This window comes from Wolffia australiana, chromosome 5 (assembly GCF_029677425.1).
Source record: "Wolffia australiana isolate 7733 chromosome 5, ASM2967742v1".
NCBI classification, from domain to species: domain Eukaryota; kingdom Viridiplantae; phylum Streptophyta; class Magnoliopsida; order Alismatales; family Araceae; genus Wolffia; species Wolffia australiana.
Genome location: NC_135839.1, coordinates 19,221,199 through 19,292,349, shown reverse-complemented (window position 1 = coordinate 19,292,349; position 71,151 = coordinate 19,221,199). Strand labels below are relative to the sequence as shown.

Sequence of the window (71,151 nt, the reverse complement as noted above, 5' to 3'; positions counted from 1 at the left end):
TTCAGAGATCAATAAGAATACTCAACTATAGAAACATACAAGAAACTTCATTAATGATCAGGTTTTGCGTTGGTGGTAGGCTGATGGGGGTCCATCTCGCCACCGACACCATCGGACGCCAGCAACCACATAGAGCAGCACGAGCTGACGTCTACGACCCGTCATTCAAGTACTTGTGTTAATAAAGAGCCATCGGACATTTTATCTTTATTTCCATATTTGCACACTTGTAATTTTCTTTTTGAATCAAGGAAAGGGCCTTTTCGTGTTTTGGGGCTCGTCCTTTGAATTGCTCGTTTATTTCGTCGTTTGGGAAGGCCGCTCGTCACAAAATGGTCCTTTCTCATTTTGGCCCAATTGGGCATCCCTCAACCCTATATAAAGGACGTCATGATCGAGAGGTCCTTTTGGAGTTGAATTTGATTGAAAAGTTTCTTCATTTTTGGCTCTCGCCTTTCCTCCCCTTGGGAGTGTTTACAGTTTTCTAATGTAGATCGTGGGAGCTTATTCACGGTGCATCCAACCATGTTGATTCTCTGTGGAGGAACCGTCGCCGATGCCCCTTCATCATTCTTGAAACCGCCCTTCAGGACAGCTCGTTGTTGGTTGTTTGGATCCAAGAAGCACCAAGAATCATCTTCTTGGCCTCTTCTTGAATACATCGCCGCCGCCGCCGCCGCCGCTGCCGTCGCTGCCACCACCGCCGCTGCTGCCGCCATTGCCATCAGCTCTTTCATCCTCGCTACGAGTGCCCGTGTGCCCTTTGCGCCCTATCATCCATGGTCGTGCCCCCTCCCACCACGTGCCCGCGTGCTCACGCGCACGCCCCTTGCGCTGGCGCGCATTGCCTGCCCAGCATGCCTGGCCCACGCGTGGTACCCACCCGCGTGCGCAGTGTGCCGCGCTGCTGCGTGCGCTACCCGCCGCGCGTCCACTGCCTACGTTGCTGCGCGCTCGCGCCGCTGCACATCGCTTGGCGCACGTCCTGACACCCCTCTCTGCGCGCTGTGTTTTGTGCACCCCCAGCCGCGCGACACTCGTCTACGCGGACCCACGCAGCTTCCGTGCATGCACAAGCTGCGCCCCACTTGTTCCTCTCACGCTGACATCCACCTCGCTAACACCGACCGTCGCCTCGGACTATCTCGCCAAATCAGCGGGCCTTAGCCCAACAGGTACACCATCTTCCACATTCACAGTTACATTATTTCCTACAGTGCCGTTGACGTGTGTTCCTATTGCCTCCGAGACTGTCAAACACTGTCTAGGATTTAGCCACTTCAATTGTGTGAAAGATAGGATTTCTTTCGTGGTACCACTAAATTGTTTAACAAGGAGGATTGGACGCATTCGGGTAATTAGCTTTACCCTTCATTTTCGTAGACGTCTAATTGGTCCGAAGGGACGTTGAGGAGTCTGATTGTGATCAATTGTCCGATTGTCCGAACTATTGGTTGTTGATGTGTACTTTTCATCGATCTTATAACTCGTATTTCATTAATATCGCATTTGTGGTTCACACCCATACTCCCTTGTGTTGTAACGCATGTTGATCGATCCCGGCCGATTACGTGTTACATCGTAGGCCATCGGCTATCAATCTCAATATAAACTTGATATAAATGATTTCTTAGTCTTAGCAACTACTCGACACATCTGATGTGCCAAAACATCACCTGAGTTTGAAAAAACTTTAGAAGGCAGGAAATTCTAATGAATTTTGAAATCCAAAAAATGATTCTTTAAATTTATTTCAAACCAAACGTTTCAAAGAACATAATAATTAAACTTTTCAAGGGATGCTTGGATTGATACATTTTGAATGTTTTCATAAGGTAAAAAAAAGATGTTGCATCAGGTCATACTGATGGGGGACCATCCAGCTTCGAAGACTGTGTCGAACCAGTTCGTCAAGCGAGAGCTCATGCGTGAGACTCATCCTTCGGAGTACCGGCCTCGTCAACGGCCACAAAGGTTTGACGTTATCTTTCTTTATATTTTCTTTGTTTAGTCAACTTTGTATGTCGGCAGCATATGTGTTTGTTTCATGTTTATTCGCATATGTTTTGACCATTGTACAGACCTACACATTTGCGCGTGTGTTAGCACATGTGTTGGCATGTTCGTGTGCCTCCCTCTCCTATTGGGGGGCCTAATTACTTTTAATTGGGCCTTCTCCCCCTTTATTTCTAAGGGGGGAAGCCCATATTTGCAACTATAAAAGGTGGGGCCCGCCCATAGGAAGGAAGAAGAGAAGAAAGATTGAAGAAAATGTGATTTTTCTTGATTTTTTAGTGTTTTTTTAGTTTTCATCATATTTACGAAAATGCCACTTCAAAAATATAGAGAGAGAAGAAACCCTAGAGTTTGCCGAAAACCGCCGCCGCCGCCATCATCTTCACCGGAGCTCCAATCAACATCTCCCTCACCCTCGTCTCTCGGCCTTCGCCCCTTGGGCCTCGCCCCTTGGCCCTCAACCGTCGACTGTCGCCCGCAACCGTCCAGCGACCGCGCCCGCAGCTGACCCCGCGGGCGCCGTCGCGGCTGGCGCCGTGGCCACGGCCGCCGAACCAGGTTCGCCCCGCGGCCACCCTCTCGGCCTGTGTCACAGCCACGTCTCGACAGCTTGGCGGCCGCTCCCGCGGTCGGAGCCACGGCCAGAGCCGCGGCCGGCGCCGCAGCCGCCTCTCTACCGGCCCGCGGCTGCTTCTCGGCCTCCCCCCGGCCGCCTCTCTACCGCCCCGAGCCGCCCACGATTGCCCTCGTCCCCCTTGCCCTTCGCCACCCACGTCCAGCGCAGCAGCCTGTGCCGCCGAGTCAGCCCGCAGCCACCAGAGCCGCCATAGCCGCCCTTGGCCGCCGCAACAACCCGCGGTCGCCGCAGCCGCTCGCAGCCACAACCGGAGTACTCGGCTATTGCCTAGCCGTCGCACCCTACTTACTTTCGCGCATTCGCGCCACATCACTCTGCTGCCTTTGCGCCACTATGCCCTACCGCTGTTGCGACTGTTGCCGCCCCTACTGCCGCTTAAACCTCTGCTCCGGCTACCGTGCCCCGAGCCCGCGCCACTCTGTTGTTGCACTGTCGTCACCACTGTCGTGCTCATCGATGCTGCCACCCGCACATCACCGCCTTTGCTATTTCCCTCGTTGTCGAATTTCGTTTGTGCCTCGTCGTTGCTCATCAATGCCCGATCGCTCTCAGGGGTCGCCAGCCGGACTCGCTATCGCTCAAATAAAAGTCAGCCCAGCCATCACAAATAGGATACGATCACACTTCATACCTCTAAAGCATTCAATTATTTCTTTCAGTGCCTCCCTAGCTTGTCTCCACTGCCAGGGTTAGGTTAGTGATAAATAGGAAACATTAGTGGGAATAGGTTTCTATTGATACGATCTTGATTGGTGCTTTGAACGGTGCTCGCACGAGCGGCAATAGTCGTACTCGCACCGGACGCCCTCAACCCGTCGTCCAGGTCATCGGGAGCCTAGTGGCATTCCCAAGCCACACTTACCGTAGCGTAGTGGTAGTTGGTGTACGTTGGCGCCAAATTTATACTTCTCAGTGATTTTATTGTTGCATCATAACTTGCATTACATTTATGTTAGTCGTATCCACTACATTGCATGATTGCACTCGCCCTCCCTGTGGTGTAACACGAGCCGTCCGATCCCGGCGCACGTCGTGTTACATCACATGCTTTCAATAATTTCTTCAATGTATATTATTTTTCCTTTTGTTAACTTAGGCAACCTATAGATGCACACATAAACCATAATCTACAATTAACCATCGAATGAATATTTACAAATATTTAAGAAGAGTGATAGAACCCTAGAAATAAATGAACTGAATTCTATTACTTATAATTTAATGATATGAGTAGAAAGCAAAGTGTTACATGGATAAGACCCCGTTGTTTTTAAGAAAAAGAGGGAAGATCACCCAACATGGTTGATCAACACCAATGGATAAGAGTTAAATTGAGACTCATGTCCTCAAACTGTCGTAACTTTTGGGCTGTCAACCAAGATGCCACTTCATCAAATCAATATTTCTCAAGGATTTTCAAGAGGCTATGCTACTGAGGAAATAGTAATTCTAAAATTGCACAACCTAATATGATTTTTTTAAAAAGTCGTAGAGAATCTTTTCATATGTCATTTATTGACGTTAAAATATTAATTACATCCATTGAGCACAAATATACATCGGGATGACATTTACAGGAGAAATGAAATTTCCCAAGCTAGAAGAATAATAACCTGCAACTGTGAACCAGGAAGTTCAACATCACAGTTGAGAGGATGTTAGGATGAAGAGGGAAGGCCTTCACCCCCACAGAAGGCCTCAGGTTCAAAAGACCTTGCTGCCTCATCGCTGTAAACTCCAACTATGACTCTTCCTCCACCCTCATCTGGCAATGTTTCTCTGCTATTGTTGACATTGACAAAAAGAGCAATGGATGTAGCCAATGACAGAGCGAGAAGGACCAGCGTAACCTTCACTCTACCCAGCACAGGCTTGACCTACAGAGGAAAAAAAATGTCAATGGAAGCAGACCAAAGACTGTCAAACAGATGACCATATACAAGGCGAAAATCTCAGATTCTGGGACACGGCCAGTATATGGTTTCTTTTCTAGCAAAGTCCAATTCGATGTTTGCACCCTAACAGGGGTGAAGGGTAATGACTTGTAGAGTTGGATGATGATTGTGAATTTGTCATAGTTGTCATCCACCAGATTGTCATTGCCATTCTAGACATGGATGAATGACGAGGACAATGTCAAGAGACATGACTTGGATGACTATGACAATCATCATCATCACCCATCATCATGATAATCATCAACATCATCCTAAAATTCATTTGTGGCTTGGATGACCATGACGAGACGCCATCCATAGTCGCAGAAGGATGGCAATAACAAGAGCCATCATCATCATCAGCATGCAGAGTAAAGAGGAAGATGATGACAACATGTCATCATCCTCTCTTCATTGTCATCAAGGACACCTAATCCTAAATTAATACGCAACATCAAGTTACATAAAACATATAGATGAGTAGAAAAAGACAAGACCTACAGAAAATGAGCCCAAGAGGCGGTCTCGGGCCAGAACTTCAGGAGTTTTCACCCATATCTGAATACAGAGAAAATGCCATTTATGGTTAGCGCATCGGGCCATCTGTAGTTAAAAAAGTGGTAGCTTTATGAAATATTGAGAAAATATTGCACACACGACAGAACTTAGAGCTGATATATAGAGTAATTAAATCTTCTTCCATGAGCAAAACCATGAGACTAAGTATCAACAACCCCATCAAACTAAACGAGTTTATTTCATTCTGAATTGTTCTCCCCTCAGAAAAGGCATTTATCTCGAAAGAAAAAATGTGAATAACATTCGTTCACCGACTTAACGACGCAAATTTTAGAGTAGCCCATAACTGTAATGTCTCCTGAATACGTTTAAGTAATTGGTTACACTTCTACAGAAAACAGGACACAGCCTTCGAGCCCTGAATGTATCAATGAATTTAAAGGCTACAATGCAACGCCAGGAGATGCGAAATAATCCTTCGTAAGTCCTTCCCAGCTCCACGACCAGAAATAACGATTCTTATACAAACACATCTTTTGCAGACATAAGAAAAGTTCTGAAGCCTGACTTAGACCGCACCGAGAACTATAAGGATAAAAATTTCTTGCATAAGTGGTGTTTACAGAGAAGAATATCTTGGCTCCACCAAATCAACCTGTTCCTTTTGTCCATCATTAATTCTGTAAATATATGAAGATGCTAAGCTCTTGGACGTAATTACATACATCTGACTGACAGACATTGGAAGAAAGAAAGCGATCAAAGATCCCCAAAGCCGAGAGTGAAAGATACAATAAAATACCATGTTTGATAAACTAATAAAGTTGTATCAACTAGTCTACGATCCATTAAAATTTGGTGTGGAGACAATAAGTTTTATTCCTTCAAAGTCTCTTTGAGCATTTATTTTCATATAAAAGCTAAAGGCTCAGTCAAACGGAATCATTCCCATAAATTCAATCCGAATAAGATAAAAAAATAAGATGGGAGAATCAGATTTATCACCTGTCCATCGTACCATCCAGTCTCCTCGTCTAAAAACCCAATAATCAAAGAAATCATTCGGTCAGTGAAACAAACCCAGAATACAAATGAAGGATAATTCACAGGAGATCAGATGATTACACTCTACGGTGGCGCTAAGCAGGCGGTTGCCGACATACGCCCAGCCAAGGTACATGCGGAGCACGGCCAAGATAACAGCAAGAAGCCCAGTAGAAACAGCCCCAAGTGTACATCGAAGGGCGTAAGTCTCTGGATCTCCGATGAATCCCCTCCCAAAGGCGGACACAGGGAGGCCGACAAGAAGGGCAAACGCGGCCCCTGTGCAGCCGAGGCGAGAGCAGTAGGTTCGCAGGTCGCCCGCAGCCCAGGAGAAAGGGAACGACGTAGACAAGGCCTGGTACTCGTTAACGGGTTGCTGCTCCAGCGGTACTGGGCACTCGGTCTCGGGCGAGCTGCCGCTTCTGAAAGAAGCCAAGGAGACGGTAGATCCATGGCGGGAGCTCTTGATCTTCATCCAGCCATGGCGGACGAGGGATTTCGAGAAGGGCGACGATTCGAGCGGGGAGAATTGCAGCGCGGGGAGGAGAGCTGCCGCCATCGGAGATGGCTTCCCGCTTGAATCTTGAAGAACAATGGACAGTTCGCCGATCGCCCAAAGAGCAAAAAAAAATCTGGCCTTTATTCTCAAAGCTTATTTTACCATTGATCCTTGTTTCATGTCCTGAATACAGAAAGTACCTTAAAGTTTTTTTATTGTAGTTTTATCCAATGCATCTAGCTGGTATAGTGCAGGGACGCGGACGGAACGGCCATTTCGTCCTGTCCAGGACTTCAGACGACTCACGGGACAAAGAATCGTCCGCCTATCACCAGGCAGTAGTAGGGAACAGCACGTCCGGGATGTTACGTCTCGGACATGATGGGACGGATGACATCTGGTGGCATGACGAAAATTTCGTCACGTCACAGTCATGTCACGCGTCCGAGGATATGGAAAAAAACCATCACACACCCGCCATGCGTCCCACCAGCGTCGTCCCGTCACGTCACCGTCACCATGACGGCGTCACCATTATTGATGATGGAAAATCATTTCTAAGAGCTTGACGTTCCCTTACTCGGGATTCCCCGTTAGGGAACGGCAAGCTCTTAGCCTCTTAGAACGCTCTTCCACGTCAAGCTCTTCCTTCTTCTCCATTGATTCTCCATCAGTCGGGGACCGCTTCCGCCAAGAGGAGCTTCTCCGCCAAGCGGTAAGTCTTCTTCTCCATCGATTGCGGTTTTTGAGAGCAGGTTGTTTTTTTATCATGATGATGATGGAAAACAAACAGAAAGTTTCTCTGACTCAATAAAAATTTGATAAAATATTGATTTCATTCAAAAAAAATAGATGTTATATTGATGATGTTATGAACTATTGATGGAGGTGCATATGATTATATGTACATGATCATTGAAAAGTATTGCCGTACCGATATGAGATTGTTAAACTTGTGGGGATGAACATGAAGAACACCTTCTCGATGCCAACAGGGATAATAAGGTTTTGATGCTAATGTATGATGATCAATCCGAATGCAATTTTTTGTGATCCTTTCTTCTGTATTGAAGTTATTATTTAGAGGAGTGGCCAGTGGAAACAGAAGGAATGTCTTAGAAAACTTAGTGCATTTAAATTCTTGATATCTTTTGTTAATTATGAGACAATAGCCAAGCTTTTTTTGCGAATAGAATGTCTCTTTAATCTAGCATCAGTGCTTATCTGAGTTAACTCTGATGATATTTTGATGTTGAGTCGTGTATGCAATGTTGGCGACAATGAAGCTATCTCCCTTGTTATTCTCTCTATTTCTCTATCTCTCTATCTCAATCTCTCTATCACTCTCTACTCTCACTCGCTCTATCTCTCTATCTCCCTAGTTCTATCTCTCTCTCTACTCTCTCGATATCTCTATCTCCCTATTTCTATCTCTCTTTATCCCTATCTCTATCACTCTCTACTCTCGCTCTCTCTATCTCTCTATCTCCCTATCTCTATCCCTCTCTACTCTCTCTATTTCTCTATCTCCATATCTCAATCTCTCTATCTCCCTATTTCTATCTCTCTATCTCCCAATATCTATCCCTCTCTACTCTCTCTACTCTCTCTTTTTCTCTATCTCCCTATCTCTATCCCTCTCTACTCTCTCCATTTCTCTATCTCCCTATCTCTATCACTCTTTACTCTCACTCTAAGTATTTCTCTATATCCCTAGCTCTATCTCTCCCTCTCTACTATTTGTATCTCTCTATCTCCCTATCTCTATCACTATCTACTCTCTCTCTCTCTATTTCTCTATCTCCATATCTCAAGATTATGTGGAAGTACGCTGCGGAGACGACAGTTGAACCGCCACGTTTGAAGGCAATAAAGCTTGTGACACGTAAGCTATACGGGACCATCAAGGGGAGGCTCGTAGAGTTCTAAGAAAATGTCCCCAAGGTTTCACTAACGGTGGATGCATAGACTGTTGAGAATTCATGTGGTCTTCCCTGCATCACGGTTCATTGGGTGGACAACATGTGGGAACTATGCAAACATGTGCTTGCTATATGTGAGCTAGTGGAGAAACATGATGGCAAAAATATGAGCACAATAATGCTCCAAGCATTGGAAGACTTTGGGTTGAAGAAGAAGGTCGGCAACAACCCGCCTGGCTTCATTTAGCATCATACTACCGTTTTGCAAAACTAACCTTTTGAACATGCAGGTTCAATCTATCACAATGGACAATGTGTCAAGTAATAGGCAGATGATATCACTGCTCGCGAAGGAACTCAAGCTGTTGAATGACCATTTCACAATGGACCAACATGTTCCGTGCGCTGCCCATGTGCTGAGCATCACTGTTCAGGCTGCATTGAAATCATTACGTGTATGGTAAACAAACCTCCTCCTAGGATTGCGGACAGCTGCATAGCAGATGAAGTACATTACCCTGATTACGACACTGATATCGATGATTGGGATGTCATGCGGGAGGCCGCAACAAGTCATGCAAAAATGTACATTCATGATAGTGACCTTGCCCTGGGGGACGCGGTTGCCCGTCTTAGGTACTTAGTGACAAGCATTCGAGCATCGACATAACGATGACAACAATACGTAAAGATGTGCAGAGACATGCAGAAGAATCACAACCAAATCCCATTAGACTGCCCAGCGCGGTGGAACAGTACGCATGACATGTTGCATACTGTGTTAGAGAAGCGAGAAGTCATCCATTTTATGGCCTTAAAAATCTTATCAGTAACATATAAGGACATGAGACTCTCACGTGAAGAGTGGGAAATGTTGGCCGACTTTCATGACATTCTAGGGCCATTTTATAGGATGACCAACTTTGTTAGTTGCTCAAAGATAGTGAGAGTCGTGGAAGTCCTTCGCATCTTGAAGGTGATGATGTGACATATCGATACAGCCTTGCTCAAGTTTGATATGTCTACAGTATTTATATCAGGAAGAAAGATGACCGCTGCTCAAATTGCGTCTATTTGGAAAGCTTGTTGATAACACCCTAAATTATGTCTTTATTTCAAGTAGTTAGCACACTTTTATGCATTTAAAAGAGTTTAAAATGGGGTTGTTATCATATATTTCATGTAATTAATCTTTCCAAGTGATTTCTGACTTTTCCCTAATTTTCTGTTAATTTTATGGATTTTCTGGGATTTATTTTAGCTTGAAATAATGCTTTTTAAATGAAAATGGCAGGTTTAAATTTTAATTTTGATGTGAATTAGTGTGGGGATGAATTGCTGGATTTTCTAGGATTTGCTAGGACTTTATTGGATTTTTTGGGATTTATTTGAGGAAGAAATGAATTTTTAAAGAGGAAAAAGATATATTTATAAGGAGTTAATATGAGTGTTCAAGTAATTTCTAAACTTCGAGGGGTTTTCGTACACATTTGTTGCAATTATACCCTTAAAAATAGCTCTCAATCGTGGCGATAGGGGTAAAGATACAATTATGAAAAATTGTGCAGGGATTTAATTGAAATTTGTCATGATATGTTTTATGATTTCAGGAAAATTTTGAGGAGAGAGAGTGCGGAAGGGCATAGAAGCAAAGTCTGATTGAGAGGATTTTTTTATGGATTTGCTCATCTTTACCTTCTCTTTCTATTTGTATGGTTGGATCATTCAGATCAAGCCTACATTGATAGATACCGAGTTAATTACTAAATGGGGGTAAAATGGTATTTTTTATTATGTAACCTAAGTATAAAAGCTGAATTTTGAGAGGAGATGGTCATTGTGGAGGCGGTTCTATCAAAGCTACAAGACAGAGAGGAGCTTCAACCTGGATCAACCTGTTTGGTACCCTTTTTATTTTTTGTATTTGAATTTTAGTATAATTTGGATGATGTCTTAGTGAATCTCTTCGTCGTTCTTGTCAATCTTGGGTTGAGCTTCTAAACCGCTAGGCTTGAGCGAAATGTACAAGCCCCTACTGGGATTGAGAAGAGAGATTATTAGATTTACCTAGCTATTCCAAGTGCACCTTAAAAAAATCTTAAAAGAGGTTTAATTTTTAGTTATTTTTTGAATCACCAATCTTCAAAAACTAACCAAACCAAATCACATTTCTCCTCTCAACCTCTCTAATTGACCCCTTTGACCCTTCTCTTTGGATCAAAGAAGCCAATCTAGAGCCCCTAGTTTCTTCTATTCTTCCCATCTCTTCTATCCTCCTTTCTAAATTCATCATCTAATTAGTGTGGTTTGGTCTTCGTTAACTCTAATTAGGCTCAAATTACTCAAGCAATCATCAAATGGAGTTCTTACTAGCTTCCCTTGGATGATACCCTTTACTTATCACTACACATCTTAAGGTTTTTATAAATTTCATTGTATAAGCTAAAATTAACAATGACAAGTGATTATAAAATTGCATAATTTACCCCTATTTTTGGCCTATTACTTGTGAGAGCATGAAGTGTAAGATGTTGAAATATGAAAAATATTTCGAAAGAATCGTGCGACGACAACAACAGCCATTCTTGACCCTTTCAACAAGGGAGCCTCACTCGATCCTAGTGGCATTCAGGATGCATTGGCATTGGTCCGCCAACTTATGCCCCTACATGGTGATCAAGACATAATTGGTAACGACCCCGAGGATGATGACTAGATCACAAAACTCATCGATGGTGTAGCACCAGCTAGGGAGAAGGAACGACGGGTACCAACTCCAGATGAGGAATTAGAGACATATCTCCAATCAACGAAGAGGAAGGACACAGAGACAACACTGGAATGGTGGACACGTATTGGCGCACGAACTTACCCATGACTTTCGACCCTTGTGCAAGAGTTTCTCTCAGTATGTGCGACTAGTGCCCCAGCATAAGGCTTACTCTCAGTAGAACATGCAGTCATCACTTTCAAGCGAGCACGTCTTACTGCTGAAAGCATCAAGCTCCTGGTCACAATCAAGTGTTAGTTACATGTCGAGAATGCTCAGTTGTGTGATGGAGATAGTGCAAATGACTTTTTTGACGACGAAGACTAGTGTAAGTTATTACTCTTCAATGTTTGCATCTTTATTTACTTTTATCGTTCCAATCTTCTAGTGTAACTGTTTTGGACAATTTTTTTGCAGCTATGGTGATTGTCGTCGGGAAAATTATTTGTTTCATTATTCTAGCTTGAGGTCGATGTCTTTTGTCCTGATCTGAGAGCAGGTACCTTTTTTTGAGAACTAAGCCGCAATCCTCTTTGAGTTCTCATACCTATATATTGATATTCATTTAAAAAAAAAATCAATTGTTTACGTTAATTTTTTTAATGTTTCAATATCTGGGTTCTACTCCCCATGACGGGCCACATTAGGCTTTTCAGCACAAATGTAAGTATGAGAAAAAACTCATCTTCGGTCCAAATAGTCTCTCCTCTAATGCAACTTGTAATTATTAATTGTTTCTTTGTTAATCCTTTAATGTTGTGGGTAAGAACAATGGAACAAACAATTTCCTTAATGTGGTACACGCAAAAAAAAAAAGAATGACATGTGAAAATTTTCTTGATCTTTCTTAATGATGGAATGACTTACCACATCCTCAATGATGATATATTAAAGGCTTATGGTGTATTTTTTTTGTTTTAGATATTATTTCTTTTTATCATGTGTTTTTTTATCCTTTTCTGTGGCTTCAGCAAGAGAAGCTGTTAATTTTTCCGTGCCTTTCAAACTCGTATATTGCAGGGAAACAATATCTATGATGTAATTTGAAATCAGACGAACGTTAGAGACAACAACAAAAATTTCTACGTGATCCAAGTGCTTGGTCTGTAACTTCTTGAACCTGCCTGTTATATTTGTGACAGTCAAAATGTAGCCTCTGGTTTATGGGTGCCTTCGTTAATGGCATGGAACATCACAATTGATTTTGGATTCCATCTCGAACGTGTACTGAAGCGACTGTAGGGCGGGGGCTTCTTGGGAGCCTTTTGAACAATAGTTTCACCCTCATATTCATGCCTAGTAAATCTCATCTTTGAAATCAATACTTTGAATCTTCAAAGTTCCAATGTTTCATGTTTCATGTTAGGTATGGCTTGATGAATGTGATAATATCGAATAAAGTTTCATTATGTTGGTGAACTAAGTTTTTTTCTCATGTCGGCACGTGCTTGAAAACATATGAAGAGTCAATGCATTTTTCTGTATCATCAAAGGTTTTTGTTTTACCTGCGCCTGGAATCAATAATGGTATTTTCTTGAATATCTTGCCAACAGGTCTGGCCAACACCTTCTTGTTTTCATTGTTACGAGTTGATGTAACATGATGGACTCAGTTTGTCGCATTGGACCACTAGGGTAGCAACTGTGAACAAAACGCCAAGTAAGAAAATGCAAGTAGTTTAAATAGGGAAATCGAACGAGAATTCACAGCAACCAATTGACACGGGGCGAAAGTCAAGGATGACACCGGGGTGTCGAGCCTTGCCCAGGATCCCAATGATCCAAGGGACCAGCTCGAGGACCGATAGCATGGGGGACGTTTCATCGTCCGTTGGCGTCTGCACCATCCTCGACAACAAATTAACCGAACACCGTCAAGAAGAGATCTAACACAAACCATGGCTAGTCTTATATCGAGGTAACAGATCTCTCACGGCAGTAAAGCAGACAAAGACTGGCACTAGAGGGAGTAACGACACTACAAAAAAAAATTGAACGGAGAAAAGGAGTGAAGTGACCTGTGAATGGCAGCAGTAGGGGCCCCAGTTGGTAAAGAGCAATCGACATGGCAACACGAGAACTTCCCGCCAACTACGAGTAAGCAAAATGGAGTCACCCGCCGGCAACACGGCAGCTAGGAGGGTCAATGCGAGATACCCACTATGGGGGCCTTGCGTCAGTACGCCCCACCCGTCTGACGCAGCAGCAAGCATAAACCGTGGAACTGTAGGGGCGGTCAGGCCATCGGGGAAGCCAAGGCTCGGAGTAGAGGGAGGAAAGGGGGGGGGGGCCAAGAGGAGCGGGATCCTCCTCAGCACCTTGACGGTGGCAAATCCTGCCCAGGGGGCTATCGGGAAGTAGGTTCCCTTACGGGACAGTGTGCGACGTCAGTATCGGCCGGAAGGTGCAACACCTGCGAGTGAACCCGCTAATGGGATTCCCTTGGTTTGTCTTGCACCAGCGAGGCCGAGGACCAAACTTCACCCCCGTGGAACCTGACCAAAGAGTAGGGTTACCTGGGAGGTCGACGTAGAGAGGGAGTCAACAGATCCAAAGCCTTGGCAAGAAATCGTCAGACAGAATACTGTAACCCTAGGTGTCACACGGTCAAATCCTGAGCTAGGTCTCTTGCTCAAATTTGGCGTGCGTCGGCCTCAATGTTTAGGGTGAAACACAGAGCAGCCTTGATCTCTTACAGCGGAAGTCTTTGCAAATGCTTAAGATTGCATAGAAGGGGTTAGAGGAGATGGTGAGGACGCAGCCTCGTTAGGGAATAGGGTCATTGCATTAATATCATAAAAGAGTACATCATCATTGGGACAATTACATGGGGGGAACACGAGGGTTGATACAACGAACGAGATGAGGCACCACGCGCCAATGTAGTGTCGCCGCACCGCCTCGAGGCCGCTGATCCCCACGCGCGCGCTCGCTCTGCCGCTACATAGTGTGCCGGGTCAGGTGCCGCGCGCCCACGGGCATGGCGATCACACACGCTACCCCAGCCTTGATGATCACACACGCCACCGGCACCCGTGTCAACACCCTCGTGTGCAGTCCACATGACACCGTCGCATTCGACGCCCCAGAGCTTGGCACTGTGCACCCAGCACTACCCGCGGGAGCGCTACACGCCCTCTGTGCTGTCTCGGCGCTCTCAGTGCACCACATGCCTTTGTCTCCTGGCGGGATGTCTCCCTGCCCCACGCCATGCACACGCAATCCGCGCGCTGCCCGCGCGGCCGCTGGGCTCCACCCCGCACAACTCCGCGCGCTACACCTGCGGCACGTCACCTGGCTTGCATGTCCCCCACCCACGCACAGAACTTCCAGCTCCCGCACGGTGCTTGGTGCTTGCGCGACGCGTTGATGCCCACATGTGGCACTTGCCCCAGGCGCGCGGCGCTTGGCGCGCACGCGCTCACGCCTGTCGGCCCGCGCACCCAGCATGCATGGACTTCACCTGATCCATCTTGTCTTGGGCGTGGACGGGCACGCGCACCATCTGTAGTGTATCACTATGTACAGGGGCAATGGCCTAAAAGATCAGGTTTTGGGCATCGCTACCCATAATGACTCAGTCCTTTAATGTCGTGAGCCTACAACGCGAATACGCCCTCCCAATAAGCACGCAGGCCTCTGGGTAGGGAATGTCCCCTAGTTAGGGGCCTAACACTAGAGAGAGAGAGGAGTGATACCAAACAAAAATAAAACAACATGACTTTTCTTCTAGTTTCAAAAAAACAGCCCCTTTCAAAATGACGCCCTCCCTTTCCCCTTATAGCAAAAGAGAAGGGGGGGGGTTCAAAAGGGTGCCCTAGTGGGCTCCTCTAGGGGGGGGGAGGTCTTGGTGGGCTTCTTTCCCCTTCCCTAAAGAATGATTCAAGGAAGGAAAGAAACCATGCGTAGCTTTCTCTTCCCCCCCCCTTTCAAAAGAGTGAACAAAAGGATGAGACATAGGAGGGGGGCCATCCCAAAGTTCAGTAACGACGAAAACAAAATCGGCGATGTCAAGAGGAACCTATGTAAAACCCACAAAGGACCTCCAAAGACTATAAAACTGCACAAATACAAAATAAAACATCAAGACACGGATGCAATTTTTAAACCTGGTAGTGGAAGTTTGGATTCCTTACGTCAGCTCGGGCTCTGTGACGAGGCTGATGATAAGTCAGGGCGTGTTCAACAACATGGTCCTCTGTCACGAGTCAAACCTGTTTAATTTCTAATATTTTATAACTTTCTATTCACTCTTTCTCTCTTTTTACTCAATGTTCTTGTGACTTTTATTAACCTAGGTTTGATGCCCTTTGCTGGTGCTGCCTTCTGGAAGAGTGCTTCTTGGCGTACAGTTGTCAAGTGCATGATATTTGGATTATTTTATCTGTATATATTTGGCTTTCAAACTAGATGACATTGGACGGGACAAAATATTCTATGTGATGTGTGTCCAAATCATTTAAAAGACATTTTGCAAAAAACATCTTACATAAAAGTTGATCATGATTCTTAGGTTGCTTTATCTACTTTCACATAGTTAAATGCATACTCGACTTAACATATTCTTTTATGCACTTGGATATTAGTTACTCTCACCGTGTGATTATAGCTTAATAATAAATATTTCAAACCATATATGTCTACACATACATATTTATTCACATATATTATTATGTACAAAATGTGATTGAAGTTTAACATCTTACAAAAAATTTTCTGAAAAAATGGTGAGTTAGACAGCCATACAATGATTGTCACTAAACAATACCTTTAAGGCGTATTATATCAATAGAAAAATTATTGGAGTAGGGTTTTGATTTAACAGAAAAAAGAATAAAAAGAACATAAAAATTATAGCAAACATCAGAGAGCAAATTAATGACATTCATAAATTATTCTCAATAAATTACTGATTAAAATGTATTAAAACAAATATCACAAAATCCTTAATTTTTCTTTCAAGAAATTATTTATATTCATATTTCTTCGCCAATAAATTAAAATTTAAAATAAGGTCACTAAATCCTTAATTTTCTGTCAAGAAATCAATTATTACGTTAATTACATTCATAATTTTCCGTCAATAAACTAATTATTATATTGTATTTAAAAATATGTAACTGAGTCCTTGATTTCTTCCTCAAGGAATTATTTATTAAATTAACTATATTCACAATTTTCCATCACTAAATTAATTACTAAAATGTATTTTAAAAAATATCTCCAAAATATTTAATTTTTTGTCAAGAAAATAACTATTAAATTAATTATATTCATAATTTTCCGTCAATAAATTATTTATTAAGTTGTATTTAAAAAACATCCATAAATCCTTCATTTTTCTGTCAAGAAATTAATTATATTCATAATTGTTAGTCAATAAATAAATTATCAAAATTTATTGCAACAAACGTCACTAAATCCTTAATTTTTCTGTCATTAAATTATTTTTAAAAGTAATTATATTCATAATTTTCTGTTAATAAATTAATTCTTAAAATGTATTAAAAAACATCACGACCATCATCTGTGACGGCCGTTCCGTCATGTCACGCATCCAGGGCACCCCGTCACCGTCACCGTCACCAACCCTGAAAACCATCACTGTCACCCTCACGTCATCTGTCACGTCTCTGTCACAGTGACGTGTGACGTGGTGGATGACGCTTGCCGTTCTATAGACAGGACGATTGCGTCATCCATGGACGAAATAACCGTCCTGTCTAGGGCCTTTGACAGGGGATGGAACAGTTATTTCATCCTGTGGGAGTATAGTATGGCCCTGACAACAGGTCCACCTGTCCTACGCACATGATATGCCACATATCAATTTTTGAGTGGTCTCATGCTGACACACGTCCTGTTTCATCCCGGGATGTTGGGAAGGGAAGAGAATTTCTTGGATGGGACAATTTCGGATGGTACGAGATGTGGACGAAGAAAAATGGGATGGGACAACCCTGGACGGAAAAATTTGGACAAAAATCTACAAATTGGGATGTAGGACGGGACAAACTTCGTCCCATCCCATCCATTAACCACGTCCCGGACGATCTGGAAATTTACTAGCTAGTAACTTGGCTCAGATCAATGGAATGTTCTTCTGCTTTATTACATGATATAAATATTATGAAATTGAGGTTATCTTATGGTGAAGTTGGAAGAAATCTTGAATTGTGTTTAATGAATTAATATACACTCCTTGTCCAGGTTATGTGCAAGTTATAATTTTTTTTTTGGAAAAATGTGAATGCTGGTTGACAAAAAATGAAGAAACTGTGGGATAATTACATATCCAAGTGAAATCACTCCTTGAAGCCAATGTATAAGTCATAATATCTCTATAGTATTTTCTGTCCACTCGTTGTGCAGTTCACTGATGCATGACTAATAAACTTTATTTCAAATAAATTAATTGATGGTCCAGTTTCTAACATGATTAAAAAATGTGGAAATTAAGGATGTTATATCCAAAAGTTAGAAAGTACCTGACAGTATTTTTATTCTAATTCAATCCATAATCTTAATGAGCTTAAATAAATCAATATCACATTTTATAAATTTTACGATAATATTTAATTAAAGGATTGGAATTTTTATAAATGGTTTGTCATTTTTTGTTTGTCGCGTCACACCACATGTGAAAAACCTATGACGATTGACACAAAATGTGCTGGGAGAAAGATATCAATGGTAAGATGCAAACATGAAATACAATCTTGATGATGTGACAATCATGCCTAGGACGATGACGGCAGTCAATCTTATGGGTATTCTAACACATGCTTCATTGACAAAAAATATAATTTGAACTCATGTAAATGTATAAACAAAGCACTGATGATTATGGATTGAATCAACAGATGCAGAAACTAATGTAAGAAAGCAATTTATATTTATATAATCACATATAACAAGTATGATAATTGAATTGAATCAAAATAGATCCAAATTGAATTAAAAATAAGTTAAAAATTAATGATCCGGTCATCTCATGCCTATGCATGGACCAAGTCAACTCATTAAAACTTTTTATACGAAATTATTCAATTTCTATAATTTTATAAAGAGGATAATATAAGAATTATAATTAATATATATGTAACTTTATGACTGTTTTTTTCTTGAAATATTAAAATCAATAGACAATTCAAAGCATTAGCTTCGACCCATTGACTTGTCATGAGTTGAGAGTAAAAATGATAATATAATTTTACACAAAATATATTTTTCAAAATTTACATAAAAACAAGATAATTACCATAAATGTTTTTTATTTTCAGAAACTACATAATATATGGGAATTTTGGATCATTATAAATGTTTTTAGAAAAATTATTCAGTATTACCAATTTCCAAAGTTCATACTATGAAACTGACACTAATTACGAAGTCCAGTCAAAGTCAAGGAATTGACCAGAAAACTGATGTATGAATGGATCGAAGCATGTTTGGATGGACATCATTGTGAAGCAGAAATCCAATGGCACAAATCCTTCAATATTGTGGTTAGAGTACTGAAACATTCATCTCAAAAGTCGGTGGCCAAAATAACGACTAGCCTGAAAATATGATGGTAAAGCAAATATTTGGGGAGTATACTCTTAACAGAATTTTAACTATTGTATATTGATGGAAAGAGAACTGAAAAAACACAGCTATAAGAGAAAAACATTGTGAGATTTAATTGAGTAATGAGCGAGAAATCCATCGTCGAAGTTAATGGGAAAAAATGTTGCGCATTTCAGGAAAAATAGTGATGTTTAGATTAAAATATATATTTTTTAATTTAAATGAAAATTGTGTTTTTAATATAAAAAAAAATTCAACACAGAACTCCCAAAAATTAGGCCTTAAATAAAGTTCAAAGCTTGTTAATGGCCTCGTTCTTTGCTCTAGGAGTATTATAGTGCGTTAACCTATAATACTCTTTAGGCGAGGATAATAATTCATTAAACATACTTGAAGATTTTCCCTCTTATTTTGATGGATTAATTAGACTTTTGCACAATGATGCTATTCACCTAGTCAAAAATTAAAATCACTCTATTTTTTACCCTTCAAAGATGGCTGCATTCTTGATCAATTGAGGATTTTTCTCATTTATCTTTGTTGTAAAGGGATAAAAAAACCCTACATATATTCACATGAGTGTGAGAAATCATGACCATCCATTTCCTTCAACGAAATTGGGCACTTAAGGTGATTCCATGTGGCAGCCTAGGAGAGGCCACATCCTACTCACTGTGGGATTCATAGTGGTTGCCTCCTTGAACAAGTCATGGTTGTCAGATCTTCATCCAATGTCTCATATTCATTCACATAAACCTCCAAAGATTTGTTGCTATTGGCGCTGTCCATTGTGGTACTGGAAAACAACCAGCAGGCAGTCCTATTTTTTTGTTGGATGTTGATGAGGGGAGGATAATTGGGATGTTTACAACCCTGGATTTTAGCCAAAACACGATGAGGACTTGATGTATCTGGCAGTTGTGGTCTCACCAATTAGTTTCCCATAAAGATTTTAAATTTTAAGGACATCCTCATTGAATCCCCACTTTATATCCCCTGAGTAAATACAGATACCCAAGAGGCCAAATGCATTATTGGCATTCCATATCGCCACTAGCATGAAACCTTTGGGGAGGTTTGCGGGCATCTATGGGAGCATCCCCTTCAAGAATTCATACAATTTATTTATCACAAGCTTTATTACCTGAGAGCCTGATGGTCAGCATCCTCTCAGGATGCCCCATCGCCACATAATCATGAACCCTTCATTGCCCATATTGAACAATTGAGGCAAATAAACTATAGGATCATGTATGATGGCTCCCATACATATAACACCCAATAGATTATTTAATGGCTATGATTTGTCTCATCATCACAGGGACAGTGTGCTACAAATTATTTATGTCACTTTAATTATTGTGAACATTACGACGAACAGACATTTGAGATGTTAGCTTCATATCTCGTGTCCATGTATGCATTGGGTCAACCTTCTTGTCACAACAGAAAAACGACTATATGTGTACCCAATATTCATAAAAGGCTTCAGGATTGCTGCCTTCAAATGTCAACTTCATGATGTAGAAGCTGACTTGGGGTCTTCTCGAACAATTTCCACTGGTGATGCTCAAGTAGAGTTAGTTGAGTGTTACCCCACAGGAAGCCATGTGGAGCTTTCTATTTAGTTCAGGATGAAAAAAGTCAAAAATTTAAAATCTCTGATAAAGATAATATTGAAAATACAATTACAGGAAAACTCTTTCCTCCCACCCATCCAGTTCAGAATATTGTTTTTTTAGTGTATATTCTCTATTCTCTGAGTTATAGAAACTTAGTGTAATGGTAAACACATCTAAGATAGTACTGGGAAGGTATGAAATTTATGTTCGAGCTAACTCTAAGAAAAAGGTTGCAAAGTTCAATGTCTAATTAATTAAAATGGATAAGTGCAAACAAATAGACCTCCTCTAAAAACCACATCCAGAAAGAAATGTCCTCAAAAAACCCCTTGTACCTACATTGTCCAAACAGTTAACAATACTTGCATATATTAAACAATATTCTGAGGTAACATATGACCTGAGAATGGATTATTAAGTATTATTTGAGTTAGATATGTGTTGACGATATTTGAAATAATATTGATACATAGAACATCAATCATTTGAGTTGATATATTGGAGGGCTTGTAATTCTCTGACCATTATTCAGAAATCGAGATCGATAATAAATAGATTGAAATATTTGAAATAGTAGATCAGAGGTCTTATGTTTGAAGTCAACAATTTAAATTAGGAGCTTATAAATGTTAGAAAAAAATGATATGTTTGGAAGTCAAGAAAACTGATCAGATGTTGGGCTTGTGAGTCAGACAAAGAAGTATTAGATCATAAATTGAAAGCAACAATTACTTGAATGAGGATCAAATATAAGAGTTTGGAATTTTCAGATTAATGATCTAGAATTTGGGGGTTTTAAAGGATGAAGATCAGAAGAATATTTACAATTCAGAACTGATTTGAAATCATGAATAGATGAGACAGTATCAGAAGTAAGGTTGGCAATCAGAAGTGATCAAGAACTCAAATTGTTGGGAAACGCTAAAGCCGGTAGATATTTTCAAAGAGCTCAGGAACAGAAAAGCAGACAGGACAAAATTTTGAATAATGAACTTATTGAAAAAAGAAAACCAAATTGAAACACTGAGAAGCAGATCGGGAAGAAAATGTCTAAATTCTTAAACATGATGTAAATACACTCCTAGCAAATTTGAATGAATATCAAATAATAATACACCAATGTATGAAGACAACAAATATATCCTATAAACCCCTGGATGTTTCAGCCCTAAAATTCCCAAAATATTCTATTGGTGACATACTGGGAATTACTTTACAGATGAAGGTTTTAAACTTAATGGGCTACTATCCAATGATTCTAAGTACTTTGTGCCCCTTGACATGGAGGTTCACTACCAATAGGTCTAAATCCTTTGAAATCAAATGTTCAAAAATTAATGGGGGACATTTGGAACAACTAAACTAAAATATCTAATGAAAATGAATGTGAAGTGAACAAATGATATAAATCAAAACATAAGATGATATAGATGACGAGATAAAAGTAAATAAGAGGCTTTCAAAGAAAAGAAACAATAAATATATGAAAGGGTACTCACCTGATTACCTTCTAGTTAATCCCCCAGACGTGTGACATGACAACAGATGTGATGTTCGACGACATCATGATATCAGTTCCATCATCATTGCATCATCATCTTATCGCATCACATCTGCAAACCCTATCCTAAAGTCACTAGATACCTCTAAATATTTCCTCATCCCCCACTTTCTTACACTACAGAAAAAATATTTCAATTTATGGATACTGACATATCCTATGATCGGAAGAAATCTAAAATTACTCTTATCAAATTTCTATCTATTTATTTCAGTGCTGACTAATGCATGACTGAGAAATTATTGCCTGGGGTTTTATTGAATTATCCTCCATTTTATGAAATAGACTCATATTATCAAACTTTATTTATATAGTGTGAAAATGAGATTATATTTTTTTCCCGAGGTGGGGCCCGCAGTGTGACGCCCACCACACAGACGGATGCCGCCGTGATTTGCCCGGGAACGGCCCGAAAAACGCGACGTCGCTGCCATACAAAATCGTCTCCGGCGATTTATCATCTGCAATTGTTCTAAGCGTAATCTCTACGAAGAGATCTTGAATTGTTCTTTCAATCGACTTTAGACTATCAACAGATTTGGAGCCGATGCCGGGCAGTATTCTAGTCTCAGGTAGTTGTTTGTTGTGCTCTATCACCCCTCTCTTTGTAATTTCTCTGCAAAGTTTCGGGTTTGAGTCCGTTTCTGGCTTTTTCTATGTTGCTCAGTGCTTGGTGTGGAGGATCTTCCGTCTCTGGCGTCCGAACCGAGCGTGGGCGGACATGGCCAATTCAGTTTAAAGCGTGAGTGCATTCTAATTTGCCGAGGCAATGTGGCTCATTTTGTGATATTCTATGATGGATTTTTGCATTTTGCCGTCGCAGTTGTCATGGGGAAGGCTGAATTCCAAACAGACGGCAAGGGGGATTTTTCCTTGTGAGATAATTATCTTGCATTTTATCACATTTTTATGGCCTAGAAGCTGGTTAATTTGACGTTGTTGTGAAATTGGTTCATGGAATGTGATTCAATACTTTTAGACATTATCTCTTAATTGATTTAAGGTAATCTTTTTTGTTCCATATAGAGTACCTACCTATGTTTTATTACTGGACTTGATTCCTGAATTTAAAAAATTCGGTACTTTTTTAGCATTATGTGTCTCATTTTCTCAGTTTAAGTCTAATCAAGCGTGTTCTTCTTTAAGGTTCTGCCTCGATTCCTTGGAATTTGAAAAAGAATCATATTCATTGAATGTTACAGATTGCCTGTTTATCAAGCAAAATTTTAACAGACGACATCTTCTTGGCGACCCCACTTTTTTCATGTTTCATTCTCTTTACGCCATTAGATCTGGGATGCACAAAAGCTACAAATTGATCCCAATATTTCATTTTTATTCATAATCAGGAGAGCTAAAATTCATATTTGATCATGCGGTACTGGATCATGGGAAAGACTCTGTGAATCTCCCATGCTTTTAGTTGTTTTTGTACCACTATCACATTCAAGAATAAAGAAAAATAATACATATTGTCCCATATCTATGCAGCCCAGTTTTATCAGTCCGTGAGAACCTGAGATTGATTCTTTATGATGCTGCGGGTATCGAGATTTCTCGTTCAGGTCATATCTAATAAGCCCGCAGCAACTTCGTGGTTCTCCCTCATTTTCCTTTATTAAAGTAACTTGTCGAAAGAAAATTTTCTGACAGATGTCAAAACTATGGAAGTAGTGGAGAAGAGAAACTGGGACTCGTTCTTTCCTCTGGAAGGTGGTGGACGCGTCCACTTAAAACTCCAGTTCACACTTAATGCAGACGAACTCAAGCGAGTTAATGAAATGGTTGTAAAGCTTCATCATTTGTATACTTCAAGATTGGATATACCTCAAATATACTAACTAATTCTGTCTTTCTTGAATTTACTTCATAGAGGAAGGCTGCGCTCCAGAGGAGACGTGTGGAAGCTTTAAACTCAGAAAGAATAGCTGGTACTGTCACTTCATTCTTTTCTTGTGCCAAAGAATTGATCCAGGCTGCAAGATTTGAGAAAAAAAAATTATTCAACAGTTAAATTTTCCAGGAAAATATTTTTCTCTCGATTTTTATGGAAATAAAAGTAGCAAATTTCTGACGTAGAAAAGTTGATTATTTCAGATTACATGGCCAGGGATAAGATGGTCGTTGCGTCACCATCTCAAGAAACCCAACAATATCTGGAGTACCATCCTGAAAAAAATGCCCGACAATCTGAAAGACATCCAATAGATCCACAAAAGCCTGATGACATCATGACACCAGAAATGCAGAAGTATGGGCATGACATGGAAATAAATCCTCAAAAGACTGAAAAGCAATTGAAGGTTGATCCACACATTGCAGAGCAGTTTTCCAACCTCAATGTACAGGAAGATGAGAAACCTAACATGCAAGAAGAAATGAGATTCTCCATAGAAAATAAAGAAGTTTCATTATTTTCTGGTGATCAGATTGAACTCAAGGATGGTCCAAGTTCAGAAGAAACCACTATTCCTGGGTTGAAAGCCCGGGAGTCTATTGCTTCTGAGGAGGATGTGGCAGCATCTATATCCCTCAAAATCACAGAAGAAGTTGCAAAATCCAGTGCTTTTCAGGGAGGAGATCATCAGATTGGAGTCCAAGAAGTACCTCATTCGGAAGAAGCCAATATTCCTCAGCCAAAGTATGGGGAATCCATTTTTTCTGAGGATGATATTTCAGTACCAATATCATCCGAAATCACTAATGAAATAAGAACATCCAGCCCTTTCCGAGAAGGAGATTGTCTGATTGAAGTCAAGGAATTCCCTCGTCCAGAAGATGTTACTCAGCCAAAAGCCTGGGAAACTATTCTTTCTGAGGAGGATATTGCAGCTTCCATATCCCTTAAAATCACTGAAGAAGTTACAAATTACAGATCTTTGGAGGGTGGAAATCATCAGATTGGAGTAAAAAAATTAAATCGTTTAGAAGAAACCGTAATTCTTCCTCCAAAGTCCTGGGAGTCCATTGCTTCCGATGAGGATAGTGCGGCTTCCACACATCCCAAAATCACTAGTGAAAAGAGAAAATTCAGCTCTTTAAGGTATGAAGATCATCAGACTGGAGTCAATGAAGTCCATGATACTGAAGAAGCTATGATTCCTCTGCCAAAAGCCTTGGAGTCTATTGTTTCTGAGGAGGATGTTGCAGCATCCATATCCCCTGAAATCTCTCAAGAGATAAAAAAAACCAGATCTTTGCAGGGTGGACATCATCAGCTTGGAGTCAAGGAAGTCCCTCGTGCAGAAGAAGCCACTGCTCAGTCAGAAGCCTTGGAGTCCGTTGGTTCTGAGGAGGATATGGCAGCTTCCATATCCCCCGAAGTCACTAGAGAAATGACAAAATCCAACTCTTTCCAGCGTGAAGATTATCAGATTGCAGCAAAAAAAGTGCCTCAACCAGAAGAAGAGATTATTCCTCGGCCACAAGCCTGGGAGTCCATTGTATCTGAGGATGATATTTCAGCTTCCGTTTTCCCTCAAGTCAATCAAAATATAACAACATTGAGCCCTATCCAGGGAGGAGACAGACAGATTGGAGTTAAGGAAGACCCTCGTTCAAAAGAAGCCATTACTCCTCTTCGAAAATCCTGGAAGACTATAGTTTCTGAGGAGGATGTTGCAGCATCCATGTCCAGTGGAATCACTCAAGGAATTACAAAATCCAGATCTTTGCTGGTTGAAGATCATCAGATTGGATCCAAGGAAGTCGCTAGTTCAGAAGATGCGATTACTCAGTCAAAAGCTTGGGTGTCCATTGTTTCTGATGAGGATATTTCCGCTTCTGTAACCCCTAAATCCACTCAAGAAACATCAAAATCTAGCTCTTTCCAGGATGGGAACCAAGGGAAATCTTCCGCTCGCAGTGTAAAGAAAATGATAAGTGCATTTGAAACCATTAAGTCACAGGTAATACATACTAATGTCTTTTAAATTTTTATGCTTTCTTTAACCCCTTATGCTAACTAACTAAAATTTGAAAAGCAGGAACCAAAGTTACCCGTAACTTCTTCAAGAAAAACATGGATGAGAAGGGTCGAGGGGGTAGATTCTCTGAAAATAAGGACTGAGCTGGCAAATGTTTCCGCAGTGCTTGCAAAGTCATTTTCAACCGGATCTCTGTCTGGTATGAAAACGCCAGCGCTGGATTTAACTTACACCCGACCACAAGAAGAAGAAAAATATTGCACTGTTGCAACAGAGAAGAACACCAAGCCAAATGTTTTTGAGCCGGGAAGTTATCAAAATCCTGAGAAACAGGCTGCTGGGAAGTATAAATATATCAAAACTTCTTATGCTTCAACATTACCTTATTGCGAGGAAAAGGACGTTCCCTTGGATACAGTTCAGACCAAAGAAGTGGTAACTTTTTGTAGTAATTTTAATACCGCCGAGACCGTACAGAATTCCTCGGCCCGTGTGGACAAAGGAGGACCTTTGGAAGGTGGCATTTCATACCCTGAGAGTGGGATGAAGAAACTTGATTCAAAAGGAACCCTAGATTTTATAGAGAAGATGATAGATAAGGTCACAGAATCTGAGTATCTCAGGAAATTTGACTGTGAAGAGGTTGCTCGCAGCAGCCCTGCTGATAAGTTGGAAGAAGATCTCTTTGTTGACCAAAGGTTATCAGGACAAAGTGTGATTGACCCAGATTATGAAGAAAAGACTTGCAGTTCATATTTGCATTCCACGCTTGGGAATTTCACTCTTGGGCTGTTTAAAGATGATTCTTCGGACTCTAAGATTGATATATTAGCCTATTTTGATGCTGGACAGTGTTTGATCGGCAGCCATGGGAACCATATACCTAGACACGTTTGTATTACTTCTGGGAGCAAACAGTTGAAAGATCTTCTCGGATATCCTCAAATCCATTTATGAGGATGTATGCGAATCTTCTACATTAAAATAACCTATACGACAGGTTTTGGGGGACTCTTTTTCTTTACAGTGTGGAAAAAATGAAAGTCTTCGGGGAACCGTCTTACTTCTTGAATTCAAGCGGTGGACTTATTTTTATTGCACACCTTGAAATTCTGTTTCTGGTTTCTTATTAAGAGATTATTGCACCGACCCGTTTGAGTATGGGTTCGCGCCGAAGGTAACTTTCTTATTAGAACCTATTGATTTATTTTACAACTTGGAATTTTGTATTAGCACCTTATACCTCGGAATTATTCTTCCCACTATACTTTTGTTTGACAATTTTTTGCTGTATTTGTCTCAAATAGCGAAAACCAATCGTTATATCACAGTTTCATGTGTTAAGTTTGCTCGAATCAAGTTTTTGATAAATATATTTCAGAGTCGTACACAGCCTCACTTTAACCATCGTATGAGGAAAAAAAATGAGATATTCACTTTAAATAATGTGGATTAATTGAAAACTAATGTTAATTTGACAAGGGTATACTTTTAACCAGATGTTTCCTTGAAAGCGCCCACTGGTCAGTGGTCAAATGCAACTTCTACAAACCATATCTGATTTTTTTCTTGGCAGGTCGAGTGAGTTCCTAACCCACAGTACGATGAAACCTGAGTGTGAGCTCTCAAGAGAAGTTCATAGAATCTTGATTTTCAGGTGAGAGGCATTTCCACGACAATGATTTATTAACGAACGTATCTTTTTTCTGTTCAAGAAACATGAATTCTCACAAATTCCGTCCTCAGTAACAGATTTCTCCTTTGTCCCAGCTCTGATTTCTCCTACATAAAGCAGAAGATAGAGCAAATGGAAACCGGCGGGCGATTCTTTCTCGTTTGCCGAGAGCCATTCTCTCAATAAAGCTGGCATGGCTACTCTCCAGGGCTCTAGACGCGGCATCTTCCATTCATGCCCTTGGCTGCATTTTATCCATCGTCGTCGGACTCTGTATCTTCAACCGCCACCGTCAACTGAGAGAAGCCCAGCCGCTGCTGTCGTCTCTAGAGAGTGACCCCTGTTAAAGCAGATAATGATGACAACACCAAACCCCGCCAACAAGTCAAGATACGAAATGATACAGATCAGCATCGAGAAGCCAACACGTCTTCTCCAGAAGCTTCGAGAGCCTTGCACGTTTCCAAAGCTCAGTTAACTGAACCAGGGTTAGCTAACCCTGGTTAAGTTATGAACCGTTGTCTCTTTAGGTCTATAAATAAGACCCTTGTGTATCATTCAAACTCACTCTTTACAACATTCGTAATATACTTCTTCTTCTTCAGTTCTTTGACTACTCTCTTCGTGGTACTTCTATCACTTCATCTTCTTGTCTTCTCCTTGTCTTTCATCATGGTATCAGAGCCAAAGTCTGAAGACATGGCCGAAGAATTTCTTCATAGTGAAGAATCATCTGAAACATCACTGCAAGATGTGTCTCCAACGGCTTGGAAAAGAACTTCTGCCTCAAAAGCCCCAGTAAGGATTGCAGCCGCCTTGGTTCCTTCAATCAAGCTCACCATGGAGAACTATGTCATCTGGAAAGCCCAGGTACAACCAACTCTTAAATCCAATCGGTTGATGACTCACATTACCGAAGAACCTCCGATGGAGGCAAGTGATCCTGAAAGTGAGTGGTGGTATTATGATCAACATGCTCTTGCATTTTTACTTTTGTCTATGACTGAATCGGTCATAAGTTGTGTCACGGAAGCCCAGACAGCCAAGGCTGCTTGGGACATTCTGGTGGAAGATTTCGCTTCCTCTGCAGAAGCCAGAGTACAAGAGTTGCTTGGAAAACTCCATACGCAGACCAAAGGAAATATGACATTGGAAGAATACATTTCTCATTTTCGCTCTCTCAGCAGTGCGCTCACGCCATCAGGCGAACATGCCGATCAACGCACACTAGTTCGCGCTCTACTTCGTGGTTTTGGACCCCAGTATGCACCTGTCATCACCACAGTGAGAGCTGCAGTGCCACCTATGGCATTAGAAACGGTACTCTCTCACCTTCGTGATCATGATGCAATCCTTATACGTCATCAATCTACAAAAGAACCATCAGAGTTCCCAGCCGTGGCAAATCAAGCTCAGTCAGCGGCAACAAACAGCCACACTGGAAAAAGGCAAGCATGAGAACCAGAGTCGTGAGTCAGGGGCAATGGACGCGGGTCAGGAAGAACAAGACAATAACAAACAGGACGGCCTCCACCAAGATGCCAGATATGCTCGCGAACCGGACATCGGGCACTAGAATGTTATGATCGTTTCAACAGAATGTTCATCCCACAAGATCCACGTGCCAATCAAGTAGCATTTTCAGACACTCGGAGTATCTCCAGTCGCTCATCATCTCAGTTCGACTTGCCTTCTCGCCCATCACCGCATGCTTACGGCACCACGTCTTCAACAGTCAATTCCTCTCATTGGTATCCTGATTGCGGAGCAACTCACCATGTCGCTACAGATCCTAACCTTTTGGTCGATCCTCAAGTCTACTCCGGCCAAGACAAGCTTTACATAGGCGACAGTACAGGTTTGACTATTAACTCGATAGGTCACACAAAATTTCAAACTGGTATTCGAAATTTAGCACTTAAAAATATCTTACATGTTCCAATTATCAATCGAAATCTTCTCTCAGTCCGACAGTTCATTGCAGATAATAACGTTGTTTTTGAGTTCCATCCCACTCACTGTGTTGTTAAGGATTGCAAACGGTCAGGTACTTCTCAAGGGCAGCATTGAGGAAGGCATGTATCGTCTTGATCAGCATACTCGTCCAGCGGCATATCTCGGTGAACGCAGCTCCGGCGACACCTGGCATCATCGTCTTGGTCACCCTTCCTTTCGCATTCTCCAACTGACCATCCAACGGTTTGGCTTGCCTTTTACACATTTTTCTGAACGATATGTTTGTACTGCATGTGCACTCTCCAAATCTCATAAACTTCCTTTCTACGCTTCACAAACTCAATCTCTTAAACCTCTTCAACTTGTTCACTCAGACTTATGGGGTCCCGCACCAGTGCGTTCTCATTTTTTATACTTGTCATATTTATTGATGATTACAGCCGATTTACTTGGTTTTTCCCGTTAAAATCCAAAAGTGATGTGCTCCCCACGTTCCTTCCGTTTCAATCTTTTGTCGAACGACAGTTTTCATCCAAAATCCTTGCCTTCCAATCCGTCTGGGGTGGTGAATTTCAAGCTCTTCATGCACATTTTCGACAATGTGGCATACACCACCATGTCTCTTGCCCTCACACTCCTCAATAGAACGGGACCACTGAAAGAAAACATCGACATATCATTGAAACGGGACTTGTGCTTCTCCACCAAGCCTCTTTACCACAGAAATACTGGGATGAAGCAGCGACAACTGCGACCTATTTGATAAATCGAATGTCTTCACCACTGTTGGCTCACAAATCCCCCTTCCAGCGTCTCTTCAAAGGTATGCAAATCTTACATTTTTAAAAAAATTTGGTTATCTCTGTTTTCCCAACTTACGTGCTTGCGCAGTCAACAAGCTTTCATCACGTTCCGATCGATGTGTCTTCCGCGGATACAGTAATCATCACCACAGATATCGTTGTCTCTCTCTCACTTCCGGTAAAATTTATGTTTCTCATGACGTTTTCTTTGATAAACAGTCCTTTCCCTTTCGTCACCTACAATCCTTACCTGTTGGTCATCCACCTCCCCTCAACCCCACCAGTATTCTCGGTCAACCACCTTCGACTGTCATTCCTCTTCCCATTTCTCGTCCTTCACCACTGTCTACCTCCTCGTCTCATTCCCCCACACCCTCATCCTCTTCGTCGTCGTCTGCCCCCGATTAATCCACATCTGTCGGCACCATGTCTCAATCCTCATCCCTCCCTCCTCTGGCCCTGAATCCCCTCTCGGCCTTGATATCTCCCTCCTCTGCTTCCACACTACCCGATCGTCGTCTTCGCTCTATCCGTGATATTTATGCTCAAACAGTCCCTATCGCTCTGTCCAAAGCTCAACCCGGACGGCTCTCCTCAACGGTATAAAGCTCGCTTGGTCACTCAAGGCTATCGACAAGTCCCTGGCACTGATTTCTCAGATACCTTTAGTCCGGTAATCAAAATCACCTCTGTTCGCCTACTTCTTGCTCTTGCCATCTCGCACGGTTGGTATATCCACCAACTCGACGTTTCCAACGCTTTTCTTCATGGGGACCTCCATGAGACTGTCTATATGCGGCAGCCTCCCGGTTTTTCTCATCCTCGTTTTTCATTACATGTTTGTCTTCTTCGGAAATCTTTATACGGATTGAAGCAAGCACCTCGCGCTTGGTTTCTTAAATTATCGACTTACCTCCTTCGACTTGGTTTCACCGGCTCTCGTACTGACTCGTCCCTTTTCTTTAAAATCACTGCTACCTCTCGTCTCTATCTCCTTATCTACGTTGATGATTTTTTGGTGATCGGCTCGGATCGCCTAGGGGTCACTACTCTTCTTCATTCCCTCCACAAAGCTTTTGCTATTCGCGATCTTGGGCCAGCTCGTCATTTTCTCAGTATTCAACTTACTCCTCATTCTCAAGGTTAAGTACTCTCACAGTCTCAATATCTTTCTAACATTCTTCGCCGTGCTAATATGACTAACTGTAAACCCACTGCTACTCCTGCTCCTCTCTCTTCATCGGATTTGTCTTCGGCATCCTGTGATCCCACTCTCTATCGACAGATTGTTGGATCACCACAATATCTTACTATTACTCGCCCCGACATTTGTTATGCCGTGAACAGAGCATGTCAACACATGCATGATCCACGTCCCTGTCACTGGAAAGCAGTTAAACATCTTCTTCGTTACCTTAACGGCACCATCAATCTCGGACTTATGTACTATACAAACTCTAACTCCTCCTTGGGCATTTTTAGTGATGCAGATTGGGCGGGAGATCCCGGGGACAGGTGGTCCACTAGCGGCTACCTTGTTTATCTTGGGAAAAACTTAATCTCATGGACCTCGAAAAAGCAAACAACTGTTTCCTGCTCCAGTACTGAAGCGGAATATAAATCAATGGCTAATGCTACATCTGAATTTCTTTGGATTAAGTCTGTTATGCAGGAACTCCAGATTCCAACGATCCAAACGCCGATCCTCTGGTGTAACAATCTAGGTGCTACCTACCTTGCAAGGAATCCAGTTTTTCATGCACAAATGAAACACGTGGAGATCGATTTCCACTTAGTTCGTGCACGAGTCGCAAGCAATCAACTTCGGATTTTGTTTACCTCCAGCAGCAATCAACCAGCCGACATCCTAACAAAGAGTCTATCAAAACAGTCTTTCCTTCGACTTCGACACAAGCTCAATCTCATTCCACTGATGAGCTTGCCGGGGCATGTTAAAGCAGATAATGATGACAACACCAAACCCTGCCAACAAGTCAAGATACGAAATGATACAGATCAGCATCGAGAAGCCAACACGTCTTCTCCAGAAGCTTCGAGAGCCTTGCACGTTTCCAAAGCTCAGTTAACTGAACCAGGGTTAGCTAACCCTGGTTAAGTTATGAACCGTTGTCTCTTTAGGTCTATAAATAAGACCCTTGTGTATCATTCAAACTCACTCATTACAACATTCGCAATATACTTCTTCTTCTTCAGTTCTTTGTCTACTCTCTTTGTGGTACTTCTATCACTTCATCTTCTTGTCTTCTCCTTCTGTCTTTCATCAACCCCAACTACATTCCAGACTGGGCTTTAGAACCCAATACTGTAACCAAGCAGGAGGAGAACAGTAAAAGCAAGAACAAGAAACGGAGAAGGAAGAAGAAAAAGAGGACAAACAACAACAGCCCGGCGCCCGCTCTCGTCCCAAGTCTGAAGCAGGCCAGCGAGAAGAACCTCAACAACGTTCCTGAACGAGCCAAAGAAACGAGTGCCAAGAACAGCAGAAACAAGAACAAGAGACGTAGAAGGAAGAAGAAGAAGAACAACAACAACCAGGCGCCAGCATCCGTCCAAAGCGTGAAGCAGAGCACGGAAATCCCCGTTACTCCAGCATGTTTCTCCCATTACTTTCATGGGTGGTTTCTTTTCTAACTTGAATTCTAATTTTTTTTACTGTTTTTTTCCGCAGGAACGTCCCATCAACCGTTTTTTCTTAATCGTGAGGAAGAAACGCAACAGTTTTCTATCTGGCTCGAGAATTATAACGAAAGAAACATGTCTCTCTTTGCAGATGAACACGCTAGAAGCGTTGGAGACGATGCTGGAAGAAGATGCGCTTGCATTCTATATCCTGGCAGAAACTCCAAAGTTTCACCCGCTGTTATCATGGTAACGTTATCTCTTGCTCAACCCCGTTGAATTTCCTCTGTTGTTCTAATTTGTGATAAGTTTTAGGCGATGGAGGTTGCTGGAAGGATCAAGTCGAAGCTTGGCAGGGAGATTGGCGAGGAGTTTCTGTTGTTGAGAATCCTGAATCTCATAACTGTTTGAGATGAGGAGAAGTAGAAGAAGAATGGAGAGAAGAGAAGGAAGACAGAGAAGAAGATAGGGGACACAATAGATAGTGGAAGATCGTTGTGTTTCCCTCAAATCTTGTGTGTTACAATAGATTGGATTTTATAGTGTGTATAATAAGATAATATAGTAAGTTTTTGTTATATAAAATATATCCGTTGTAACAGATTACAACGGATATATTTCATTTGAAATATCGATCTAATCTGGGCCGTTATAACAGATCGGGCGCACCGATCGCAGCCGTTGGTCGGTACGCCCGTGTTCCTTAGTTTACTATTGAAACAGATTAGATCGTATCCGTTATAACTAAATGGGTGCACCGATCACAGCCGTTGATCGGTGCCGTAGACCCATTGCGATCCTAGCCATTATAATCCTATCTAGCGTGTAATCCTAGCCGTCTAGATTTAATCCTACTCTAGGTTGGAACTTATATTTAATCCTAACATCTAAGCCTCTAACGAATATATTATATAATCTGTTTTTACTATCTAATCTGAGTTAGATCCTAGCTGGAGATCGCCGAGTTTGAGACTCCTTCTTCAACAACTGTTCGAAGATCTGTTGGCGCAGGAGATGAAGGATTCACATTGGTATTTCATTTAATCTTGTTCTAAATCTGAGTTCTCGGGCGGATTTAATGTTTTTTCGTGCATTTAAGTTGTGTCTTTTTGTTTTTGTTTTTGGCAGGAATATAAATGGGAAGATACGGACATTTTCCAGTGGACAGAAGGGTATGTGAGAAGAATATTTTCATTGGGTTTCCTTCTCTCCCTTATTTTATTTTCTTCACACTGTACGTATCTCATAGAAATAGTCAAATAGATAGATACGTCGACCCTTGCTGTTCTTCTAAGATAGAGAGAAAGAGAGAGAGAGAGAGAGAGAGAGAGAGAGAGAAGAGAGTGAGAGAAAGAGAGTAGATAGAGAGAGAGTGAGAGAAAGAGAGTAGATAGAGAGAGAGTGAGAGAAAGAGAGAGAGAGAGAGAGAGAGAGAGAAAGAAAGAGAGATAGAGTGAGGGGGAGAGAAAGAGAGAGAGAGTGATAGAAGAGAGTGAGAGAAAGAGAGTAGATAGAGATAGAGTGAGAGAAACAGAGTAGATAGAGACAGAGCGAGAGAAAGAGAGAGCGAGAGAAAGAGAGAGAGAGAAAGAAAGAGAGATAGAGTGAGAGGGAGAGAAAGAGAGAGAGATAGAAGAGAGTGAGAGAAAGAGAGTAGATAGAGAGAGAGTGAGAGAAACAGAGTAGATAGAGAGAGAGTGAGAGGAAGAGAGATAGAGTGAGAGGGAGAGAAAGAGAGAGATAGAGAGAGAGAGAGAGAGAGAAAGAGAGAGTTAGAAAGAGTAAGAGGGAGAGAAAGAGAGCTGATAGAGAGAGAGTGAGAGAAAGAGAGAGAGAGTGAGAGAGTGCGAGAGAAAGGGAGAGAGAGAGAGAAAGGGAGAGATAGAGAGAGAAAGAGAGAAAGAGAGAGAGTGAGAGAAAGGGAGAGATAGAGAGAGAAAGAGAATGATAGAGCGAGAAAGAGAGAGATAGAGAGAGAGTGAGAGAAAGGGAGAGACAGAGAGAAAGGGAGAGAGTGAGAGAAAGAGAGAGAGTGAGAGAGAGAGGAAGAGAGAGATAGAGCGAGAAAGAGAGAGATAGAGCGAGAAAGAGATAGATAGAGCAAGGAGGAGAGAGAGAGAGAAAAAAGATAGATAGGAAGAGAGAGAGAAAGAGAGGAAGAGACAAAGGGAGAGCAGGAGAGAGATAGAAAGCGAGGTAGGCATTGGGAATCGCATCGGATCGTTCGAATCTTGATCGAACGAATCGAATGAACAAATTCCAATTCCAATAATCTGTTGGAATCTTTCGATCGAACAGACCCTTTGTTCGTGTTCGATCGAAAGTTTCGAACGACAATTTGGTTCGTTCGTGTTTGTTTGCCATTTGTTCGAACTTGTTCGAACAAGTTCGAAAAAATGGCCAGCAGTGCCAGCAACTGCCAGCGACTTTCTCTCTGGCAGCCGCTGGCGGCCACTGGCGCCGCTGGCCGTCATTGGCCAGCGGCCGCTGGTGCCGCTGGCGGTCATTGGCCGGCCACCGTTGGCATCCGCTGGCAGCCGCTGGCGGTCATTGGCCGGCCACCGTTGGCGTCCGCTGGCAGCCGCTGGATTCGAACATTCAATTCGATCCGATTCGAACAACGTGTTCGAATCGGATCATATTCGAACATTCGATCCGAACAGGCGCAGATCGTGTTCATATCGGATTTGAAGTGGATAAATCAGTGTTCGGATTCGTTTGTTTGAATGCCCCATCCCATTGAATATTCGAACGATCTGTCCGAATCCCCAATCCCTAAAGAGAGGAAGAGACAGAGAGAGAGAGGAAGAGAAAGATAGAAAGAGAGGAAGAGACAGAGAGAGAGGAAGAGAGAGAGAAAGAGAGAGAGAGAGAGAGAGAGAGAAAGAGAGGAAGTGACAGAGAGAGAGAGGAAGAGAAAGATAGAAAGAGAGAGATAGAAAGAGAGGAAGAGACAGAGAGAGAGGAAGAGAGAGAGAGAGAGAGAGAGAGAGAGAGAGAGAGAAAGAGAGGAAGTGACAGAGAGAGAGGAAGAAAGAGAGAAAGAGAGAGAGAGAGATAGAAAGAGAGGAAGAGAGAGAGAGATAGAAAGAGAGGAAGAGACAGAGAGAGAGGAAGAGAGAGAGAAAGAGAGAGAGAGAGAGAAAGAGTGAGGGATGGACGTTAGTTGAATGCATGGATCCATGCAGACGGGACGAGTGGACAAAATACCTCCCTTTCAAAAAAAATTTCTGGGAATTTTCCATCTTAAAGTTTCGAGGCAAAGTATGAATTCCTTTTATTCGTAATCTTATATTTCATGGAATAATCTTACTTGACGTCATCGGGTAGTTAAACTGGGATAATTATCTCCTGATCACGTCAAAATAGGTAGGAAGTTTATTTCTTGAAACTTGTAATTTGGATTTTAGCAAGACATGTTGTCATTTGTTCACGTCATATATCAAGGTAATTCTTTTCATGATGCACAATCGATGGGTGAGAAATGAGTTTTTTAATGAAGTTAGAACGATAAAGTAAGAATTAGAGTGAGTGTGAGTGAGGCAGAGTGGCCGCCGAAAGTATATCTAGTTCTCAAAGTTGTTTACTGCAAACAGGTGTACAGAAATGTTTCAAAATAATGTTAGAAGTCGTAAAGGGATATATAACATGTAGTTATATGTTAAAGTACACAAATTGATGTAACGATAGAGAGCAGACAAAGTCACGATAATCCTACTATTTAAAGAGAGCACATAATTGATTATTTCACTTGGCAGAAAATTTCGAAAAACTGTATATTCTATAGAGACCCATCCTATGAACTGCATATTCCAAAAACTGTATACATTCTAGAGACTGTATATTCCAAAAAGGAGGAAATAAATATCCATAAACTGTGTTTCAAGTGTTTTAATTAGACTCATTTCAATATTTCACTACAAAAAGGCTGTAAAGTTGGAGCGGTGCAGAGAGGCTCATCACATCATCATGTTGATCTTTTGGAAGTTGGTAATTCCTAAAAATGTAAACAGAATGTTACTTCTTTTAAAATTTAACAGAAATGGATGTATAATTAAATTAACGATTCAGCAACAAAAAAACAGGTTATTCATGAGAAATTTGAAATATTAAGGAGAGAAAGAGGGCCCATTCTAGTATCTTCTATACATGTAAAATTCATATCTTATTTCAAACATAATTGATCTTATATCATTATATTTCTATGTAGGTTTTCTGATTAATCAACTCACAATTTTGCTAAAAGAGGGCACATAGATTGATCATCCAAGATAGGAAAACTTAAAGTACGATAGAGAGAGATAGCCATTTACGTCTCTATCTCATAGAAGGTTCTAGAAGAGATATAAGAGAGTCAAATAGGGAGAGATGAAGCTATGCCGAGAGACATGGAATTTTAGAGAGAGAAAACATCCATAGTGAGAGAAAATATTGACAGAGAGATATATGAAGTTTTAGAGATAGAAAAGATCAACGGAGAGAGAGATATGAAGTATTAGAGAGAGACAATATTGACATAGAGATATATGAAGTTTTAGAGAGAGAAAAGTATAGGTAGAGAGATATGGATGTTTCAGATAGAAAAAATTAGGCAGAGAGTTATAAATGGAAGTATCAGAGAGAATAAATATATACCTATAGCTCTATATATAGAGGTTTCAGATACGCATATATATATATATATATATATATATATATATATATATATATATATATATATATATATATGGAGATTTTAGAGAGAAACTACAGTCTCGACAAAGCGGTCTTGGTGTCATCAACCTGATTACGGTCTCGACAAAGCGGGATCGTATCATCACCAGACATGAACAAAATTACATTTCAAATTTTGCATCCAGACTTTCTTGTCCCACAATGTTGAAATGAAGGGCGTTATTCATGGAGCAACAAATATTACATACACTAAAAATGTTTCATTTAGACAGAAAATGACTTCAAAATAAAATTTCCAAAAAAGAGTAGACATATCGATGACTCCAAGAGAGAGAGAGAGAGAGAGAGAGAGAGAGAGAGAGACCTCCAAAATATACATGATATATTTCATAAATTGTGTTATAAACAAAAAAACTTTACGTATTCGGCCTGTTGTGTGTAGTGATCATCCGTTCAACATCCGGTCAATTATTTGATATCAGATGATTGGATATTTGATATCTTGGATACTTGATATCAGATAGCAAATGCATTTTAAATTATCCTTCCAATATCAGATGTTGAGGCACAATATGTGGGAGCCAGTACCAGACGTTGGAATCTGAAATTCATACCGATAATTGATACCCATATATCAGATTCGAATATCTGAAAACGAATTTATTTTGAATGAGGTGTTTTCTGATATGGAAGAAAATGAATAGAAAAGTAGTACAAATTATTTGGTTTTGAATGGAAGATATACTTATGTTTCAGCTTAACAAAACACATGAATTAGCATAATTGACTAGTAAACCCAGAATAAAAACACCAGATAGTAATCACATTAAGGCCAAACACCTTTCTTGTTAACTGTTGACCAAATGCATTCCGTGTTTGTCTCTTGGTATCTCTCCCAACAATTTGAACCTATTGATTTAAATTGGATATTGATGAATTAACTTAAGAATGATGAGTTTTTATAATCAATAAAAGAAAAAGATAAATGACAAATAGCTCAAATATATGTTTCTTAGCAATGCAACAAATTATTACCAATACAATAAATCGTATATATAGATTATCAAAAAAGCAATATCTGACACCAATATCATCATCCATCCATTGAGATGAGTACAGATGCTGGTATTGAGGCCACTCCCAACGACAATGACAAATGCCAGACAGATAATGGTATTCAATATTGGTATTTTTGCAATCGATATCCAGCATCGACATTGGGCATCCCAAGTTCGATATCTGCTCTACAATTATCCAGGTGTTGTCATCCAATATTGAGATTGAGAAGGCGAACACTAATTGACACCAGCTCCTGTGACAAAGATAGATGCTAAATTTGGGATGGTAACAGTGTTGAATATTAGTACCCCTGCAACTTGATATCCAATATCGTCATTCGACATCTCATGCATCTATCTTCATTGAGGCCGGGAAGAGATCCAGAAGGGAGACCATCTCCTGCGGCAAAGATAGATGCCGATTAAGGGTAGCATAATAGCATTGAATATATAGTACTTTAGCAACCGATATCCGATAAAGCGGTCCGATATCTCATGGCGATATCTGGTACAACTTCTGTCCTTATTGAGATCCACAAGAGAACGAGGAGGGTGAACACTGATTGAGACTAGCTCTTGCGACAAAGATGAATGCCAATTTCAGTACTTCAGCAACCAGTATCCGATGTCATCATCCAACATATCATCCAATATCGGGAATGGATAACAGCATTGAATATTAGCACTTCAGCAACCGATATCCAATATCCTCATCCAACACATCATCCAATGCCACGAACGGATGAGAGAGTTGAATATTAATACTTCAGCAACCGGGATCCCATATCATCATCCAACATAACATCCAATATCATGAATGAATGACAGAGTTGAATGTTAATACTTCAGAAACCGAGATCCGACACCATCATCCAACATATCATCCAATATTAATACTTCAGCAATCGGGAACGGATATCATCATCGCACAAATCAGCCAATGGTACTTTGGCCGTGAGTATTAGTACTTCTGCAACGGATATCCGATATCAACATCCAACATATCATCCAATATTAATACTTCAGCAATCGGGAACCGATATCATCATCGAACAAATCATCCAATAGTACTTTGGCCGTGAGTTTTAGTTCTTCAGCAACCAACATATCATCCAATATTAATACATCAGCGACCGGGAACCTATATCATCATCGAACAAATCATCAAACAATAGTGAGTATTAGTAAAGCAACCGATATCCGATATCGTTATCCAACATATTGTGCCGAACAGCATCTGTCCACACTGGGAATGGGGAACACTTAGTGGTGGCCACTTGGGCCGTTATAGGTCCGGTCCAGTCCATTCATAGTGACAGTGACTGGAGTGACCTAGCTGGGGAGGGAGCTATGGAAGTGGGGAGCAGGCTGATGAACTTCCTGGGGAAGAAGGACAACGTCGTGCACCTGTTCTTGGGGGGCGCCTTTGTAGCCCTAGGGTTCCGATCGGCCGCGCAGCAAGAAGAAATCAATCAGCTCGAGGCGGAGAAAGACTCGCTGAGTCGGAGCAACAAGGCGATGCAGAAGGACATGTGGGAATGGCGGCAAACTCTGTTCAATCTCGCTTCATCTGACCCTTCCAATTTCCCCATTCCCCTCTCCAGACTCCGCGCGATTTACGGCGATACCGACGAGGCCGAATCGCCGTCCTCGTCAGCCTCTCCGTCTTCGGGAAATCTAGGTCAGTTGTCTTTGCATTTTTGTTCGATTAGAAACGTGAATTTTGAAGGGATCGATCCGTGTTCTTGTTTGATTACTCGAGTTTTTGACCGATCTTGGACGACAAGCTGGGTTTTCAATTAATTTATGGAAGTTTATTTGTCAGTATCTATGATCTTGGTTGATCGATAATGTTTTTTTCCTTGCAATTCGTCGAATTTGTTGGCCCAAGTTCTTATCTATAACGATAATTCTTTCTCATGATCAAGAATGTTAGAGATTTTCTTCTAATCTGAGTTTTTTAGTGCTCCGATGTTGGGCTTAGTTACTAATTCTAAACTTGATACAAATTTAGGAATTGGTAGGAACGTGTTCGTATCTTTAATCAGTTTTTAGCTCATCCCACGATGTGCACCAAGTGATTGCCGAAAAACTTTAAAGCCATCTTTATTTCATCGACTTCCTGGTGGAATATCAATAAAACAAATTCTAATCGGTTTTTTCTCAATTACAAAGTCTCTGAGTTCTCTCATTATTAATTTATTCTGATTCACCTTATTCATCTTGTTGTAGATTTTCCAGAGGCCGGAGTAGCAGACGCGTTTCCCCCTCCAACGTTTACTGTATGAACTGTTACCAGAATTCTAGTTTCTTCTTGTTCTTCAAGGCCCACTTCCTGAGTCTTTGTGAATTTTGACTTTTTAAATAATGGTAGAACTTTCTTCAACCATAGACAATCCAAAGACCTAAGCTTAGATTATTTATCATTTTATAATATGATCATCAGGGAAAATGAAAGAGAAACCTTCGCTTCTAGGCTTGTTTTTCGCAGAATGACCGCCTCGTTCGATTGCTTCTCACACCTGAAGATATCATCGGAACTGTGTGAAAAATGGAATTTTGATCTCCTGCAGGAATCTTACTCTATGATTTATAAAAAAATTATGCGTGTTAATGCCATCTTCCAGTTTCTGCCAACTACAATTTTGATCCTGGAAATGGATCTTCTCTCGGGCTTTGCTTTACCTGGTCATCTTTTATGAAGCTTAGAACCAAAGATGCCAGTTCTTCTTGATGATTTGAGTACACGTGATCAGCTCCTTCTATAATTTGCAAGGCATGGTTGGGTATGAACTTGGCGAAATCCATGGCATCCTCCACTGGTACAATCTCATCCATCGCCCCGTGAATGGTCAACACCCTGCAGAGAGGAGAATACTAAATCCCCAAGACAGAGAGGATGATGATGATACTTAGGATTACCATTTTGATGACGATGTTGGTGATGGCGATGATGGCTATTATGGTGATGATGACGATAATGGTGATATGATGATGATGATGATAATGATGATGATGACAGTGATGACAAGGATGATGATTATAATGATGATGATGATAGTGATGATAAGGATGATGATGATAGCGATGAAAAATAATGATGATGATACTGATGATTATGACGATGATGATTGTGATGATTTTGATGGTCGTGATACTGATGATGACGATAATGATGATTATGACGATGATGATTGTGATGATGATGATGGTCGTGATAGTGATGATGACGATAATGATGATCATGGTGATAATGATGATGATGATGGTGGCGGTGGTGATGATGATGGTGATAATGATGATGATGATGATGATGGTGGTGGTGATGATGATGGTGGTGGTGATGATACTAATGATGATGATGATGGTGATGACAATGGTGATGCAGTTAATGATGATCATGATGGGCAGATATATGCATGAAAGAAGTTATTGCCTGCAGTCCTTATCAATGGAGAGAGAAGCCTGATGCATGTCAGTGCTGAGGCGGTCCAGCAAGCTTTCCATGGTGACACGGTAAGTGCCTGAATCCAAACCAAATATCAAAGTAATGATTTTTTTTTTTTAAATGAATACTATACTGATGAACACAGGAGATGGAACTTTTTTTTCACCTGATTTATCCTTCAAGTCAATAAATCCGGCTTCTTTAACCCTTTCCATGAAATTTCTCCCAAGTCGACCTTCCATCCCTTTTTCCAGTGCAAATCGACCGGAGATGTTGATGACCTTCTTTATATCATGATACATTGATGCGTATAAAAGGACAGCATTTCCACCTACTCTAAGACGAAGTATACTGTGAATAATATGTTCTTTGGGGTTCAACAAGGAACACAGAAGTGCCCCTCCCCAATTTTCTTAACTCTACAAATTTCAGACCCAATTTCTCGCTATTGGAAACATATGAGAATACCCTCAGCTAAATTACCCATGAGTTATTTATAATATTACACGATTTAATTACTGAAATGTACAATTTCATTTAATAATTTTTCGTTTGAAGAAATTCATTTTATAGTTATACCTGGCTTTACAATACCTAGTGCTCAGGAATAACATTGTATCCATAACCTAATCAGTATTAGTAGGAAATTTGTTTTTGGCATATTTTTCCTAAATTTCACAAGTAATTGATTAATTTTTGAGTTGTAGTAAACTTATACCTTTGCTATGACCGGCGATGGCAATTATTTGTCGCCCTTCACCCAGAAAGTACTTAATAACAGCACGGAGATCTTCAGCCTCTTTCCGGTAATTACCATATTGGAAGGACCCTTCGCTTTCACTGCAACGCAAATATCTCAATGAGGTAGACAAATTTTTTTTTTAAAAAGTAAAATTATACAACGTCTTCTTTCTCACCCATTGCCAGAGAAATCAAACCGAAAAGTGCTGATTCGTTCTCTTGAAATGGCAGCTACGAGATTCAAGATAACCTTTTCTTCCTAAAAGTACAAAACCCCAAAAGATATTCAATATAAAGAATTCTGGCATTTTGTCAAATAAATTTAAGGGTATTTCTTGAAGAAAGCTATAGAGAAACGTTCATTGTTCCGTGTGAAATGAAAAATCAAATTTCGTTGCAGGGTGGATTTCTACATTTGAATCTCGAATAAAACATTGATTCATAGAATACATCATCTTCTCTTCAAATTACTGTGATGAGTTAAAAGCAGATTTTTGGAACTTTGTATTTTTCCCATCACAATACATGAACTAAATCATCAGTAGATTTCCAATTTCAATCTCGAATAAAACGTTAATTCAGAGAATGCAACCTCCATTCTTCCCCAATTACAATTATAATGAGTTTAAAGCAGATTTTTGGAGCTTATTACTTTTCCCATCACAATACAGAAACTAAATCATCCGTAAATTTCCACTTTCAATCTCGAATAAAACGTTAATTCATAGAGTGCAACCTCCTTTCTTCTCCAATTACAACTATACAGAGTTTAATGCAGATTTTTGGAACTTTTTAGTTTCCCATCACAATCCACAAACAAAATCAGCAGTAGATTTTCACTTTCAATGTCGAATATAACGTAAATCATAGAATGCAACCTCCTTTCTTCCCCAATCACAACTATAATGCGTTTAAAGCAGATTTTTGGAACTTCTCATTTTTCCCATCAGAATACACACTAAATAATCAGTAGATTTCCACTTTCAATCTCAAATAAAACGTTAGTTGATAGAATGCAAGCCCCTTTCTTCCCCAATTAGAACTAAAATGAGTTTAAAGCAGATTTTTGGGACCTTTTGTTTTTCCCATCACAATATACGAATCTAATCATCAGTTTCGATAGTGCAAGAATTAACTAGCATAATAACATCATCAAGCGAAATGATATAGCAAATGACACCTAACCTTGGAAGAACGGAACCCATGGCATAAGACGACGAGGCCTTTCGAACCAGATTCATGAAGAACACCAACAAGCGTCTCTCCATGGTTGTTTGTAACAGAAACCCTACTTTGAGACGATACCTCTGCATCAACGATCTCAGCGAGATTTTTCTTATCAGAAAAATAAGATGTCGACAATTTAACAGTTAGATCCTTCGAGATTATCATTTTTTGCAATGCTGTTTGTTCTCTCAACCCATAGAACTAGATGTAATGTTGATGATGAGAGTTTCTCATGACGGACGATTCAATTAGGCTGGCGATAAGGAATTGCCCCCAAATACTTGCAATTAGATAAATAACGGGAGAAATGTTTCAAGACAATTGATCGATGCCTCATGATTAAGGTTTCCCATAGGAATAACGCATGAGCATTGAATTCCAGGGTGTCTCAGAATCAAACCAGCCGAGGAAATTTCTCAAACTAGAAAAATATAAATAAAATAAAAAACAGCGAAATTCGCCTTCCCATTAGCCAGAGAAGATTACTAGTTTGGTGCCGAGGGAAGCGACATACGAGATCTCCCAAGCGAAAGAATGGAAATCCGTCGAACAATAGCAAATAAACATAGACATTATACGAATGCACTGCCTATAATCGCACGATTTGTATCCGCAAAGAGAGAGAGAGAGAGAGAGAGAGAGAGAGAGAGAGAGAGAGAGAGAGAGAGAGAGAGAGAGAGAGAGAGAGAGATTGCATCACCTTTCGCCATCCAACCGCGATTCTTCCCGCTGACGAGAACTTCAGATGGGAGAGGACACAATTCCTTCTTTCGTGGCTCTCCAAACTAATTATTTTCAGAGAGGATAGAAAAGGGATCAAGAACTGTTCTTAGTTCTTACACTACACTCGAACATCACTCTGCCCTTGGACAGATGTCATTCTATACAGCTTCCAACTTCCTACCTCTTTACCCAAATAGTATAACAATTATTGTGATCTCCTTTCTACTTTTGAAAACATATTTTGTAAATTTCAAGGGGGCAATGAATCTCCAGAATTTTACAAGCATAATGGCAGAATTAAAGAAATAATTTGTCCAAGATTTAATGAGAACAGTAAGCTGCAACACAGTTGGGCCTCTTGTGGTCTCTCATTCTCTTTCTAAGGCAGATGTTTTGAAGTAAAAGCAGTGTATGTATGGATTATTGTGTGGAAAGAAAACCCGTTTTGAATTGTATTTATGGAACTGGAGGCAATGAGGATACAAGCTTTCAGTGGTATTGGTCATCATAGGATGCTTTGATGTGCATGTAAAATGGGTTATCTCTCATTGTGGCTTTACAATGGTAGTGATTTCCTGCAGTGTGCACCACTCATCTGGGCCAAAGCTGATTTTGTTTATGGCTATGACCCATGGAGTCATAATGTTAATTATATCTCTTTTGTAGATTGCTGAAATCAGCATTTCGTATCTCTTTTGGATACAGCCACCATTCACATCTAATAAGATATTTGTAAAACACTATGAAATGAGAGACCACACGAGATCACCAACCACCATCCACATCTAATAAGTCAGATCAGACCTTTGAAAACTCAAAATGTAAAACACTTGATGATTATTGCACTGTTAGAATAATGAAGCATTGATAAGTGCAAATTTAGGGTTTTATGTCATTTTAATTTAGACTTAAGAAAAACGTAATTTATCATAATCTCATTTAATTTTGAAAATAGAAATATAAATTTTTTGAATCTATAATTTTTTTATAAAATTAAAAGTCAAAAGGATTAAAAATGATAAATAATAATTATGAATATTTTCTATAATTTGTTTTATTGATAAAGACTTGGAAATAAACAAATATGATTTATTTTATTTTATTTATTCATTTTCAGGCAAACTTGTATAAGTGGGCTTTGGGTCAAAGGAATCCCCCCAGAGAGTCCCAGACTTGGCCAAATTTTGCTAATTCTGGATAACGGGAGGTGACCGGAACCCCATAAAATAGAAGGGGATTTCAACGGGATTTGAATATTCATGAAAAACTGCAAATTTGGAAAGGTAGACGGAAAAAGTTTAGATTGAAAATTTGAATGAAGAAACTACAGAGTGGTTAAGGTGTCAAGAGAGAAATTTTTGGGTTTTTGAGAGAGAAAACTATAGAAAATGGGCATCTAGAGAGACAAAGTGGGGTAAAATGAAGAAAAGGCAGGGACAATGGATGGAGATGATGACGACAATTTAGATCTAGGTTCCTAAAGTGCGTATGATTGTGTATTGAGCCCTAATGTCTCTTTGTAAGCATGGATTTTGTGAGGGTCAAGCATTTTTTTATTCAAGAAAAGGATGAGCAAAGGAAGAACACTTCAAAATACTTCAACCAGGTTGAACAACCAGGATCCTGGAGAGTCTTGTCCAGATGGATAGCCACTGTGAAGGAATTGCCTCACCATTCGAAGATACATCACCTTATCTAGAGGAGATAATCCCAGTCAAGCAACATCATCATCGTCAATCTCGAATCCGGGATCTAAACTTCATTATTTTTTAGGACACCATTTCTGAATTCTCTTTAAAACCTGAAATTTACAGTTAATTTTCTATCATCGAAGGCCCTATAAATAGGGCAGTACTTCAAAATATTTTATGATTTTTAGAATAGAGTCCTCTTCTCAAAAAAATCTGTACACCTTCCTCTCTACTATACTTACCCTACCTCTAAGAGGGGAAGTTCTTCTTTTGTTCCACTACCATCACACCGTTCACTCATCCTGATTGTTGAAATTTGTGTTTCACCATCACACAGTTCATTGCCTTTAGTGGACAGTCAGCGATGGGCCTATAGAGCTACACACAAATGGTCTATTGGATGTTATAAGATATGCTTCAAGTTTAGGGTTTTTATGAAAAAATCCGATAAGTATAAATAGAGAAGGCATTGAAGGAAATTCCCCTTGGAAAGAAATGATCATCGTTCTTGTTACTTTTCCCGTTGGCTCCTCTCTGTTAATAGGTCTTACATGTCACCCTTGCCATGTCCGCCAATTGTTTTGGCCAGTAGCATTAAGTTTAAAGACTAGAATCCTAATGAACAGACACGTACTCCTACAAGAAGTCATGAGATTAGTGGCTAAGATACAATATAGAGAGGATGAATATAGACCACCAAGATTTAATCTTGATAAGAAATAATTAGATGGAAAGGATTGCATGTCTAGTAGTCGTTATTAATTGTTATAACGGCTAAGAAGAAATCAAGTATATTTTACATTATTATTACATTTATAAACTCTATAAATATGAACACACATGTACACTAATTTGTGGGGAATAATGATACAACTACAGAACTAGGCCTGCATGTCATTCTTCTCTCACTCTCTTCTTTTACTTCTCTACTTGCTCATATTCTAGCTGTTCTGGATTTCTTAAACTCTCCATTCCAGATGTGATCTAGATAGTGTAATGACGATGGTGGATTAATAACATAGATCACCAAGACATGAGTCGACATGTTGAGGATCACCTGGATAGATCAATGGACTGGACTCATGGAATTCTTAAAACATCTCACTAAAGAAACCCAGAAACCACAGATCCTATTATTGGTTTCAGACTGTTTTTTTAATCCCATACATAGTTTTCCATCACATTAATTGTTGAAGTTTCATTACGATTGATACCCTAGAACCCATAAATGGAGCACCCATGTTGAAGGTTTATATGTATTCAAAAGAATATAATTTCCTGAAATTCTAAAAATAAGGAACTCAACATAGTAAGAAATGATCTCAAAACAAAGGCCACGTACACTATACTCATTAGGAGACTTAGTGGTAATGATTTAATATAGGTTCAATCATTGATATGATGAAATATAGATGATCATGATTTAGTCTTGGATAGGATAGATGAAGGCAGTTATGATTTTTTTTTGAAATGATATATAAAAATGGTAAGGATACATCTACAATAAATACAGTATAACATATTATGCTTTTCATATAAATAAGAGACAATTTATGAAAAAATGTCTGGGGAAATACAAAAAATGATAGCAGCCTATTTCCTGATGCTTTTATCTCTCTCCCTGTGTTCTTCTTCGTCTTATTTTTATTCGTTATCTTTTCTTAAAAATCTTTCAGATATCTCGATGATCCTCTCTTACGTCCTATCCCCTGAGAGTATCTTCATCTTCTTGGGCCATAATTATTGAGGAGCGAGCAGAAAATAGTTTTATGTTCTCTTCTTAGATCTCTATAAGTGGTCCAATGTGTGTATCATTCAAGAAATTTAAGCTCATTCTCAATTGAACCACCCCTGAGAAAAGTCATCATGAATGTTTTGTGTCACTCTAAATTATAATTAACCTTTGGGCATGTGTCTCTTGGTGATGTAGACATATGGTGTTAATGAGTTCACCGCCTTATCCCAAGTCCAATATTATTCAAGTTTCTATATGCCCTCACTTTGAAAAGGAACAAGTATCTCCCAGTTTTCTATATCCTGTGGTTCATCTCTAAGAAAGGTTGTGATATTTGTCCAAGCTCTAAAATAGTGGTATCAGAGCATTAGTCCTTAGAGAGCATATGCGTAATGATAAAGTTATGGCATATGTTCCCTTAAAATCAATTACAATAGAAAATATTTAGACGGCTCATAGAATTAGAGGAAGGTGCAAAAGCATGAAATGGCATGGTAGTCAATCATAAATTGATAAGGTGAGGAAGAATTCTAAAACAAAAGTCAGACAGGAAGAAAAAAGGTTAAGAATTTTTTTTTTACCTTCTCAAGGAAGCATGTAAACAAAAAATGTGATTGGTTGAAGGATTCATAGAGATGAAGGAGAGTAGGCCCATGCCAGCTTCAGAAGGTAGCCAGTAGCCTACAAGACTAAGTCACAACTGAGTGAAGCTGTTGAGAAGCTTCTGGGAAGAGTAAGTGAAATGAGAGTGAAGTTTTGTCCATGAAAAATAAAAAAATACTGGAAAACACCATGGAAAGGTTTGATTATTGATAACATGCAAATTATTGTAGAAATATCATGCATAATCATAAGTATATGCATTTAAATGTCCATATTTGCATGTTATCATGCTTCCAACTGATTAAAAATTGCCTTTAGTGTGGCGTACTAATTTTTGCATATTTTTTTTGGACTTTAGAGTCATGAAGATATGAATTTTAAAAGGAAAATACTACTTATTTAGAATTAATCATGGTTTTTATTAATTTTTCTGGACTTTTTTCCACATGTTCTCACATTTTCTAACACGATTGGCAGAAAGATTCCTTTCTTAACGTGGAAGGCAAGATTAGCTGGAGGAGAGATAAAATGAAGAAATTGGATTGCTAAAATAATTCATGAAAATTCAATATTTAATATCTAAGATGCGACCGTTAAATCAACCTGAAATTTTGAGGGTAGTTGTGTCTTTTCCTGCTCTTTACATCCATTGGAGGGATTTGTCAAATGATGTTAGGAAGTGGAGAAAGCCACCTAGGAAGCTCTCCCCAACCATGCTGGCCAGGAAAGACACAACAGCTGCTGATGGAGTAAAAAACCCTTTATTCTTGGATTGTTATTGTAATTGTCTTCTTCATCTTTGATTTCTTTCTTGAGTGTTTCCAAAACGCCAAGGCATGCAAAAAATATACATGCCCTTGGAGGTTTTTGAATGGTGACGAGCATTGAAATTTTATTCCCGCTCAAGATTGAAATACAAGAAACATCATCCTATCCTATTTGTCATCTCATCTACCATCTTAGATTCATAGATCCAATTGAAATCCCATCAAAAATTTGTTTCCCACCAATTTTCTTTACTTACTCTTTCTAGATCATTATCTCTACTTTCTATAACTAGATTTGGAATTTAGTTTTTTTACAATTCAGTTCCATTTGTACTGTATTTAAAACTACTATTTCACACAAAAATTCATTCATCTGGGTCATCAATTTTAATTTCTATTGGTTCTTTTAAAAACCTCATAGAACTACGACCAAAATTCTCATACAATCTAATTGTTGCTTGAAATTTGAATTCTATTTTACTAGAAAATTGATCATAAATTTCAGTCCTAGATTTCTCTGACCGAAAATTAGAATTCTAAAATCTTACATTTTAAAAATCATAAAAATAATTACACTTTCAATTCAAAATTACTTCTACGCTTTCTTCAGTTTTAATCTAGATATAAATTCATAAGTTTTTCAGATAGTTTCCTCCCTGTGGACCGAACTCTTTCTCATTGTATTCTTTATATATTTTGATAAATGGCATTTTATAAATTTTATTTCATAAGTCTTAACTCTGACGACATGATTAATTTGGATGTAATCACACTAATTTTAAGGCTTATCAATTATTGATGGAGAAAATGTTCTTCATGGAATGCTAAGATGAGTTATTTATTTACAAAGCAATATTTGTGGCAAGTTGTTTCAAATGCTTCTGTTACAAACGAAATAAAGAAAAATGAGTTTAGAAATGTGATTAAAAATATGGAAATATATTTGTTTATTAGTCAGGAATCAGTTGATAATAATGTATTTACAAAGATTTCATAGGCAACTACAGCAGACAATGCTGAGTGTATTTTAAAGAAATATTTTCATGGAGGTGATCATAGGACAATTTTGAAGCTACAAACGTTGAGATGAGACTTTTAGTGTTTTTGTATGACACTTTATTAGTAAGTCTGAGATTATAATAACCAGCATTTTCTTCATTGCAAATGAATGGGGAAGATAGTGGAATAGATCTTAAGAAGCTTGCCTATAAAATCATGAAGTTACGGCGACTGAAGAATCAAATTATTTTGGCACATATGCTCATGTGATCTAATGGGCTCTTTGATTGCTCATGAAACAAAAGAAAGAAATGAAAGAATAAAATTGAGAAAATTTTAAAAAGATTAATTTAAGAAGCATTAATGGTTTTTTTTTAATAAATAAGATTAAGATACGGTTTCACATTCAAGGCAGTTCTGTGGAGGAAGAGTATAGTAAGATCAACAAGAGGAGGCAGGTAAGACAACTAGTAAGGAAATTATTTCAATAAAAAAATATGATATTGAACAGGAGGTGTAGGAAGCTTTATATGCCGAGTTTTGCGCAGAGGAAGAGGCCAAGGAAGAGGCCACTAATATTTCATCTTATCCAAGTTTTGAAGATTCTTGGGTAATTAATTGAGCCTGGAACTATCATATATTCTTCAATAGAAATATATTTGTTGAACTTGGGGAGTCACCAAAAGAAAAGTTATGTTGGGAGATAGAACAAAGGTGAAGATTAAAGGGAAATGTACAATTGAGGTTCAGACTTTAAGATGAAAGAAGACGCTTGAAGATATATATATAGCGCAATTTTTTAATCACCCCTTATTTTGTTTTCAGAACTAATGGAAACATTTTGAATGTAAAACATGTACTACTAACAACAAGGGGAAGGAGACTCCAGTCATGTCTAATAAATGAATTGATAAGAGGATGTTTCATGTGAAAATAAAATAATTTCTTCATCGTGAAATGGTTTTAGGAAAAAAGATGAATCCACTAGTTTTTAATAAAATGAAGCTGGTTCATGGCTTTCCATTTGTTTATGAAGAAAATGATATATGTGAGGATTGCATTTATGGAAATCATCAAATGATACATTTGTCAATTGAGCATTCATGGAGAGGGAGACCACTTTTGGAGTTGGCTCATGCATATGTATGCATACCTATGAAGACATCATCTTTCATTGGAAGTAAATATTTACTATTAATTTTTCCTGATTATTGAAGAATGTACTGGGTTTATTTATTGAAAGGAAAATCATAGGTATTTCAGAAGCTAACACAATTCAGGTTATGGAAGAAAATACATGTCGACGTTTGATGATGATTGCAAAAGGTTGGAATTCCAAGACATCTGCTATGGTGAAGACCTCATTGATGGAAATATATTTGGCTGGCAAGCCAATCACACATTCCAATATCATTCCATGTTCATTAATAGAATATATTCATTATAGTGTACGTGTGGTGCTTATAATGAAGTCCATCAATACATGATCGGACTTAGTAAACTATGATGAGATCATAATATGGAGATCACTAGTCTTTAAGCATGTGCTCTAAACATTCCTATTCGAATGATACGTGAGAAGGACATCAAAGTATCCGGATATAATGAGTATGGTTGGTCCCATAGCCATTAGTGTGGAGACACTACGGATAGATAGCAGGTGAGCTTTAGTGGAAAGAGTTCATTGAATTGATCCATGAATCCCTGAATGGTATTATATGGAACTAGCAATCTGGTTGATTCACATCACCATTGTGTAAGTGTTCCTTAGACCTGAGACACCAAAGATGTCTTGTGGACAAACGGTTGTATTTTGACTATGGCCAATGAGTCTCTAATCATGGGATTCTAAATGGTCTTAGTTCAAGTGCATCAAGAAGTTCACGAAAACGATTGAATGGTAAAAATGGGACCGTCCACCCTTGGAATAAGAGGTCATACCTCAAGGAAGACGATGCGATGAAGTCCTCGGTCAAGGTGGTGAAATATCAGAGAAGAGTTCTTCGATGATTTCCAAATGCATCAGTACTAACTTGGATGACCGATTAGGGTCGACAATTGACCATACCCTCAGTCATCTTAGGTGCATCAAGTGGATGAGGGATTATACATACATGGTAACTGATGACAAATAGATTCCATTAGTGAGTCGATACACACTCCTTTGTATCTTCTAGAACACGAGGTGTAGCTTGGCACCCCATGTGTTGGAGACCCAACCTATCGATTGGGTTAAATTGATCCAAAATTAATTAATCCATATGATGATATAGATAATTAATTTGGAAGGCCAATAAATGTTATTGGGCTACTAAAGTCATTTACTAGACTGATACATGGGCCTAGAGGGTCACACGTAAAAGGTCTTTTGGAAGTTAGAAGATATACTTAAGTTTTTGGGGGTTTTATGAAAAATAACAACTTAGTATAAATAGGGAAAGGCCTTGAACAAAATTTACCCAGGCCAGAATTGTTCAAGGGCATTTCCCATTCTTTTCCCTTCTCCCCACACCCCCTCTCCATATCCCCATTGCAATGGAGATGATGTAACGACGATGATGGAAATTGAATGGGGCTTGTCAACAAGAAGGAGGAGATTCAACGTGCCAAGGATCCCATGGACACGTTTAGAGGCTGCACACTTGAGCAACTCGGCTTGTCTTGCTCTGAGATCAAAGAAATCACAGATGTGATCCGTGCAAAGGTACTTTGCTACGATATTTTAATGATGTCATCATGATTCCGTTACATGTCTTTCACTGCATGGAATCTTCATCTTCATTCATGTCAAGGCCTCTAGAACCCATCACTCTGTACGTCGGAGTTTCAGCAAGTACAAACATGACTCCTATTGAAGAAGCCAGGATTATCAAGCATCAAAAGTATTAGCCCACTACAATTTTGGCTGGAGCATTATTAGTCGCAGCTTATATTCAGAATGTTTTTTTGCACTATAGGAGTAAAGGAAATGATAATTTATGAAGCATATCATGAGAGGAAAAAATATTTAATAATTTCTACTTTTTATCCATTGTTTATGCCTAATTTCATCCAAATCCATTCTGACAATTGGAGTGCAAAAGTAAGAAATTTATTTTTTTGGATCCAAATCTCATAATCACTTTCTTTAAAAAAAAGTGATTATGAAAATTAATGTTGTTTGTAATTGTGGAAGATGACGGAATTGGATTGAAATTGCCAAGTTTAAAGAGAAGGAGAGATGATAGCAGAAAAGAGAAAATGGGGAGAGCATGATTGTATTTCAGATTCAAATAAAGCCTCTCGATCAAGAGTGATCGCAAAGGGATGTCCATCACAAAGAAAGAAAAGGTTAGTTAGAGAATCTGTATCTCTTGCTTTCACGGAGCATCCATTTCTGCAGTGTTATCTGATGTAACACCACATCGATCGGGATCGTACGGCACGTGTTACAACAGAGGGATAGACGATGTGCACAAATGATGCAAGAATGATATGGTGTGAATTTAAGATTCAACGACAAGTACGAAGAGAGACTTTTACAGTTGAACGATCAATTAAATTGAAGAAGATCGACTGGGGCACAATCGACTCCTCAATGTCTGTTTGGACCAATTAGACCCTACAAAATGAGAGGTAAATTTAATTACCGGTCGGCGTCCAATCCTCTTCAATAATTAACTAGTGGTTTACCACAAAGAAGAGATTCTATATCTCACTAGGAAGACTATATTCTAAACGTCTATGACAAATTCTAACTCTCGGAGGCGCGGAGCACAAATCAATAGTACTAAAGGAATTAACCAAATTGTGAGCGTAGGGGTAACGACAGTACATGGAGGGCGATATCTGTCGATGTGCAGATGATCAGCAATGAGCGGGTAGGCATGAATCAGGTACAATGTACGGGCGAGCGGTGTCGATGAGCACAATGTCCGAGAGGCACCTCGGACGAGGCACATCGCACAGGCAGTGTCGGGGCACGGTGCACGGAACCACGCAAGGCGGCGCACAGGGCGGTAAGAGGGGTGCGCAAAGCAGCACTTGGGGCCGCGCGATACACAACACTGGGCCGCGCGAGGATGAGCGGCATGGTGCCCAGGCATCATTGTCACGGCACACGGAGGCTGGCGCGATGTGCGCTGCTTGGGTGCGAGGCAGGGAGCAAGAGAGCGGAGGGTTGCTTGTGGTGCGAGAGAATCCAAGAACCGAGGTCTAACCGTCAATGTGGACAGCGGCATAAGCAGTAGGCCAGCGGCGTTTCACCGTCATCAATGTTGGGATGGCGGGGAGGGCGGCAACTACGGCGGTGGCGATGTTGACGGTGTCAAAGAGGCAGCGGCAATTGATGAAGCTCCAAGAACGGATTCAAGAAGGCTTTTCTTAGAGGATTCTCGCAGCAAGAACCGATCAAGAACGTGGGGTTCTTAATGGCGAGATGATCGACGATAACCGGCGGGGGATGGTGACATCCACGATAATCTTCGATGTGGATAGACGACCACAATTCCATGATCTACTAGACGTACTATCTACTGGCGGAAAGAGAGAACTAAAAAAAACTCAAACTTTTCAATTTTCAATTCAACTTCTCTAAAGGGTCCTCTTGGGCATGCCGACCTTTATATAGGGTCGAAGGCATGCCCAATCGGCCATAACGGGAAGGAATCATCTCAGGACAAGCAGCCTTCCTGAAACAATGAAAAGAAACCAAACTGATCAAAAAGGATAAGGCCCAAAACAGTGATAGGCCTGTCAACAATCCGAGAATAAAATTACATTTGAAATAAAACGATAAAGTATGGATGCTTGCTGACTTGTCGTTTAGCGAAGTACTTGAACGACGGGGCAAAGGTGTCAGCTCGAGCTGCTCGTCGAAATTGTTGACGTCTTTGTGTGCTGGCGGCGAGATGGTCCCCCATCATTATCACAAGATGAATCAGCTTATTTATTTGAAAAATGAGACATGGGAGCTTTTGAATCTACCATCTTGAATTAAGCATATTAAAATGTATTGGGTATGCTTGATAAAGCTTGCACAAGATGTAGGTGTATAGAGATATAATGCATGCTAAGTAACAAAAGGTAATGCTCACAATCACTTACTTTGAGACACATTCACTTGTTGTTAGACTTGAAATATTGAAAATTTTGTTCTCTTAGTGAAGAATTCTAGAATTTGGTGATGACTGAATTGGAGATGACCGATCTTGTATTTTCACTTTATAATATTATTTGTATTTTCTGGGTTCTAGGGATTTAATATGGATGAAACCAATTGATTCGTAGCAGCAGAAGGGTTAAAACGAAACCATGTAGACATCAGTAAAAACCATAAACCAAAACACCTTGGCACATGTCATATTTATGATTCCTTTATTCCTTGAGTGATATGTGTCAAGTTGGTTATGTGTGCATCCTCTAGATTTATCAATGTGATCCTCAACACATTAAATCTCCTCCTTCACCATGAAGAGTTCAGTTCACGCTCTATCATCATCATTATGACATCCCCATCCCATCGAGAATGGAGAGGCGCTATGGGAAAAAGGGAAAAGAAGTGGAAGGCCTTGGAAAAGTTCTGGCTTGGGTGAATTTTTTTTAGGGCCTTTCCTTAAAAATGGGTACTTAATATAAAACCCCCAAACTTAAAGTATATTTTCTGACATCCAAAATACCATTTGTGTGTGTCCGTCTAGGGCATGTATCAATTTAGTTAACGCCTCTAGTGGCCCAATAACCTTGTATTGGCCTTCCAAATTAATTAAATATATAATCATATAGATTAATTAATGTAGGATTGATTTAAACCAATTGATAGGTTGAGTCTCCAACCCGTGGGGTAAGAACCTTCAACTCCTGCTCAAGAGGATATATAGGCGTGCGTATAGACTTACTCATGGAACCTATTTGTCAGTGGTAACTGTGTACATATTGTCCCTCATCTGTTTGATGCTCCTAGAAAGACTTAGGGTATGGTCAACTATCAAACCTAATCGGTCATCCGAGTGAGTACTCACATTCAAAAATAATCATAGAACTCTTCTCTGATATTTCATTGCCTTGGCCAGGAACTTCAATGCATGTTCTTCCTTATGTTGTATCATCTTATACGAAGGGTGGACGATCCCATTTTGTACACTCAATCATTTTCATGAACTTTGTGACGCACCTGGACTAAGATTGTTTAGAATCCTATGATTAGAGACTCACAGGTCATAATATCAAACGGTGGGAGTTGTGAACACAACACCGGGTGTGAGGCCTTTGCCGATTGAGATCATAAAAGCCAGTAAACGAGTTACCAAGACAAGCTCTTCAGGGTGAGGCCTTTGCCTATTGAGAAATGAAAAAGCAAATAATTGAGCTAGCAAATTCAAAGTACAATTGTCCGTCCAAAAGACGTCTTTGGTGTCTCAGGCCTAAGGACTAATGGATATTACATGGCCATCAAGTCAATCCCACTACCATGTTTATTTAAGTTCATTGAATAAAATAGTTGCATTCATTATTATTCTGTGTAATGTTTATAATTAAGTCCATGAATACATGTGATGACTTAGTGAATTTTGATGAGATCATAATACAATCATCACTAGTCTTTAAATATGTATTCTAAATATTTCTATTTGATGGATAGTCGAGACGGACATCAATTATCTGGATAGAATAGCACTAGCTGATGCTCCTTATACGACAATTATAGTTGATCCTGTAGCTATTAATGTGGCCACACGAAGGAAAGATAGTGGGTGCTCTTGTGAGAAAGAGTTCACTGAATTGATCTGTACAAATCCCTGAATGGTATTATACCTAAACGTCAATCATGTTGATTCAAGTCACGGTTGTATATGTGATCCGTTGACCTAAGACACTAAGGATATCTCTTGAGTGGACGACTACGTTTTGACTGTGACTTACGAGCCTCTAATCATGGGATTCAAATAAGTTATAGATCAGATGTAGTAATAAGCTTATGGAGATGATTAAGTGGTCAAGACGGGACCATCTACCCTCGGTATAAGAGGAGATAATTGACTCAAGGAAGACGATGCAGAAAAATCCCTGACCAGGGTAGTGAGGATATTGGAGAAGGCGTTCTCCAATGATCCCCGTTACACATCAGTATTAATCGAATGACGGATTAGGGTTTGACGATAAACCATACGCTTAGTCATTTGACAATCTTGCGCGGATGATGGATTATACATATACAGTGATCGATGACAGTAAAGGTTCCATGAGAGAGTTTGAGGCTACTCGGTATCTTCTAGAGCATGAGGTGTAGCTTGGCACCCCACGAGCTGGAAACTTAGCCTATATGTTGATATAGTTAATTAATAAGGTTGGTTAATAAATGTTATTGGGCCATTAAAATTATTAACTAGAACGATGCATGGGCCTAGAGGGTCACATGCACAAGGTCATAAGGGCATTGGTGGATATATTTTACTTGTAGGGTTTTTGAGAAAAGCCTTAAGTAAAATATAAAGAGGGAAAGAGGTCCCATTTTAAGCACCCATGTAAGCCTGATTTGAGATCTCCTCCTTTTCTTCATTCTCTACATCAACCAAGGAGAGAGTTTCCAAGAAGAGTTGAAGAGGAAGAGGTGGAGATCGAAGCGCCTAGTAATCGCGTGGATGCTTCTAGAGGCTGGATGCGTGAGCGGCTTCAGAACAATCTCAGAGCAGCAAAGTCAAGGGTGGAACAAGTTCCCCAAAAGGTACTTTCAATGTTTTATTTTAAAGATCGATTGTGAATCGATCGACACGCTTTCGCATCCACGGAACGTGTTTTCCATGGCCGAACCAAGGCACCGAACCTTATAAGGACTACTTAAAAAATCGTGACGTGAATCAAACTGATTGATAAGTTGGTATAATACCATTCAAGAATTCGTGTGGATCAATTTAGTGATCTCTTTCCCTAAAGAGAACCTGCTATCTATCCTTCATATCTCCATACTAATGGCTACGAAACTGTTCATGCTCATCATATGAGTTAGACTAGATAATTCTGTTCTATCTGGATACTTAATTATCCTTGATTATCCTTTGAATAAGAATTTTTAGAATAGATGCTTAAAGACTATTGATATATGTATTACAATCTCATCATATTTTGTCGGTTTGATCAAGAAATCATGGACTTCATTATACGCATCACACACATTACAACTAACATAATATATTAATGAACATGTAATAAGATATGGAATGTGTGATTGGCTTGTGAGCCACATAATTTTCCATCAGTCTTCAAGTATTTGAAGATGAAAATGAAATACTGAGTAAAAAATGCATCTACAACAGGTAGCAGGCCTAATGATGCTGCTCTTCTCTATCCTTTAACGTGATGTGTTCATTGAATTCCTAGATTTGTTTTTACTCCTTAACAAATACATCTTTTTTTTAATAAAATTCATGATTCTTCTTGGTGAAAGACACACACATTATAGCCTTCTTTTTTTAGGTGAAGATATGTGGTTCCCTTCTCATTTGATAATATTATCTTCCCTTGCTCTCCTTATTGGTAGAGGAGCTTTCTGTATTTGCTGCATATCCCAAGCCCATTGACAGATACGGATAAGAGGCAGTGACTAACACAGCAGGTGAAATAATCTCTTTTGTATCTCTATTACGCCAACACTTAATGAATTTATCCCATCTATAATAAGGAGATTTATATATCGGATAATATAGTTTTAATTCATGTGATGGTGATACTGGAGGATAGATAGAACATTGATAATCTATTTTCTTCATGTGAGGAACTGATCCATTAAATTATAAAATTATCAATATACTATCAGTGAATCCCTATGAACATGAACAGTGTTTATAGTTTTCCTTTGCATGATGATCTGATATAGGAAACAATATGATAAATGATAAATATCCTTTAATGAAGAGATCTTTGAGTCGTCTAGGAAATTAGCAGATCCGAAAATGTATGTGGAATATTATGAAGAGAGACAACGTCAAATAAGACTATTATTGTTTTGGTTGAACTAATTTCACAAAAATTTGTAAACAGATATAATGTTAATTAATGTTTTTCCTATTTTGATGAAATTAAATTTGTGGATCAAGGTAATGATCATATGAAAAGCATGGAGCATCCACAACAAAATGTGTGGCTAGGAATCTGATCCCCACCACATTGTTTTTGGCAATGATTGAACCCAGATCTCTTGCTCCATCTTAGGAGAGGTGGCCACACACCACAACCCTGCAATTGAAAAGGGTATTTCCTAAAATTTTGACCTTACATTTGAATAAATAGGCTTATCTCAAAATTAGGAAACAAATCTTATCATCTCAATTTGAGGTGACTAGACTTGCACCAGCAGCAACGTCAATAGAGAGAGGCAAGGAATTCTTATTGCAGTTTTACATCATGTACAACGTGCTCCCATTTATTTTATCTCCATTCCTCTTACCCAATCTACCATAAGCTATTTTGATGATTAATTTTATTTTTCATAGACAAAGACCATAATATTTTCACCGAGCCCTTGGAAAAATAAAAAGTTTATGAAGATATATTTTTATTTATATTAGGACTCTCATATTTTATATTCTCTTTGTTATTCATATCTGTTTTCTCAAGTGAATATTTTTAATGTAATTATACAATTTATTTTGACACCCAGAAAAACAATAAGTTTCCATGCTTTGAAGTACTAATAGTTGAATGGAAGGAATTTGATTTTGGGCAGTAAATAATATGCTTCCCTTTTCTATGTTCTCCACAAATCCTATCATTATATATTATTATTTTCTTACTCAAATTTTTTAATGTTTATTTATATGTTCATTTATTAAATGCCTTTTAATTGTGGGTCAAGAATAAAGTCAAAGTATATTGTTTATGATTTTACTTTAATCCAACGATGAGGAACCGCAAGTCACTAATAGGATGAATGAGATGCGATTTGGTGGATGAATATTGGTAAATGTGTTGAATTAGTAGATTGTTCAATTCAAAATGAATAATATATGGTGTCTAGTACCAAGACGTAAAGAAGAAATGTCAATGGCACTATGTGGGAGCTCAAGACGAAGTTAAATAAGTAGAAATACATTATTATAAATAAGGTGTGACTTTTTTCTCAAAGGTACATTAAATAAAAAAAATTCATTATGAGGACTCATATATTCGGGTAGTGAGGTTGAGATCCATAGCGGATATTATTGGCCTTTGCATGTTCCAATAATTTTCAAATCTTTCAAATGGAGGTGAGGAGTGTGTACCATAATGATGAGATTAAGAAAGAACAATGTGTGAGGAAACCACCCACTGGGCTTTGAAGATCTATAAAAACCCAAGTATGTCCTATAGTTGCGTACGGCTCTTTCTGTATGGCCTTAAGCAAGACCAAAAGGTTGAACTTCACAAAAAACTTATCGGTTTAAGTAGATACTACTCTCTTCATCAAGAGAGCAAGAAAACACTTTACCTTGGTCTAAATATACACTGATTATATCACTGTTGGATCAACAAACTCAAAGTTACATCGAGAACTTTACGCCGCATACAGAAATAAATTGAGATGAGCCTTATCAGGAACTTAACTATTTCATTTTTGTCAAAATTTTACAAAAGTAGAATGAAATATTTACATGCCAGGAAAAGTACACAGCTTAACTGTTCAAAAAAGTTGAAAGTGGAGGACTGCTATGGAAAGGACACTCTAATGAATCCAAACACAGTTGGAGGTGGAAAACATTGGTCAATGTAGTAACCAATGTATACATAGAGAGATGATTGGATCATAATTATACCTAAGAGATAGCAGATAAAATATAATTTTTATTTCATGCCTTTGTGCTCGTGTTCAAAGTGATCCTGAAGAATCACATCTTGAAGAGACTAGTGAATTGAAAATCTGGTCACCTAAGAATTAAGAGTTGGCATTGGGGAAAACACAAATGGCACTTGTGCATTTATGGGTGGATGCCTCATCTCTTGGACATCTAAGAACTAAGATTGTATTATTTTGCCCAGAACAGAAGCTGAGTATGTTGTTCTCAAAATAGTTGGCAAAAAAAACACTTCAAAGATTATGGATTCACACTGAATCCAATAGTCATTCTTCGTGATAATATGAGAGCTATTAATTTGGACCAAAAGCTGATACCATGGGGGGTCCAATCATACTTGAAACATTTTTGTTTTACGGGATTTTGGTTTTAAAACTAATTAGTATCAGATCCTCTAATTCATCAGGACAAATGCAGAGCAGATGCTATTTTTATGTTTTGTTTATATGTATCCATATCATATATCAGTTCAATTTGTATTTGACTATCTCCTAAAAATACAACCCTTATGCACTTAGGGCGCTCATGCTTAGGGGGAGCTATTCTTTAGCAGGAGCTATTTATAAAAAGATCAAGCATTTTAGAGAGATCCAACCTTATCTTTTTCATTACTTTCCAAAAGGTGAGAAATTTAGGCATCAGTGATATTTTGAAATTCATCAAAAAGGGGGAATTTAAGATTGACGCCAAGAGAATTTTTAGTAAAATGCATAAGTTTGTGTTTTGATGAATGCTCAAAACAGATTATTCTATGTCAAACATTGTTTATAAAAGGAATTATGCATATGATCATAACTAGGGAGCTCACACATCTACTAGATCACCATTTCCATCTATATAATGATATGTGATGTTTGACCATCCACTCAATGAGTCCACTGATATTCAAATTATTTATGACACGTCGATAACCATGTCCTATGTAATTTGGCTAGTGAAGCATGATGGCCAACCTGGACTTATCTATGCAAATTATAGAGCTTCAATATAGATAAATAAAGTTAAATTTCTGAAATATTTTTAATAAAATGATTTTAGATATCTATTAGAATTCTTATGAAGCTTTGGATGTTAAATTCATAGAGGAAATATTTCTAATGTTTTTACCTTTAATGGCTTCTGATATGAATGTAAAACTTGTATCTAAGCCAACTTGAAATTAAAGCTGTTACTGTGTCTTATATTCTTATCTCATTTTAAAATGCATTTGAGTGTTGGTTGTGAAAATTACATACTTGCACCTTTCAATTTGAAGCCCGTGTTTTGAAAGACCTAACCCTAATTTCAAATAACCTGTTCTTTCTCCATCTTTGTAAAAAAATACATGCAAAGAGCAAGAATCAGATGTTGCCTTGAGAAAAAAATTCCAGACGGTTGAAAGCTATAACTAGATACAAGATTATGCCCTGGACAAAAGCACTGCCAGCAACTTTCATCTGAAAATCATGATTTGGGGATTTCAGCTAATCACTCTTTTGTTTTTATTGAGAAAAAAGGTTATTGACAACAATCTTTTGATTCCATTGGCTCTTGAATTTGACCATTTTATGGAGGACTCAATAAGTTATAGGGACTAAAATGCTGTGAGTCATGATTTTCACCATCATCAAACTTATCGTTAAGACCATCCTTTGGAAACTTTTACTACATTTTTTGACTATATATTCAAAAGAAGAGTTAATTCTAAAATTCATGAGAACTCATAGCATCTAGAATCATGAATTTGACACAAGATTGAAAAGGTTACTGGAGACAAACGAGAGCATTGCAAAGTAGCAGATAAAAGGATTTTTTTTCAAAGAATCATCATCAAATCAACTTATTCTTACTTCAGGTTCTCTTGATTATGCGAATAGTTTGCCCATAGTTTTTTGTGCAGCAGTTTGAAAGTTGTAGGCAATAGATCGGGAAAACATCTAGAAGAATTCTGGTGATATTTCAAATGAAGATTTTTTTAATTCCATCTGTCTTCAAATGGTGGTGAATTCAATCTCGAGAAAGATTAAATCTAAATCATTGTCAAAGAGGATACAGAGATAACAAGAAGAGGATCTGGTGATTGGTAAAATTAAGGCATATTGAACCCAAAAGTCTTCCATATTCACTATCATTGAAAATTTATTGTTATACATGTGAGTATTTGGATTAAACAAATATACAAACTGTGGATTATAGTAGACTTTTGAGGGAAACTAGGTGAAGGCTTTAAGGGCTGAAGAACAGTAGGCTTTAGTGAAAGGTAAATGAGTTTAGGTATTTATTTTTTATGGAAGACTTTTGGGTTCGAGGATAATATAATTTCATGTACATTTAATTTGGAGAGGCATTGACACATACTTGGTTCGGGGTCAGTATTCACGCATGCTCGATACCCTCCTGACAGCATTAAGAACTACCCTTAACTTTAAAAATAAAAGGCTGATTCTACCCTATCCTCTTTCTCATTCCCTGGATAGGTAGACTGTATTTCACATAGTTCACTAAATTAGAATTAATAAAATTCAAAGGAGTTAATTAAATCCCTCTCCCTCTTAGGTCATATTTTATCCACTTAAACTAGCACCTCTTCAATGTTCTCTGTCTCTGAAATTTCTCTAGGGAGATAGGAGTACAACATGGGCGGATACATGGCAAAGATTCTCCATTACTAATCGGGCACCAAGTTTCAGTCTACACCGGAAGTAACCGGGGTAGGTCTCCTTTTATCTCATTTCAACACCCTGGGCAAATTAAAATATGAAGAGTTGGCAATAGGATTATATTCCCTTATTTTAAAAGTTACATGCACGCACACATTTATGTATTATGAAATATAATTCTTTTAAACGGCACGTAAAAATGCAATTTAAAAAATATTTGTTATAAAGTTATTCATGCATGCACCATTAGGAAAACTAGATGTAGGACGTTTATACAACACAAGGGCTAAGTTTAAATTGACTTATTTGAAAGATTTGTGCCTCGCTACAGCACTTTCACTTGCAGAATAGTGCATCATCAGAAAGTGACGCTGGAGTGACTGAAGCTTCAAGCGCAATGCACAAACTTGTACATCATATACATGGAAAAGCAGGATAATTATAATTTGGGGGCAGGGCTCACTGACGAGTTTCAAGACAATTGAGCAGATCTGCAATGCTCCAGAGAAGTATACAATGAGTTTCCTTAGGAGGAGCCAAAAACAAAACAAAGTCAAAGTTTTGCACACAAGAGTAGCGAGAAATGCTCATCTGAAAAGGTCAGTACGTAGAGCAAACAGGTTTCAGAATGAAATTCAAAGATCTCCGGGAAGAAGGCATGAATCTCATGTGCTCATCAAAGACAGGACCAATAATACAACATGAAAATTTCCTTCATTTTTATATCTCAGAGCAGCCTATCATCCTAAGATATCTGGAGAGATACGTACCTCAACGTTCATCGATGAAATCATCTTATTAAAAAAAAAAGATAAATAGAGAGCAAGTATTAATGCAAGGGTCCTGTATGGACCCGCAGACCTTGTAGATCGGAAAGGAATTTATGGGATTGGAGTACATTCTTTTTTCGTCAGCTGAGGGTAACCAGCGAATGCGCTTCCCACCACAAAGGAACGTAACCAGCGAGCTCGCCATCTTATTAGTTCGACCCGCAAAAAATCTTCATTATTTTTTTGGACTGTAGACAGATTATCTAAATTACGAATTTGATCCCTCTGAAAGAACTTGAAATCCTTCATGTAGTGTGCTCAAGAGTTACGAGAGAAAAAGCAAGTAGAGAGAAGGAGAGAAGCAGGAGAAAGAGAGACACAGGGTGGAAGTTAGATTGTATTCTCCATTAATCTTTCCAACACAATCGGTGATCATATTTATATCATAATAGTGACTAAATGTAGTAAGTTTACTTGACTAATCTAGCCGTTGTAGCAGATAATACAACGGCTATATTTAGTTAAGTCCTAGCCGTTGGATATACTAGTCAATCTTTGATGGTAGCCGTTATAACTCAATATAACAGCTATCTTAGATTAAATCCTAGCCGCTAGATGTGCCTATCTAGATTAAATCATAGCCGCTACATTTTGGCCTGTCTATATTTAATCCTAACGCTAGATTCTCCTATATTGAATCCTAGCTAAGGTCCCATATCGGGTATTTACATATATTCCCAATTCTTACTATCTAATCTTATTTAAGCCTATGTCGATGGCGTTGACTGGCGGAGGAGCCGTGGAAAAGCAATCTCAACTGGTGCTATCTCCTCCGTCCTGGCGCTGGCTGCGGCCGAGTTTTTCAACTCCGCTATCACCCCCCTGCAAGCTCAACGGTGGAGTTGCGATGACATTGAGCTTGACCCTTAGACTGTCGAATTTGGACTTTGGAAGCGGCTTGGTCAGGACGTCTGCCAGTTGACCTTCACTATCGACGAACTGCACCCTGATGTTCTTGCTTGCCACCTGCTCTAGCACAAAGTGAAAATCAATATCTATATGCTTCGTCCTGGTGTGAAAGACTGGGTTGGCAGCAAGGTATGTGGCGCCGAAGTTATCACACCAGAGTGTGGGCGATCTGATCGGTGTGAGCGATAATTCCCGGAAGAGGGATTGTATCCACAGAATTTCAGAGGCACAGTTGGCAAGAGCCTTGTATTCGGCTTCTGTGCTGGACCTGGCTACTGTTGGCTGCTTCTTGGAGCACCAGGAGACTAGATTTTTCCCAATGAAAATCAAGAATGCTCCCGTTGACCGTCGATCTGCGTGGTCTCCTACCCAATCTGCATCACTAAAAGCATTCAGAGTGAAGTCAGAATTCTGATGAAAGTCTAATCCAAACATGATGCTCCCTTTGAGATATCTCAGTATATGTTTTAAAGCTTGCCAGTCTGCATTGGTGGGGGCATGCATTTTCTGACATGCTTTATTGACTGAGAAGGCAATGTCAGGCCGAGTAATTGTCAGATATTGTAGTGATCCTACAATTTTTCGATACAATGTGTGGTCAGAGAATAATGCTTCATCTGAAGTTGTTGGAGAGACAACGCAGGGAATGCTGGCTGGCTTGTAGTGCTGCATGTTAGCTCGTTGAAGAATAGATGCAATATACTTGGATTGAGATAAAAGGCAACCATTCTTATGTTTAACGAGTTCAATTCCAAGAAAGTAATGAGCTGCCCCGAGATCTTTAATAGCAAAATTCAAATATAAACAATTCACAAGCTTTGAAATTTAATGTTTATTGGGACATATAACTAAAATGTCATCAACATATATCAAAATAAACATAGGGTCTTTTTCTGATTTGAAATATAACGAAGAATCTGTCTTCGATCCTATAAATCCAGCATTACACAGGAAAGTTGTGAGCTTGGTAAACCAGGCTCTTGGCAACTGTTTTAAACCATAGAGCGATTTATGTAAAAGACAGACATGATTTGGTCTGAGCTCGTCTTTAAATCCTACAGGTTGCTCCATATAAACGGTTTCTGTTAATTCTCCGTGTAAGAAGGCATTTGAAATGTCTAGTTGATGTATATGCCAACTATTATTGATCGCTAGTGATAAGAGAATCCTAATAGTTTCGTGTTTGATGACAGGATTGGAGGTTTCGGTATAATCAAAACCTTTTTGTTGATTGAAACCTTTGGCCACTAACCTTGCCTTGTATTTATTGACCTTTCCATTGGGTTTGTATTTCAATTTATATACCCACTTACAATCTATGACATGAAAATTAGAGTTTCTAGGCACTAATGTCCAGGTGTTATTGGTCATTAGTGCTTGGTATTCTTTATTCATTGCGGCAATCCATTATTGGTCTTTAGATGCCTCATTGAAGGATGTAGGTTCAGTAAGAGTATTCAGGCTCGATACAAGGCATTGTGGTAATGGATGTTTGATAGAACAAGTATTGAGACTGGTATTTTCAAACTTGTGAAGTTTGTAGAGCTTATGAAGAGGCTTGATTTTCATTAATTCAGATGATGCAGGTGTATAATCCAGTGTAGGGATTACATCTGGGTGTCCTCTTAACAAGGATTTCGACTTGCAAACAGTAGTTGTCGGAGTTTTAAATGCTTGGCCAGAAGCATTGGGTACTAAGTCAGGAGAGTTTATGGGTTTATGTGGTAAGGTCGTGGATAATTGCGAAGGATTATCAAATGGTAATCCTTCTATTACTTTATCCACCTCATCAGGAGTTGACGGGGTGTCCCTGGATGAAGGTTATAGGGATACATTATCAATTTCAGATGAATTAGGATCACTATTTTGAAAAGTGATTTGACTTAAGACCTGATCGGGTCTTGGTGTGCTAGGATAAGGGCCCAAGATACCAGTGTTCTTGTTTGATGATATAGCAGAGAAAGGAAAGTTACCTTCATAGAAGATAACGTGTCTAGATATGAACAGTCTTCCCGTACTTAAGGAGAGGCATCTGTAACCAGTATGCAGAGAGCTGTACCCCATGAAGATGCATTTTTCCGACCTGAAATCAAGCTTATTTGTAGCATAAGGGCGTAAGTAAGGATAACATAGACACCCAAAGGTTCTCATAATTGAGTAGTTGGGTGTTGTTTTAAACAGGACTTCATATGGTGATTTATTCTTCAGGACCGGGGTTACTAAACGATTTATCAAATAAGCTGAAGTTGATACAGCTTCATCCCAGTATTGCTGAGGCATATGAGGTGTTCTTAAGAGGGAAAGCGTAGTTTCTATTAGATGCCTGTGCTTTCTCTCAGCTGTACCATTCTGCTCAGGTGTGTGAGGGCAGGAGACTCTATGGACTATTCCCTTGCTTTTAAGATAAGGGTGAAGACCTTTGTACTCACCACCCCAGTCTGACTGCAGGTATTTGATTTTGGTATTAAACTGTTTTTCTACTTGTTTTTGAAATTCTTCAAATACTTGAAGAAGATCATTTTTCTTTCTTAAGTGGTATAACCAAGTGTATTTGCTAAAGTCATTTATGAATATAACATAATACACATATCCGGAATTTGAAGTAAGAGGAGCTGGTCCCCATAGATCAGAGTGAACAACTTCTAAACATACTTCAGACACATGATATGTGGGGAAGAATGGAAGTTTGTGTGATTTAGCTATATTGCAAGCGTCACACGCAAATTGGTTTTTGGAAAATAGGAAGGTAAGCCATGGCGTCTTATAATTGATTGTAAGACGCGCATTTGGGGATGGCCGAGCCTGGAGTGCCATACTTCTGTCAAAGCCTTCTCCCCAACCAACGCTGTTTTATTCCATTCTTGAGGCCCAAGGTAGTATAAACCATCTTTAATGGTTCCCATGAGCAGAGTCATGTGTGTGGCTTCCTCCTTCACCAAGCAACAGGATTTGTGAAATTCGATATACACATCATTATCGATAGTCAGTTTTCTTACCGATAAAAGATTTTTGGTAATATCAGGAACATGTAGTATATCTTTTAAACTTAAAGTACGTCTTTCAGTAGAAATTTTAGAGGACCCTATGGAAAGAATTTTCAAACCTGTGCCGTTACCGATTTGTAGTGAGTCATTTCCCTAGCATTCCCGGGCCTGTCTGATGATTTCAGCATTTGATGAGACATGGTGTGTGGCCCCACTGTTTGGGTACCATGCTTGATTGTCATCAGTCCTGAGAGATGCTGTTTGAGCCATATTTGCCTCCTTGTGAGCAGTTGAAAAAGAGGGCCTCCAATTTGAGTTGTTTCTCTGAAATTCAGGGCATTCCCTGGCTTGATGGCCATATTGAGAACAGATCTGGCAGTGAGGTTGGAATCTTTGATTCCTTCCTCTCCCTCTTCCACGATGTTGAGTAAATCCTCAGTTGTTGTTGAATTCTCTCCTGTTATAACCGTGTTGACTCCTTTGAGCATTGTTAGCCATTGGTGGAAAATTTTCACTTTCCTCTTCAAATCTCAGATAAGCTTCCTGGGCCTTGAGATTGGAGATGATTTCGTCAAACTTGAGATGCCCAATGTTGGCATTGATGCTCACAATGAATGCAGAGTAAGCCGAGCCAAGCCCCCTCAAGAAGGTGTCTATCTTGGCTTGCTCGTAGGGTGGCTGTCCGGCCGCATCCAGGGCTTCGACAACCGATCTAAAATATCTGACGTAATCCTCAGTACTTCTTGCTCCTTTCCGCATGTTATGGAACTTTCGTTGAAGATCCATTATGCGTTCTTGATCCCATATAGAGAAAACTGACTCCAGTTTGTCCAACGCCTCCTTTGATGATCGGGCTCTGCTAATATGTGGTGCAACCTGTTCAGAAATTGTCTGGTGAATAAATCACAGTATCTGCTGATCAGTCCGCCACCACTTTTTGAATGATAGATTTTCGACTATATTGCCTTGATCATCGGCAATGGAGACAGGTGGGGAGAAACCCTCAACAAATCGCATGAGATCATATCCGTTCAAAATTGGAACCATGGCGCTTTTCCAGACACGAAAATTATCCCCATTGAGCTTGGTCAACACAATTCCTCTAGTGGGAACTGTTATAGGAGCTTGTCCTGTCATAGCAATTTCATTCGCCGAGAAGTTCGTAGCCACAGAAAAATTTTCCCCCATCTTTTTGATGCTTGCCTCGGTGTGGCTCCGATCGTGCTCTGATACCATGTAAGAGCGTGCTCAAGAGTTACGAGAGAGAAAAAGCGCGTAGAGAGAAGAAGGAGAGAAGCAGGAGAAAGAGAGACACAGGGTGGAAGTTAGATTGTATTCTCCATTAATCTTTCCAACACAATCGGTGATCATATTTATATCATAATAGTGACTAAATGTAGTAAGTTTACTTGACTAATCTAGCCGTTGTAGCAGATAATACAACGGCTATATTTAGTTAAGTCCTAGCCGTTGGATATACTAGTCAATCTTTGATGGTAGCCGTTATAACTCAATATAACAGCTATCTTAGATTAAATCCTAGCCGCTAGATGTGCCTATCTAGATTAAATCATAGCCGCTACATTTTGGCCTGTCTATATTTAATCCTAACGCTAGATTCTCCTATATTGAATCCTAGCTAAGGTCCCATATCGGGTATTTACATATATTCCCAATTCTTACTATCTAATCTTATTTAAGCCTATGTCGATGGCGTTGACTGGCGGAGGAGCCGTGGAAAATCAATGTCAACCGGTGCTATCTCCTCCCTGGCGCTGGCTGCTGCCGAGTTTTTCAACTCCGCTATCACCCTCACCTTCCACCAGTAGCACAGTATTACGCGCTGCAATACATTGTGACGCAGATAAAAAGACTAGATTTCTACTTACCAGGGTTGATTTACTAGGCTGAAAGGTACAGAGCCCGTCCACAGAATACAATTTCGAGTCATTCGACGACCATACTGTATCTCTACGGAATTCCTTTTGTCTTTCCATCTCGTAGACGCGAAGACAGCGCACCATTTATTTCTTCCTTCCACAAGCCGAACCCACCACAGTCCACAAGCGCGAATTGCTGACATTTTTTGTCCGTAGGGTAACACTACACAAGTCCCGAGCTCTCTGTGCAGAGCACATCCCAAGGATTCGCCAAGTCTGAAGGGATTAGCTGTGCTCTAATGAGCGTTTCTTTCTTCCTCTTATGAGCGCCATTAGCTG

At 39.5% G+C, this 71,151-nt stretch overlaps 6 protein-coding genes and 1 long non-coding RNA gene across 10 annotated transcripts; 4 read left to right on the top strand and 3 right to left on the bottom strand.

The window, feature by feature from the left end:
* Window positions 1-4,142: 4,142 nt before the first annotated feature.
* On the bottom strand, window positions 4,143-6,784 carry LOC144703727 (YCF36, putative (DUF1230)). 2 transcript variants are annotated; one of them, XM_078575975.1, is made up of 4 exons: window positions 6,235-6,784; window positions 6,115-6,143; window positions 5,092-5,148; window positions 4,143-4,530 (listed from the first exon to the last, which is right to left on the bottom strand). In XM_078575975.1, exons 1-4 carry the CDS (start codon window positions 6,710-6,712, stop codon window positions 4,312-4,314), a joined length of 783 nt encoding a protein of 260 aa, XP_078432101.1. In that variant the 5' UTR covers window positions 6,713-6,784; the 3' UTR covers window positions 4,143-4,311. The 2 variants fall into 2 exon arrangements, with proteins under 2 accessions (XP_078432101.1, XP_078432102.1); XM_078575976.1 differs by having other exon boundaries at window positions 4,371-4,530; window positions 5,088-5,148.
* A 15,680-nt stretch (window positions 6,785-22,464) lies between these two features.
* Window positions 22,465-28,304, top strand: LOC144703725 (uncharacterized). Of its 2 annotated transcripts, none has more exons than XM_078575972.1 (10): window positions 22,465-22,671; window positions 22,767-22,841; window positions 22,923-22,974; window positions 23,591-23,664; window positions 23,753-23,883; window positions 23,973-24,030; window positions 24,197-26,007; window positions 26,086-27,202; window positions 27,602-27,682; window positions 27,796-28,304. In XM_078575972.1, exons 1-8 carry the CDS (start codon window positions 22,647-22,649, stop codon window positions 26,980-26,982), a joined length of 3,123 nt encoding a protein of 1,040 aa, XP_078432098.1. In that variant the 5' UTR covers window positions 22,465-22,646; the 3' UTR covers window positions 26,983-27,202; window positions 27,602-27,682; window positions 27,796-28,304. The 2 variants fall into 2 exon arrangements, with proteins under 2 accessions (XP_078432098.1, XP_078432099.1); XM_078575973.1 differs by having other exon boundaries at window positions 27,778-28,304.
* A 95-nt stretch (window positions 28,305-28,399) lies between these two features.
* LOC144703429 (uncharacterized) lies at window positions 28,400-29,889 on the top strand. The gene is made up of 5 exons (XM_078575596.1): window positions 28,400-29,020; window positions 29,088-29,269; window positions 29,365-29,558; window positions 29,667-29,747; window positions 29,831-29,889. The coding sequence occupies exons 1-5, from the start codon at window positions 28,400-28,402 to the stop codon at window positions 29,887-29,889; spliced, it is 1,137 nt and encodes a 378-aa protein (XP_078431722.1).
* A 2,918-nt stretch (window positions 29,890-32,807) lies between these two features.
* LOC144703726 (uncharacterized) lies at window positions 32,808-35,504 on the top strand. The gene is made up of 3 exons (XR_013581604.1): window positions 32,808-33,348; window positions 33,415-34,130; window positions 34,228-35,504. It is a non-coding gene; the product is annotated as an uncharacterized LOC144703726 (long non-coding RNA).
* Window positions 35,505-40,122: 4,618 nt separating this feature from the next.
* On the top strand, window positions 40,123-41,227 carry LOC144703723 (uncharacterized). The gene is made up of 2 exons (XM_078575971.1): window positions 40,123-40,512; window positions 41,064-41,227. Exons 1-2 carry the CDS (start codon window positions 40,182-40,184, stop codon window positions 41,117-41,119), a joined length of 387 nt encoding a protein of 128 aa, XP_078432097.1. The 5' UTR covers window positions 40,123-40,181; the 3' UTR covers window positions 41,120-41,227.
* Window positions 41,228-41,396: 169 nt separating this feature from the next.
* On the bottom strand, window positions 41,397-45,119 carry LOC144703722 (putative uncharacterized protein YDL057W). Of its 2 annotated transcripts, none has more exons than XM_078575970.1 (7): window positions 44,948-45,119; window positions 44,206-44,327; window positions 43,197-43,279; window positions 42,998-43,119; window positions 42,446-42,523; window positions 42,268-42,355; window positions 41,397-41,691 (listed from the first exon to the last, which is right to left on the bottom strand). In XM_078575970.1, exons 1-7 carry the CDS (start codon window positions 44,955-44,957, stop codon window positions 41,469-41,471), a joined length of 726 nt encoding a protein of 241 aa, XP_078432096.1. In that variant the 5' UTR covers window positions 44,958-45,119; the 3' UTR covers window positions 41,397-41,468. The 2 variants fall into 2 exon arrangements, with proteins under 2 accessions (XP_078432096.1, XP_078432095.1); XM_078575969.1 differs by having other exon boundaries at window positions 42,446-42,610; window positions 44,948-45,117.
* Window positions 45,120-69,367: 24,248 nt separating this feature from the next.
* On the bottom strand, window positions 69,368-70,168 carry LOC144703428 (uncharacterized). The gene is made up of 2 exons (XM_078575595.1): window positions 69,890-70,168; window positions 69,368-69,808 (listed from the first exon to the last, which is right to left on the bottom strand). Exons 1-2 carry the CDS (start codon window positions 70,166-70,168, stop codon window positions 69,368-69,370), a joined length of 720 nt encoding a protein of 239 aa, XP_078431721.1.
* Window positions 70,169-71,151: the final 983 nt, after the last annotated feature.

Bases quoted from the DNA above. Each gene is read 5' to 3' on its own strand.
- LOC144703727 (XM_078575975.1), bottom strand. From the start codon at position 6,712: ATGGCGGCAGCTCTCCTCCCCGCGCTGCAATTCTCCCCGCTCGAATCG. The intron at 5,149-6,114 runs GTGATAAATCTG...CTCTGTATTCAG, and splicing joins CTGGATGGTACGATGGACAG to ATATGGGTGAAAACTCCTGA. The intron at 4,531-5,091 runs GTAGGTCTTGTC...TTTCCTCTGTAG, and splicing joins GCCTCTTGGGCTCATTTTCT to GTCAAGCCTGTGCTGGGTAG.
- LOC144703725 (XM_078575972.1), top strand. From the start codon at position 22,647: ATGCCGGGCAGTATTCTAGTCTCAG. The intron at 23,665-23,752 runs GTCATATCTAAT...ATTTTCTGACAG, and splicing joins TATCGAGATTTCTCGTTCAG to ATGTCAAAACTATGGAAGTA. The intron at 26,008-26,085 runs GTAATACATACT...TTTGAAAAGCAG, and splicing joins TTGAAACCATTAAGTCACAG to GAACCAAAGTTACCCGTAAC.
- LOC144703429 (XM_078575596.1), top strand. From the start codon at position 28,400: ATGGCCGAAGAATTTCTTCATAGTGAAGAATCATCTGAAACATCACTG. The intron at 29,021-29,087 runs GTACTCTCTCAC...AAGAACCATCAG, and splicing joins CACCTATGGCATTAGAAACG to AGTTCCCAGCCGTGGCAAAT. The intron at 29,559-29,666 runs GTTTGACTATTA...ATCTTCTCTCAG, and splicing joins TTACATAGGCGACAGTACAG to TCCGACAGTTCATTGCAGAT.
- LOC144703723 (XM_078575971.1), top strand. From the start codon at position 40,182: ATGGAAGTGGGGAGCAGGCTGATGAACTTCCTGGGGAAGAAGGACAAC. The intron at 40,513-41,063 runs GTCAGTTGTCTT...ATCTTGTTGTAG, and splicing joins TCCGTCTTCGGGAAATCTAG to ATTTTCCAGAGGCCGGAGTA.
- LOC144703722 (XM_078575969.1), bottom strand. The intron at 43,280-44,205 runs GTTAGGTGTCAT...TTGTACTTTTAG, and splicing joins ATGGGTTCCGTTCTTCCAAG to GAAGAAAAGGTTATCTTGAA. The intron at 43,120-43,196 runs GTGAGAAAGAAG...TTTGCGTTGCAG, and splicing joins TTTGATTTCTCTGGCAATGG to TGAAAGCGAAGGGTCCTTCC.
- LOC144703428 (XM_078575595.1), bottom strand. From the start codon at position 70,168: ATGGTATCAGAGCACGATCGGAGCCACACCGAGGCAAGCATCAAAAAG. The intron at 69,809-69,889 runs GTCGAAAATCTA...ATTTCTGAACAG, and splicing joins CCGATGATCAAGGCAATATA to GTTGCACCACATATTAGCAG.